Source organism: Anomaloglossus baeobatrachus, unplaced genomic scaffold (genome assembly GCF_048569485.1).
Source record: "Anomaloglossus baeobatrachus isolate aAnoBae1 unplaced genomic scaffold, aAnoBae1.hap1 Scaffold_405, whole genome shotgun sequence".
NCBI classification, from domain to species: Eukaryota; Metazoa; Chordata; class Amphibia; order Anura; family Aromobatidae; genus Anomaloglossus; species Anomaloglossus baeobatrachus.
Genome location: NW_027443386.1, coordinates 78,152 through 150,240, shown reverse-complemented (window position 1 = coordinate 150,240; position 72,089 = coordinate 78,152).

The following is a 72,089-nucleotide window of genomic DNA, read 5'->3' as shown; positions in this document are numbered from 1 at the left end:
AATACCCACCTTTTACATAATCCCTAAAATCCACAGAGACCCCCTTTAACCTACAGGACATCCCATTGTGTCAGGGATAGAGGGTCTATGCCATATGTAGGTTCATAGACTACTACCTTAACCAACTTGTTGAGACATTACCTTCATATGTCAAAGACACAATGGATGTCCTGAATAGGGTTGATGGGATCTTTGTGGATGATAACGTGTTGCTGGTTACAGCAGATGTAGAATCCCTGTATACTTGCATGGACCACCAGCATGGTCTACAGGCAGTTCACTTCTTCCTCAGGGCAGCCAACCGGGATAGACACCTATGTGATTTGATTATTGAACTGGTCGACTTTGCCCTGTCACACTATTTTTTTGTGTTTAAGAATTCCTTTTATCTTCACCGTCGTGGCACTGCAATGGGGACGGCCTATGCCCAGTCTTATGCAAACCTCTTCCAGGAGTACTGGGAGTGGGCTTTGTCTGGGGGGAACAGTCACCGGCCGGCTCTCATATCCAGTGCTGGATAAGATACATCCACGATATTTTTATTTTCTGGCAGGGCACAGCGAGCAACTCGGTTTTTTTTCATACACTCAATAACAATGAGTATCACATCAAATTAATACACAGGTGTGATTCTTGCAAAATTGATTTTTTTGAGCATACAGTTGGACCATGGTCAAGGTAGTGCTATAAAGACCGACGTTTATCGCAAAAAAGTTGGTTCATTTTTTATTACACGCATCCTCCTCGCACAAATGCTCCACCATTAGAGCTATCCCGGTTGGCCAATTCTTGAGGATGCGGCGGATATGCTCTACCGAAGAATGTTTTGAGGTCAGTGACCTTAACACCTGCTTTTTACAGAGACGTTACAGCAACAGGTGTGTAAAGGGTGGGTACAAGTGAGCAAAATACACTTCCCGGGCTCAGTTACATCAACCAACTAAGAAAGATGGATCTGAACAAAAATGGAGATTCCTCTCAACTTATAACTATGAGTGGTTAGCTATAAAGGCCATTCTTTCAAAACATTTGTCCATCTTAAACATGGAGCCCTCCTTCACTCAATTTTTATCTGAAAGACCACTTTTGACCTCTAGGCGGTGTAAGAACCTCAGTGATGTCCTTATCCAAAGTCATTACGTATCTAAGATAACAAACCCCTTTAACACCAGAGGTCCTATCGTGGGTTGTTATTCATGTGGCCGCTGTGCTGCCTGCGCCAATGTCCTGCGCTGCTTCACTTTTGAGACAGCAGATGGTTTTCGTTGCTATAAAATAAATCACTACATCACATGTAAAAGCACCCACATGGTATATTATGCCACGTGTGGTTGCTCCAAAATCTATATTGGCCTGACCTCCAGAGAACTACGGGTTAGTCCAAGAACATTTGTGGGACATTGGTGCGGCCAGGACTGCGACCGATGTGGCTTTTTTGAAAAGTTTGCCTTGTCACTTCACAGATTTCCATAATTGTGATCCTAGGTCCCTGAGGATTTGAGACTTAGGCGGGCTTTGCACGTTGCGACATCGGTAACAATGTGTTACCGACGCTGCAGCGATAGTCCCCGCCCCCTTCGCAGGTACGATATCTTGTGATTGCTGGTGTAGCGAACATTATCGCTACGCCAGCTTTACATGCACTCACCTGCCCTGCGACGTCGCTGTGGCAAGCGACCCGCCTACTTCCTAAGGGGGCGGGTCGTGCGGCGTCATAGCGACGTCACACGGCAGGCAGCCAATAGAAGCGGAGGGGAGGAGATGAGCGGGACGTAAACATCCCGCCCACCTCCTTCCGCATAGCCGGCCGGGACGCAGGTAGGATATGTTCCTCGCTCCAGCGGCTTCACACACAGCGATGTGTGCTGCCTGCTGGAATGAGGAACAACATCGTACCATCTCAGCAGCGGTATTATGCAAATGTTGGACCCTACACCGATCATACGATAACGACGCTTTTGCGCTCGTTAACCCTAGAACGCATACCTGGGGCCTCGCAGGCCTGCTAGGTCATTTGTTTTCTATGGTAGATTGTTATGCTTGCGCGTTCTAGGGTTAATCGTATGTAAAAGGCTTTACACACTACGATGTCGACAGCGACGCCGGATGTGTGTCACTTTCGATTTGACCTCACCGACATCGCACCTGCGATATCGTAGTGTGCAAAGCCCACCATAGACTTAGTACAGGGAAGGATCAGGGGTGCCAACCTTAGGAAAATCCTGGCACAGAGAGAGACACCTCAGGGATTAAATGAAACTCTGAACTTTTCTCCATGCTTGTAGAATTCTTGTGTGCATGTGCCCTCCACAATTGTCTCATACTGTATCTTTCTATTTAATATGATATATTATATTCTACAATTGTCATATGTTTTTTACAATAGTGCCTTGCTGTAAGCATTCCTGTCTGGGACCTGTCTCCATATACTAATTAATGGTGATTTTGATCCAATGGATATTATGGATATCATATGGATCCAGCTCTTTGCCTGCTTATTGTGGATACATCATATTATTTATGGACTTGCCCCTATTTAGGGCTAATACTTGCCTTTGTTGTATTTAATATATATGATGTACTTCTTAAGAACCAACCTAATGGATGTGCGTATGCGTCCCTTCTGGCTATCTCTCTTCCCCTCTGTCGCTGTCTGGTGGTCTTGTGCGCTTGTCCGAGTGCCATAGCAACTTGTCTCTGACCCTGTACATGTGGCGCCCTGGACAAGCCAGGACGTCACAGGTACTGCAACAACGCACCCCACACCCCGGCTAGGCACACCAAAGTCAGACAAAAATCCTTGTTGCCTCCCTCCAGGGGCTGATGTCCACACCAGGTGGGGTGGAGCTAGGCAGTTGGCTCCACCCACCGAGGAGTTCACAGGCCTGGAGGCAGGAAAAGTGACAGTTCAGTTAGGGAAGTGGAAGAGAGAGGAGTGAAGTGGTAGTGGAGCAGACTGACCGTGTCCGGGTGCGTGACCCGGGCACATACAGCAAGGTTGGCAGACGGTGGTGACCGTCTGCAGGAGAGGCTGATTGACGTGAACCGTAAGGACCGGGGACGGGCGGTGGCCCACCGGTACCGGATCGGAGAGCAAAGAGAAGCCAGCACCATTCGGCAGGGCCTACGGACCCCGACCAGGCTTGGAGTCGCCTCAAAACCGCTCAAATCCGTTAGCGAAGGGAACCTCCGGGGTTTCCCAGCAGTCAAGACCCAATTGAAGGCAACCGCTCAAACCGTGAAGGGAAATACAGTCACCGCCAAGGCTACAGTTCCCAGGGCCAGAGCCTGCGGGCAAAAGGGGCTCCCTCAGCATCCATCCAAGCTGGGGAGAGGGTTACCGGTGGGAAGCCACCAGAACCGAGAACATAACACAGGTGCGGGGAAAGGCAGTCACCGCCAACCTACCGGGAGAAGAACCACCGCAGCCGTCTGTGGGACCCGTCCATCCAGCCGTTTGTTTTACCGGAGACTTTGCATTCATTATTGGCTGAGTGAGTACCACTGTGCCGTGCGGCACTGCGCTGCCCCCGCGACCCTGCACCTCACCAGGTCCCGTAACCCACCTGCCATTCCTCCCTCACCGGGCCCCGGGACAACCAACCCTGCTACTCACGGAGGGGAAGAACAACATCTAAGCTGCTCCCTGTCATCGCTCCCGGGATCCCCGTCCAGAGCAGCGGTGGTGTCACAACCTCACCACAACCGTGGGTGGCATCACGGACAATACATCCCCAAAACCAATCCCCCCTTTTCACTCACGGGCGAGGAGCGCTGCTCGAGTCCCCGGGTCCGGCCCACCACTCGAGCCACCGACCGAGCAGCAAGCGAAGCAGCCGGACCCGAGCGTGGTGAGCGCAGCGTCCCTTCCCCGCCCGCGACAACTTGGCGTCACGAACAGGATCTTACCGCTCTGCCGTCTGGTAGAGGTGCGCCTTGTGACCGCCTGAGGTGTCTGGCCGAAAATTTTGAGAAGCCGCCATTTTGGGTGCGAAAAATCCCCGCTCGAGCGTCTCCTCGAGCAGTGGAGGCGCGAAAGCCGAAACCCCGCCCCTGTAGAGGAGGAGCCAGAAAAAGACTAAGGGGTAAGGGGGCACAGAATGGCGGCCGGCCGCATATGAACCGCGGCTATAGAAGCAGGGACGCCAGGACTCTGCGATCTGCTGGTTCCTGGAAAGTACCGCTACCACCATGTCCGCCCCGTCCAGCTACGCAGAGGTTACGGAGCCGGTGCCCGGAACAGCGGCGTGGCTCAGGGCCCGAATGGCGGGGATCTGCCGGCGCTACCGGAGTCAGATATGTCTGCTGATGGAGCAGTGGACCGCGGAGGTGGAGGAGGTAGCTGCGGTCGCCCGGGTATACGGAATGGAGGCCATGATGGAGGAGCTGGTGAGTGACCCACGCCCTTGTGTCCCCGAGGGACCGGCCGTTGCGGCTGAGGGACCCGGTCTACCTCTGGCCCCCATGCCGCCTCCGTCTTCCCTGCACGTGCACCCCGCTGCTGCTGGTCCATCTAACGTACACCCCCTCGTAACAGTAGCCGAAAGATTGGTGAGCCCGGAGACTGCGGCAGCTGGCGGCAACCCGCCTGGCGCAGGGACAGATGATGGTGACTCCGGACCTGACACAGAGCCTGTTTCGGAGGAGGACGAGGGAGTCGTCGCCCTGTATGGCACGGAGGCCACTTACATCCCCCGGAGCGGAAATAATGGATACCGGGCGGCCCTTCCTCGTCGCGCCTACTATGCGCTGGAGGGGCTGGTACCTGTGTTCTTCCACCCAGGGTCGGGTGAGGAGGACGAAGGTGAGCAGTAATGGCAGCGGTCCCCCGCCGCAAGTTGTCCCCTTTGGGACCACCGGCACCGTTTGAATAAGTTAAATGATAAGATTGAATCAACCGAACTGTAATCTGATTGGGACCGTGATTAAACTGGCCGTTGCCGGCATGTTGTCCCCGTAGGGACTTTCTGCAACCGCTGCGTAAGGAACTGCTTACAGACAAGCCCGAGAACTTGCAGGGCAACCACAAACTTGTGGGATGTAAATATTTGGCTTAAACCGTTGCCGCCTCCGGAGAGGCAGATTGGAGGAAGGGCCCGCAGCAGAGTAGGCTGGGGCCCGGCCACCACCTGAACCGGTGGTGATCCTCCGGGGGTCAGGGGTTCCCATGGACATGGGACCCCTGAAAGAGACCGTACCTGCTCGGGCAGCTTGGTTCTGGACTGGGGTCAAGGGGTGCTGCCCGCTTCTTAGGGGCAGCATCAGGGCCAGGTTGTTTGGGTGGGAGAAGAGCGGAAGCCGTACCATTTAATAAATATATGCCGTTAGAAACGTTTAAGAATGTGCCTCCCGTTGTGGGAAGTTTGACTAAAAATGCTTGTGTTTTAAATGATGTTTTTACTCTTTTGCAGTTAACAAAAAAAAATAAAACCGGTGATGGACGGGCAGCCAGCGGACGGTCTGCATTTTACTAAGGAGGAATGTGGCGCCCTGGACAAGCCAGGACGTCACAGGTACTGCAACAACACACCCCACACCCCGGCTAGGCACACCAAAGTCAGACAAAAATCCTTGTTGCCTCCCTCCAGGGGCTGATGTCCACACCAGGTGGGGTGGAGCCAGGCGGTTGGCTCCACCCACCGAGGAGTTCACAGGCCTGGAGGCGGGAAAAGTGACAGTTCAGTTAGGGAAGTGGAAGAGAGAGGAGTGAAGTGGTAGTGGAGCAGACTGACTGTGTCCGGGTGCGTGGCCCGGGCACATACAGCAAAGTTGGCAGACGGTGGTGACTGTCTGCAGGAGAGGCTGATTGACGTGAACCGTAAGGACCGGGGACGGGCGGTGGCCCGCCGGTACCGGATCGGAGAGCGAAGAGAGGCCAGCACCATTCGGCAGGGCCTACGGACCCCGACCAGGCTTGGAGTCGCCGCAAAACCGGTCAAATCCGTTAGCGAAGGGAACCTCCGGGGTTTCCCAGCAGTCAAGACACGATTGAAGGCAACCGCTCAAACCGTGAAGGGAAATACAGTGACCGCCAAGGCTACAGTTCCCAGGGCCAGAGCCTGCAGGCAAAAGGGGTTCCCTCAGCATCCATCCAAGCTGGGGAGCGGTTTACCGGTGGGAAGCCACCGGAACCGAGAACATAACACAGGTGCAGGGAAAGGCAGTCACCGCCAACCTACCGGGAGAAGAACCACCGCAGCCGTCTGTGGGACCCGTCCATCCAGCCGTTTGTTTTACCGGAGACTTTGCATTCATTATTGGCTGAGTGAGTACCACTGTGCCGTGCGGCACCGCGCTGCCCCCACGACCCTGCACCTCACCAGGTCCCGTAACCCACCTGCCATTCCTCCCTCACCGGGCCCCGGGACAACCAACCCCCCTACCCACGGAGGGGAAGAGCAACATCTAAGCTGCTCCCTGTCATCGCTCCCGGGATCCCCGTCAAGAGCAGCGGTTGTGTCACAACCTCACCACAACCGTGGGTGGCGTCACGGACAATACATCCCCAAAACCAATCCCCCCTTTTCACTCACGGGCGAGGAGCGCCGCTCGAGTCCCCGGGATCTGGCCCACCGCTCGAGCAACTGACCGAGCAGCAAGCGAAGCAGCCGCAACCGTGCCGGACCCGAGCGTGGTGAGCGCAGCGTCCCCTCCCCGCCCGCGACATACATAGTGCTAGTGTTATGACAACGCAAGCGGAATGGACAGATTGATTTCAGATGGTGTACAGGTGCCACTATATCCACCTTGATTGGTTCTCGCAGCCCAGGTGACCACTACCTCTTACTCTAAAAAGGTCCTGGCATGTGTACCTTTCAGTCCTTTGATGAAGCGAGCAATTTCTCACGAAACACGCATTGAGGCGTTCTCATGGGATTTCCTCTGACCCTGTTATGCTTGCCGGACGAGCAATGTTGTTTAGCAAACCCACTGGGCCACAGCACACATAAAACCCAGAGGGGCTTGACTACAGACCTGAGCCTGGTCTTCTCCAGTGCTTCTCATGGTGAGGGTGTTACGCTTCAGGTATGAGTCTGGGTGCCACTCGGGAAGACTGGTGCTGCATCGGCTGGCCCCAGGGGTATGGGAGCGGCAGTCTCTGGCAGTAGGTTACAGCAGCAGCAGGTGTCGAGATTCCATCCAGGATGGATGGACGGATGGATGGTACAGCAGCTGTGACCGGCATGGATACTTGCAGAGGCGGGTATCGTGTAAGCTGGTCGGCGTAGATGGTAGCGACAGCAGTGGAACAGCATGGTAGTACAGCACTGAAATATAAAGATGTATCAGCAGCAGCAGACAGCACAATATCATCAGCTGCAGTGCTAAGGGCCCTGATAACTAGCAATGACTAACTCATTGCCCAGGCACCAGTGATAAGGCTGAGGCTGGAGGCCTGGAAGATGTACAGATGTTCTGGGAGACAGCAGCATGGGACAGGGACGGGACCACCACCGCAGGACTCCTGGACAGGTGAGGAAACCGACGTCCTTGCTGGGGAAGGGGAGCAGGAGAGTGCGAGGATGTCGGCATGGGCGTTACAGTACCCCCCTTCCTTACGCCCCCCACCCACCCCCTTTTAGGGTATTTGTTAAGGAGAAGAGGGAAATTAATATTCTCCCTTGGCTGCCATGACCTCTCAAAAAAGAACAACCAATTGAGATATAACCAAGGGGTTAACCAAGAAGACCAAAAGAAAAACCCCTAAAAAATTACTTTATCATTATTGTCTTAAAATCAGAAATTCCCCCCAAAAAGCGTGATTATATAAAGTCATTAACACGGTGCAATGATTAAGGATTGGGAATGGCCAAAAACCCTATCAGTTTCCCTTCCTTGCCACGGAGGTTGGCACTCTAAATTTAGCGCAATGGCGCCCCCGCTCACCGACGGCTTGCCCTTATAGTCTGAGGTGCAGCTAGTCTGGAAATTCGGGAGTAACAACACACATAACAATCTATGCACACCTACATGTCCTTAAAAATATAAAATGACTTAGCACTGTCACAAGGGTAAAAATATCCCAGACAGTTAGATCCCCCTATTTTCTATAATATAATACTAGAAAAATAGGTTTGATCTCTCAGCTTAAATAACCTGATGTTATACTTATTAAAAAAATAAATTGTCAAGTGCCTCCAAAGTATATATAAAGTGCTAAATACCTCCAAGTACTGTGTAACACAAGGAGTAAACACAAACACTGCTGTAAACCTAGACTGTTATTGTGCAAACTGGCCAAGCAATATATCAATGTAAGCAAGGACTCTCTTTGCTAATAACCTGGTTTTTCATTATCACACCAGCAGAAAAAGGTACCAAAAGATATGTAAACATAGTCAAACCTATTTTCTAGTATTATCTTATAGAAAATAGGGGGATCTAACTGTCTGGGATATTTTTACCCTTGTGACAGAGTCATTTTATATTTTTGAGGACATGTAGGTGTGCATAGATTATGTGTGTTGTCACTCCCGAATTTCCAGACAAGCTGCACCTCAGACTAGAACAGGGATATAAGAGCAAGCTGTCGGTAAGCGGGGGCGCCATTGCGCTAAATGTAGAGTGCCAACCTCCGCGGCAAGGAAGGTAAACTGATAGGGCTTTTCACCATTCCGAATCTTTAATCATTGGACCGTGTCTATGACTTTATATAATCACGTTTTTTGGGGGGGATTTCTGATTTTAAGACAATAATAATAAGGTGATTTTTTTAGGGATTTTTCTTTTGGTCTTCCTGCAATGACCTCTCCTCAGGACCAAACCCCTTCCAGAGGCTAAGAGGTACCTGGATCCCTGTGATAACGGCTCAGGATGACAGGTTTGAGGAGGGACACATGGAAAGAGTTGGGGATGCATAGAGAAGCCAGGAGCTTCAGTTTGTAGTCTGGAGCACCTCAATGGGACTCAACTTGTAGGATGGTAACTTGAAGTGGACGTATCCGGAAGAGAGACATACCTTGTCTCCGGGCTGGAACGAAGAAGGATGTAGGTGTCTCTTGTCTTCATGCCTCTTCATATGAATGGAGGACTGCTCCAGGGAGGACTTGGTCTCCACCCTGATGTCGGAGAACGTCTTAACGAGAGAAACAGCTTGCCAAAGGTGAGTGCCACTGGGAATGGGATTCTGGGTCGCTGTCCATACAGAATCTGAAAAGGAGGCTTGGCGGCGGACTTACTTAGGTGGTTTTATATACGAGAACTCCACACAAGGGAGGAGCTTGACCCAGTCACTATGATGCTCATTGACGAAGTGTCACAGAAAGTTCATCATAGTCTGGTTCACCCGTTCCACTTGGCTATTGGACTGCGGATTGTAGTCTGCCGAGAAGTCCAAAGTGACATCCAACAGCTTGGAGGTGGCCTTCCAGAATCTAGATATGAACTGGACTCCTCTGTCGGACACAATGAGGAGTGGTAGACCGTGCAGCAGAAAGATGAGCTGCATGAAGTGCTCAGCAAGCACTGGCGAAGAAGGCAAACCGGTCAGCAGGGTAAAATGGGCCATTTTAGAGAATCTGTCCACCACCACTAAGTTGACGGTGCAACCGGAGGACTTCAGTAGATCTGTGATAAAGTCCATCCCGATGTGATATGCTATCAGGGGGTAGATGGCACCGGAAAAGGGAGCAGTGGATCAGCAGGAAGCTTCTTCAGTGTCTTCTTATGGGCACTCGAAGGACAGGCCAACACAAATTCCAGGACATCTTGTCGCAGTGTAGGCCACCAGTAGCACTACAACGTCAGCTGCAATGACTTCTGTCCAGTATGACTGGCCAGCCAAAAGGAATGACCCCACTGAATAACTCGCTCCCTGTCTGCTTCAGCAACATCTTGCCGGGAGGAACCTGGAAAATGTCTATAGGAGCCATGTCACCATCCTGGATGGCTCAATTATGTGTTGAGGCTCCTCCTCCTGATCGGCTGACAGAAATGATCGCAACAGCGCATCAACCTTGATGTTCATTTCTGCAGGGCGGAAATGCAGCACAAAGTCGAAGCGAGTGAACAAAAGCGACCACCGGGCTTGACGAGGATTCATCCCCTGAGCTGACTGTAGGTAAGCAAAGTTCTTGTGTTAGGCGTAAATGATTACAGGGTGCACTGCTCCTTCCAACACATAACACCAGAGCCATCTTGAGGGCCAACAGCTCCCAATCGCCAATTGAGTAGTTGCACTTGGCTGGAGAGAAAGCCCTGGAAAAGAAACCGCAGGTTAAATAGCACTTCTGTGTGAGAACTGCATCGGCAACAGAAGACGAAGCATCCACTTCGAGGGTAAACTGCTGATTAGAATCAGGTCTATGTAGCGTCAAAGCTAAGTAAGGCCTGTTTGAGGGAAATAAAGGTGTTTTCTGCCTCAGGAGTCCAAGCTTTCAGATTCGCCCCTTTGCGGGTCAAGACTGAGATGGGAAGAGCCAGTGACGAGAATCACGGGATAAACTGCCTGTAGTAATTGGCAAACCCAAAGAACCGCCGGATCAGACTGTCAGGACGTGGCCACTTCAGTACTGCTAACAACTTGCTGGATCCATCCTCAGGCCGGTCACTGAGATGATGTAACCTAAGAAAAGCAGGGATGATTTCTCAAACAGGTGCTTTTCGTATTTGGCATATACATGGTTCTCCCTTAACCTCTGCAGAACCTGCTGAACGTTTCTTCTGTGCGTAAGAAAGTCCAGTGAGAATACAAGAATGTCGTCCAAGTACACCACTACACATGTGTATAGCAGATCTCGAAAGATATCGTTGATGAATTCCTGAAAGACTGTCGGGGCATTGCTGAGCCCAAATGGCATTACCCGATACTCATAGTGGCTGTCATGGGTGTTGAAGGCAGTCTTCCATTCATCGCCCAACCATATCCTAACCAGATTGTACGCACCAAAGAGGTCAAGCTTGGAGAAGATCCTAAATCCTCGGAGTCGGTCGAACAATTCTGGTATGAGCAGCAGCGATTATTTGTTCTTGACTGTGATTTGATTGAGACCTCTGTAGTCTATATATGGTCAAAGAGACCTGTCCTTTTTTCACAAAGGAGAAACCGGCTCCGGCCGTTGAGGAAGTGTATTGAATGAAACCTCTTGCCATATTGTACTTTATGTATTCGGACATCACCTGGGTCTCGGCCTGAGACGGGATACATACAACCACGAGGAGGGGTTGACCCAGGGAGTAGGTCAATCGGACAGTGGTATTGTCTATGTGGCGGCTGGGTTTTGGCCTCTTTTTTGTCAAAGACATCTGCATAGGCCCAGTATGCAGACAGCAGACCTGGAAGATTAGAGGGCTTCATGGGTGGTCAAGGAGATTGTACATGAACAAGACAGCTTTTATGGCAAGTGTTACCCCACCTGAGCAGATCTCCAGTCCAGAAGTGGTTCGTGCTTCCGAATCCACAGTAGACCCAGCAACAGCGGATGCGACATTCCTGAAAGGACGTGAAAGGTGATCTTCTCCATATGCAGCACTCCTACTCATAGGACAGCGTCTTCTGTAACAAACTGGATGACCTCGGGCAGAGGCTTTTTGTTCACCGACAGCACTGGAACAGGACTTTGCAGCTGATGAACAGGAATCCAATACCGATCCACTATACTCAGTTGTATGAAATTCCCATCAGCACAGAAGGGCCACCTCAGAGAACCAGAAGTCACTGGTTACGGACACAGTCAAATATAGAGGTGCAGAGGACTTGCCATCACGTAGAGTAGCCTCTCCTACTGACCCTAGGCAAGAAATTTTCCCGGCTTCTTGGGACAAAAGCAGATTAGGTGCGCGGAGCTTCAACAATAGTAGCACCTCCCATTGGTACGACGAATGTCCTGGCGATAGCAGACAGACCACACTTGATCAATCTCCATTGGCTCTGGGACTGTAGGTATGGAGGCCACACTGGCACGAGGAACCAAGCACCTCAGAACAGAGGGTACTGGGTGTGATGACCTCCTTTCACGGGCTTTCTCATGAGCACATTACAGAAAGCACAGGTCAATCTGAATGGCTAGGCTAATCAGGTCATCCAGAAAGAAGAATAAAGCACGACTGTAACGATAGTCCTGGGAGTGGACTCACTGGACTGGGCACTGGACTCTCCTGAGGTGCCGCCTTGAGCGAATCCCTATACAGGGACGTCGGGCGTAACCCCAGAGGGTCTAGATGCACGGAAGCCGGGATCAGCAGGATTCACAGGAAAGAGTTTTATAGAGTCTGTGGTAGATACAGGATCAGATCTGAACCAGGTACAGGTTAACGGCATCAGGCTGAAGGCCAGAATCGGAGACTGGTGCAGGTTAACGGGATCAGGCTGAAGTCCAGAACCGGAGACTGGTGCAGGTTACAGGGATCAGGCTGGAGTGTGTGCTCAGAAAGGTACTCAGGATCTGTAAGCAAAGACAGTGTTACACCAAGCATAGGCATAGAGAGACCTGAACAACTGGTACAAGAGACAAGCTACAGGGACACGTTGAACAAGCACTGGCCATGGGGAACAGGAAGTCTTAAATACCCAAGGTATTTAGTAGTCAGATCCTGGACAGCTGTGCTGGCCCTTTAAGTCTAGGAGAGTGCACACGCATGCCCTCTAGTGTGCATGTGTGACGCCCTTAACCCGTGGTGGGTGGCGCAGTCGGATCGGGAGCGTGACAATGACCAGCTAACTCGTCCCTTGATTTTACCAGTTAGGCCTCACCAGAATGCTCCGATGAATGACTCATTGGTCCACTGCAGCTCAGACAATAAGGTGTGGAATCTTATGGCTTACGGTGAAATCCCCTTGTTGCAGGTCAAACAGTGCTTCTGTAGCAGATGCAATGTGGCCAGGTTCATCAAATATTTCCTGGAAAGTCTCCAGGAAGATAGACAGGTTGGAGACTAGTGAATCAAGCCTCTCCAGAAACGAACTGATCTAGTCCAAAGCTTCGCCCTCTAGGTAAGAGGCCAGGAAAGCCACTTTGGTGGCATCTGTGGGATACTGCTGCGGCAGGAGACGGAAGTGCAACTGGCACTATTAAGAAACCCTTAACAAAGCTTCGGATCCCCTCGGTACCGTGGATGTCTGCTGAGACGAATGAGGAAGACTGCCGACTGGAAGAGAGGACGGCACAGAAGGCTCCAAAACTGGAGTAGCAGCTTGGCTGGAAGCATTCTGCTTGGATGTCTGCCGTTCGTCCATGGAAGCTAAATACTCCAGCACCCGACCTTGTATACCTTCCTGATGAGTAAGTTCTTGTTAGACGCTGGTAAGCTGAGTGTTGTTGGTTGCAAGATCTGTCAACTGCAGAGAGGTCAGCCATGTGTCCATAGCCTGCAGACTGGTCATGAGATGGTGTTGTTCCTCCTGCAAATGAGCAAGTTCTCACTGAGCCGAGAATGCAGGGCCAGCATGGTTCATGTCCTGGGAAAACTGTTATGCTCGCCCGCAGAGCAGAGATATTTAGAAAAGCCACTGAGCCACAGCACACAGAAAAACTAAAGGGGCTTGACTATGGACCTGAGCCTGGTCTTCTCCAGAGCCCCTCATGGTGAGGGTGTTACACTGCAGGTATGTGTGCGGGTGACACTCAGGAAGACTGGTGCTGCTTCAGCTGCCCCCAGGGGTAAACGAGCAACAGTCTCTGGCAGTAGGTTAGAGCAGCAGCAGGTGTTGAGATTCTGTCTGGGATGGATGGACGGATTGATAGTACAGCAGCTGCGACTGACATGGATACTTGAGGAGACGGGTATCGTGTAAGCTGGACGGCGTGGATGGTAGCGGCAGCAGTGGAACAGCAAGGAAGCACAGCACTACAATATAAAGAAGTGTGAGCAGCAGCAGACAGCACAATATCAGCAGCAGCGCTAAGGGACCTGAGAACTAGCAATGACTCCAAGGGGTACTTTGCACATTACAACATCGCAGGTGCGATGTCGGTGGGGTCAAATCGAAAGTGACGCACATCCGGCGTCACTGTCGACATCGCAGTATGTGAATCCTTTTACATACGATTAACGAGCGCAAAAGCGTCGTTATCGTATGATCGGTGTAGGGTCCGACATTTTCATAATTTTGCAGCAGCGACGGTATGATGTTGTTCCTCGTTCCTGCGGCAGCACACATCGCTGTGTATGATGCCGTAGGAGCGAGGAACATCACCTTACCTGCGTCCCGGCTGCAATGAGAAGGAAGGAGGTGGGCGGGATGTTTACGTCCTGTTCATCGCCACCCCTCCGCTCCTATTGGCCGCCTGCCTTGTGACGTCGCTGTGACCTCGCACGACCCGTCCCCTTAGGAAGGAGGCGGTTCGCCTGGCAGAGCGACGTCGCAGGGCAGGTAAGTGCATGTGAAGCTGCCGTAGCGATAATGTTCGCTATGGCAGCAATCACAAGATATCGCTGCTTCGACGGGGGCGGGGACTATCGCGCTCGACATCGCAACATCGGCTTGCAATGTCGCAACGTGCAAAGTACCCCTAACTTATTGCGGCTAACAATCAAGGATAGAGGACAAATCCCAATTGAAATTAACAAAAACAAAAAATCCTAAAAGTTGCAAATTAAAGTATAATATTAAAAACTCAATATGTGGATGTGAGAAAAGCACTCCAAAACAATAGAGTGGACCAAAAAAAGTGAAATAAGCAAGGATCTAGGTAAACCTAAAGGGCCCTGCCGTTGCCCATACAGTCTCACCCTACCTTGCTGCGGAGGTTGGCACCCTAATAAAATGCAAATAGTGCCCCTGCTCACCGATGACTCACCCTTAAGGACCCTGATGAGTCCCTAAACTAGATCCTATCATAAATTATGCAGAAATACAAAGTCTGATCAAATAGGTTTTAAATAACCAAGCTCAAAAGGTAATAACCACGAAGGTATCTACTAATAATATGCCATGCTGAATCCTGATAGATACCTCATGAAACAGCAAATCAAACTGCGAGGGCTACTGGTGTGCACCACAACGCCCCACGTAAATGAAAGAAAGGACCCACAATTACAGGTTACAAAAACAAGCAAAAGATCAAACAAAAAAATAAAGATAAAAACACTTCCCTTATACATGTCATTATTCACAAGACGGCCTCAACGCGTTTCCCCTGTTTCAGGTTCATCAGGAGGCCTGATTGGGGTATAGATGTCCCTAAATGGTGTGGATACACTGAAAACGCAAACCTATTTGATCAGACATTGTATTTGTGGATAATTTATGATAGGATCTAGTTTAGGGACTCATTAGGGTCTTTAAGGGTGAGTCATCATTGAGCGGAGGCACCATTTGCGTTTTATTAGGGTACAAACCTCCACGGTAAGGTAGGGTGAGACCGTAGTGGCAATAGCAGGGCCATTTAGAGTTACCTAGATCCATGCCTATCTCGCTTATTTTTCTCCTCTATTATTTTGGAGTGCTTTTCTCACATCCACATAGTGAGTTTTTAATATTATACTTAATAACATTTGCAACTTTTAGGAATTTTGTTTTTTGTTAATTTCTAACTGATTGCCCAGGCACCAGTAAAAGGCAGAGGTGCTTTAAGTACCTGCGACCTCCCAGCTGACCTTGGAGGTACTTCTGAGATATGAGGATATTGGCTCTTTAAGAAATTGGTCGTCTGGATAGGGGAGAAAACCAATGTCCTCGCCAGGGGAGGGGAGCAGAAGAGTGTGAGGATGCCGCCATGGATGTTACAAGCACCAATTATATACTGCAGTATTTCCAGGTAATATAATACCCTTAATATATGGGCACCCCACTGGTTCAATTTTTGGCTGTATCTTGAATCTAAACTTTTGATATTGCCTAGGAGCATATGGTTTGCTCCAAGTGCTGATGCACTAGTCACTTTATATTTGGTATTAGCTTTGTGTATTATATTTCTGTGGTTTAAAGGGAACCTGTCAGCAGAAATTTCGCACTAAACCTAAAAGATTCCCCTTCTGCAGCTCCTGGGCTGCATTCTAGAAAGGTTCCTGTTGTTATTGTGCCCCCTTTGAGACCTAAATAAATACTTTATAAAGTCTTACCTTTTTGTATGCAAATCTTTTTTTATGGTCACAGGGGCGGGCTGTCTTGCGTCCGTTATTCTCCCTCCTGCCACTTTACGCCGTCCCCCATTGCTCATTTCCATACCTGAGGACGCCGCCCAGTGCTCCCTAGGTCTCGCGCATGCCCAGTGGCACTATCGCGGGACAGCACTGTGTAAAGTGTGACCACTGGTGAGGTGATTGCGCAGGCGTGAGATTATGGGCGGCGCTGTGATTGTCATCAGCAGCGTCATCCAAGTACCCGCCCATAATCTTGTGTCCGCGCTTTTCACTCTGCCTCCACCGTTATGCGGTTATGATCGGTGGTATGCTGCTCCTCACATCTATTTCCTGCTCCAGGGAAAGATGGGTAATAGGTGACGTGGGTTCATATGGCCAGCGCTTGCGCATAACGGTGGAGGCAGAGTGAAAAGCGCGGGCAGGAGATTATGGGCGGGTACTTGGATGACGCTGCTGATGACAATCACAGCGCCGCCCATAATTTCACTCCCTGCGCAATCACGTCACCAGCGGACACACTGCGCACAGTCCCGCGAGAGTGGCACTGGGCATGCGCGAGACCATGGGAGCACTGGGCGGCGTCCTCATGTATGGAAATGAGCAATGGGGGACGGCGTACAGCATCAGGAGGGAGAATAACGGACGCAAGACAGCCCGCCCCCGTGACCATAAAAAAAAAGATTTGGATACAAAAAGGTAAGACTTTATAAAGTATTTATTTAGGTCTCAAAGGGGGCACAATAACAACAGGAACCTTTCTAGAAAGCAGCCCAGGAGCTGCAGAAGGGGAATCTTTTAGGTTTATTGCGAAATTTCTGCTGACAGGTTCCCTTTAACTACTGTATACTTACATATGTTTACATGCCAAATACTGTATGTGATCAATTCATTTTATACTGCATATCAAGTGTGATCTCGAACCATGGCATTTACATTTACTGTTGTCTGTTTTTCTATATCTTATTTTTTAATATGTTTAATAAAATTTGTATTTTTTTATGGTGTTTAGTCCATTTTGTTCTCTCCTTAATATAATTCTATTTGTGGATATATGCATTTTCGTCAGATTGGGAATTATGTAACGTTATTCCATGGCTAACACTCATTATACTTTTGTTTAAATGGAATTTGTGTATTTATTGTTTCCATCCTGTAGTAATGTGCCCATCCTTGTTCCCATACTGTAGTAATAAGAAACAGAAAGCAATGTTGTCAGCTCACCTCCTCTGGTTCTCTGGCATCCTAGTGGCAGCCTGGACTTCGTTTGGCCAACCGTATGAAGACAAGCAAGAAAATAGATGTGGCGCTTGTAAGAAACCAGCTTGAAGTAGTTCAATAAAATATCCAAAATTTATTTAGAAACGTTGCAAGTAAAAATATAGGACAGTCATGACTACCCCCTTGTAGAACTAGATGGTGAGTGGGGACAATGCGTTTCTCCAATCTCTTGGGCTTAATCATGTACATGATTAAGGCCAAGAGATTGGCAGAATCGTGTTGTCCCCACTGACCATCTAGTCCTACAAGGGGGTAGTTATGACTGTCCTGTATTTTTACTTGCAACATTTCTAAATAAATTTGGATATTTTACATGAACTATTCAAGCTGGTTCCTTACAAGCGCTGGATCTATTTTCTTGCTTGTCATTCTGTAGTAATGTGCACATCCTTGTCCCCATCCTGTAGTAACGTGCCCCAGCCTTGTCACCATCCTGTAGTAATGTGCCCATCATGTAGTAATGTGCTCATCCTTGTCCTCTTTTACTAAAGTGCACCATACTTGAGCCCATCTTGTAGTAAAGTGCCCACCTTGTAGTAATGCAGCCCTCCTTTTCCCCATTCTGTATTAATGTGTCCCTCCTTTTCCCCATTATGTATTAATGTGCCCATCCTTGTCCCCATCCTGTAGTAATGTGCCCTTCCTTGTCACCATCCTGTAGTAATGTGCCCATCCTGTAATAATGTGCTCCATCCTGTAGTAATGTGCCCCATCTTGTAGTAATGTGCCCCATCCTTGTCTCCATCCTGTAGTAATGTACCCATCCTTGTCCCCTTTTACAAATGTGCCCCATCCTTGAGCCCATCCTTTAGTAAAGTGTCCATCCTGTGGTAATGTGCCCCATCTTTGTGCCCATCCTGTAGTAATGTGCCCTCTCCTTGACCCCATCCTGTAGAAATGTGCCTATCCTGTAGTAATGTGCCCCCTCTTTGTCCCCTTTTATTAATGTTCCCCATCCTTGTCCCAATTTTGTAGTATTGTGCCCATCCTGTGGTAATGTGCCCAACCTTGTCCCCTTTTACTAATATGCCCCATCCTTGAGCCCATCCTTTAGTAAAGTGTCCATCCTGGCTTAATGTGCCCCCTCTTTTTCCCCATTCTGTAGTAATGTGCCCATCCTTGTCCCCATCCTGTATTAATGTGCCCCATCCTTGTCCCCCTACTGTAGTAATATGCCCATCCTGTAGTAATGGTCCCCATCCTGCAGTAATGTGCCCATCCTCTAGTAATGTTCCCCATCCTTGTGCCCATCCTTGTCCCCTTTTACAAATGTGCCCCATTTTTGTCCCCATTGTGTAGTAATGTGCCCATCCTGTAGTAATGTGCCCAGTCTCGTCCCCTTTAACTAATGTGCCCCAAACATGTGCTCATCCTGTATTATTAAACTTGTTCCCTTTTATAATTTGTCTCATCCTTGAGCCCATCTTGTAGTAATGTGTCCATCCTGTAGTATTGTGCCCTCACCTTGACCTCAACTTGTAGTAATATGACCATTGTGTAGTAATGTGCTCCCTCCTTGTCCCCCTTTACTAATCTGCCCCATCCTTGTCCCATTCCTGTAGTATTGTGCCCATCCTGTAGTAATGTGCCCAACCGTGTTCCCTTTTACTAATGTGCCCCGTCCTTGAGCCCATTCTGTAGCAAGGTGCCCATCCTGTAGTATTGTGCCCCCTCCTTGATCCCATTCTGTAGTAATGTGCCCATCCTGTAATAATGTGCCCATTCTGTAGTATTATGCCCATCGTGTAGTAATATGCCCATCCTTGTCCCTTTTTACTAATGTGCCCATCCTTGTTTACTTTTACTATACTGTCCCCTTTACTGATCCTTTTTTTGTAGCAATGCCTCATCCTTGTCTGCTATTGTGCCATTTCATACCTCTCCTCCATTCTCCAACCTGCTTCTTGCAGCCAGCAGGCACGAGCCCCCCTTGATGATCGAGGCAACTGGCGACTGTCAACGCATCATCTGAAATTCAGATGAAAGTTTTGCCGCCGTGCAGTGTCAAGCTCTCTCTGCACTATTCCAATGGCAGCCGCCGGCCAATCAGAGGCAAACAGGTGACGTCATATGCATCAACCTCTTGCCACTTATTGGCCAGCAGCTGCCATTGGAATAGTTATGCAGAGAGAGCTTGACTCTGCTCTGCATCGGTAAAACGTTCATCTGAAATAAAGCAGTGAGCACTGACAGGTGCGACCCTTGCACCAGCCGCGATCGTCAAGGGGGGCACTTGCCTGTGAGCCGCAAGAAGCAGGTGATCGGGTACTGTGACTATTTGGCAGCCTAGAACAACTGTGCTGTACTCGCGTACCTGCTACAACTGATGACGGGTCATGTGACAGAAAGGAAGTTCCAAGTCAGTGGCTGTGATGGTTGGATATGGGGGGAGGTGTATCATGTTGTGTAGATTCATATTTTAAGCTTGGTTCACTGTCCATTATTTGTACTGCTTGTGTGTACATTGTATTGTCTGTAGGTAATCACCCCCTGCAGTGTTCCTGTTCCTAAGTTTGGGGGAAGGGGCCTGAGATTCACCCAACCTCTTTGCTTACCTGGTAGACTCAATCAGTCTGTTGGAGAACTTGAACAGAGAAGGATTAATCCTCTGTGAGAAACTGTGGCTTCTCAGAGAGACCTGTACATTTATCGCTTACCGGACTATATTTGTGTTACAGGACTAATTTTACCCTCTGTTTTGTGGTTTATGTTATGGACCATTTGAGTTGCTTGGAATAATTGCTCTTTGGATTGTACCGCCATCTCTCACTCTGTTAATTGTGTGATATGGGAGAAGGACCCCGTCACAGTGTCGCTAAGCTCATGTGATGTGCCTATTTACATGTGACCCACAACTCTCAGACCGCGGCCCACGAGCCAGCAGCGCCATCATGGTAATGGCGGTGCATGCTAGCTAGGCCATGTTATCGACATTGTTGGTGGTCAGGGGAGACACCAACAGGCTCAGCGCTCCCTGGAACTAAAATTCTGTGAATGTAGGACTATGTATGTATGGACTATACCCATGTTTGCTGACTATATATTGGAAGAAATCCCGAACATTACACAAATTTAGTATATACTAGAACCATACTATATGTGGACATGAGATTGACATGAAAAAGAAGGGATAAGCAAATAATAAATCCACCCCATAGGTTATAAATGGAATGATTCCCTATTGAGTGAATTATATTTTCACACTTTATTTATTTTTTTTAAATGCTACCAAGGATCATACTAAAGATACCCCAGGGCCTATAGTATGATAACCAATAACCATATGTGTGGCCATAATTATTGCAACAATTTGATGTAAACAGTAATAATTGCTATTAATTAAACCTTCAAGGTTGTGGTTAATACCGGCCTAAGAACAATATATGGGCACTTACTAATCAAAAGTAGTCAGATTACTAACCCTCAGATTCAAGGGCAATTTTGGCATAAAAATAAGTAAGTGCTGAAAATTGTGTAATTACTATTGTGTGGTGAATTTGATGTGACTAGCTAATTTAGTTCAATGCCTAGGAACAGTGATCAATATTCTGTGAATTATGTGGTTACTCAAGAAGTAGTGCAATACCCAATATTAATAACTAAAAACCTACTCTTAAGGCCGCTTTACACGCTGCGATATCGTTACCGATATCGGTCCCCATCGGTTGTGCGCCATGGGCAAATTGCTGCCTAATTACCACACTAATTACCTGCATAGCGACGTTGCTGTGACCGGTGAACCGCCTCCTTTCTAAGGGGGCGGTTCATTTGGCGTCACAGCGACGTCACTAAGAGGCGCCCAATAGAAGCGGAGGGGCGGAGATGAGCGGGCCAAACATCCCGCCCACCTCCTTCCTTCCTCATTGCGTGCGGCCGCAGGTAAGGTGAGCTTCCTCGTTCCTGCGGTGTCACGTATAGTGATGTGTGCTGCCGCAGGAACGACGAACTACATCGTACACGCAGCAGCAACGATAATTGAGATTAGGGGGGCATGTCACCGATTAGTGATTTTGCACGTTTTTGCAACGATGCAAAAATCGCTAATAGGTGTCACACGCAACGACATCGCTAAAGCAGCCGGATGTGCGTCACAAATTCCGTGACCCCAACGAAATCGCTTGAGCGATGTCGTAGCGTGTAAAGCGGCCTTTAGGCTATATTAACCTATAAGGAGCCCCTTTAAATCTCAAAAGTTGATTCCCATCAAAAGACCTAATACCTATAATTAAGACACAGGAATCTAAATTGCTTGCAAAAAGTGAAACAATTGTTTTTATTATTAAAACAAAGTGCATTTACATTGTAATTAGTGACATTTCACAAAAGGACCATAGTTTAGTGAAAAAGATGGAGGGAAAATAGTATAGCCACACTAATAGTTCATATGGTGATGCACCCCGAGTAGGCAGAAACCCTTTTAATTTTACCAATTTATTGAATGCCAGTTGAGACCAACCGACTACATTGTCAGGGGAATGCTGTCTATGAGATTAAACCCATGTATTCAGATCTCATCAAACATATGTGCCAACCAACCTGTTGGGGTCGAGTAATAACACTAATTATATGTGGATGTGACCACCCTCAATCCGACAATACAATTGAGAGCTACACACAATCACCCTAAGAAGCATATGCCAAAAGTATACAAAGGGTTAATTTGTTATGGTCTATAGTGACACTATTTATATGTGGATGTAAACACCCTCAATCCTACAGTTAGATTGAGAGCTGCACAAGAACCCCAAGAAGCATATGCCACAGGTAAATAGTGGGTTAATTGGTGTATCACCCCAGAGTTAAAATTACTCCAGGCCACACGTAAGTATATTCTTAAATATCAATAATAAGGTCAGAAGACACATTAACCCTGCAATAAACCTGCAATACAGACGATTTGGTCTTTACCTGAAGTCATATTTAGTGATGGCTAGAGGGTTTCCACGTGGTCGGGGTCCGTCACCAGTGACTCTGCCTCAACGCGCGTTTCACCGCTTCGGTTTCGTCAGGAGGCTTGTGTATTGAAAAGTGATGTCCCCTCTTATAGATCCCCCGATCAGGTACAGGTGTGCACGGACGGTCAGCTGTTATGGACGCGCCCACCGACATGATGCAGATCCCGCGAGCCCGTCGCCAGTCGAGCGCGTCACACGCCGCATGACCGCGTACGTGCGGTCAGCGGTCATGTGACACGGAGCCAGCAAGGAAACCGGATGTGTCATCCGGTCGCCATGCCAACTCACTCAGTCGGCTGACTTGCTCGCGGTGATGTGCAGCGCATGCTGGAGGCGCGTCAGAACCGTCATCCTGCACAACCCGAACCCGGTCGTTCAAGATCCTGATTGTATCATAACCTCACCAATAGTAAGTAACCCATTTTACAGAACGCATCAATACACATATCATGAATTAATGGTCAAGAAATATAAGCATTACTGCTGTAAGGTTTAGAGAGAGAAACAGAAAATTTAGATAGAAATAGAGGGATCACATTACATTATCTATGTAAATCAGATGACATACGTAATATACTAACTAATATTGTAATAAATGTATATAAGCGCATCTGATAATCACTTATACATATATAGAAACTGTAATTTCAGTTATTATATTCCTCTCTTGTTATTTCTTTTCCTTCTCTCATTTCTTGAGTTTGTAATATAGGTTAGTACGTATCCTCCAATGGGGGTCATCATTCCATAGATGGTGAATTATAATGGAACTATATCATATAGGAAGCTATAACGAAAACAGATAATAACAATTAAAAACACATATAAGATGAATAAAATAAAATAAAATTCGCGCTAATCTGATAAATAGGACTTGAAGCTTAGAGACTCATTTAGTCCCTTAGGTGTCATTGTATCCAGGACTACTATCCATTTCGTTTCTTTTTTCAATAGTTCATTCTTGTAATTACCCCCTCTGGAGCCCAGGCTGACATGATCAATGCCTTTTACCTTGAACCCTGTAGGGTTACTCTTATGGTGGAGAAAAAAATGCCGTGGTATTGATTTTAAACCCACTATGTCCTGGCAACCCTTAGCATTGACTATGTCCCTTACGTGTTCCAGGGTTCGCACACGTAATTGCCTTGTAGTCATGCCTATGTATATTTTGTTACACGGACACCAAGCGTAATATATGACCATATCTGTCCTACAGGTAATATTGTGAGTGATGGAGTAATTTTTAGAGGCAGAACTGTCATCGAACGTCATGCTCCTCTGTATATATTTGCACGCAGTGCAGTTCCCACACTGAAAACATCCCCATCTAGGTCCTTTTTGACCCAGTATATTATATGGCGGGGGGACGTAATGACTACGCGTGAGCATGTCTCTCAAATTTTTGGACCTCCGCCAAGTCATTGCTGGGTATGTAGTCAAGTGTTTGGCCAGATCCTTGTCTGCCAGCAAAATTTGCCAATATTTTCTAAAGATACCTCCAATCTCGTTCCATCTATCACTAAAATTAGTGATAAATCTAACTGGTTGGAGGTTCTGTTTTCTTTTATGTGTGACCAATAGATGCTCTCGCTCACTTTTTGCTGCCCTCATGAAGCCCTGTCTGATGTTTTTAGACTTATACCCACGTTCTTCCAGATTGGTCCGTAATCGTTGGGCTTGAATATCAAAATTCTTATCACTCGAACATATTCTCCTCATGCGTAAGAATTGTCCTGTGGGTACCGCTTTGATAGTTTGAGGATGGTGTGAGGACGAGGCGTGCAGAAGTGTGTTAGTCGCCGTTTCTTTCTTAAATACATCCGTGACTATCTGACCGTCCTCACCTCTAATGATTAGAATGTCCAAAAACTCCACTCTTGAATAGTCATATTTGGATGTGAGCCGAATATTATATTCGTTCACATTCAATCTTTTCAAAAAATTCACCAGGGATGTCTCAGGGCCCTGCCATATAAACAGGATATCATCAATATACCGATGCCATGAGACCACTGCATCGAAACCCTCTATATATTGGACAACCTCCCGCTCCCACAGCCCCAGGAAAAGGTTAGCATATGAGGGCGCACACGTCGCCCCCATTGCCACCCCCTGGAGCTGTAGGTAATAACGGTCTTTAAAAATGAAATAGTTATGGGTTAAGATGTAATCCAATAACTCCATAACAAATTCCATAAGTTCTGTGTCCATGTTGGTCATTTGCAGAAAGGTTCTAGACGCAGTGGTCCCATGGCTATGAACAATTGAGGTATATAGCGCCTCAACATCACATGTCACCAGATACATATCTGGCTCAAGTTGAATGTGGTTGAGGCGCCTTAAGACATCTGTTGTGTCCCTGATATATGAAGGCAGGGTCCCGACACATCCCTGGAGAAAAAAATCAATAAATTTACAAGCCTTTTCATTTAGTCCGTTAATTCCCGATACTATGGGGCGACCAGGTGGGTGATCCCTGTTTTTGTGGACTTTAGGAATGACATAAAAGGTTGGAGTCTTGGGGCAATCAACCATGAGTCCATCTCTCATTTTACATGAAATAATACCTTTCCTAAAGCCCGTTTCTATTATGTCATCCAATATCCTTTTGAACTGAACGGTAGGGTTGGCTTCCAATCTCTTATAGCAACTCCTAGTGTTTAGTTGTCGATAAACCTCACATTCATACTGATCTGCAGGCCACACTACAAGGTTCCCCCCCTTGTCGGCGGGTTTTATCACCACCGTTTTCATATTTTTCAACTCTTTTATTGCTCGTCGTTCATTAAAGGTCAAATTATGTTTTTTAATTTTTTCTGGAATGGTATATAATGCCTCTCTTACCACTTTCACGAAGATATCCACATTCGGGCAGAGGCCATGAGGGGGGAAAACTTGTGTTCGGCTGTGCAGATAAGTAGGAAATTTGACAGGTGTAGATGCTTCCACCTCTTGCTGTTCTTCCAGTAAGGATTCCAAATCCGAAAGAGCTTGTTGTTCCCTAAATGTAGAGAATAGACCATTATCATTACTGTTAGCAAAGAATTTTTTGTACCTCAATTTTCTCGCAAACAGCTCTAAGTCCTTAATGATAGTAAAATGATCTAATTTAGCTGTGGGAGAAAAAGTGAGTCCCTTTTCAAGTACACTTATCTGGGATTTAGTGAGTGTTATACTAGAGAGGTTAATTACCTTTAATTTATCCTGTTTTTCTGTGTTCCTCTCTTTTGATTTCTCAGAGTTCTTCCGGAACCACTTGGATTTATGGCATCGGGTGGGGGGCCATGCTCCGATATGTCTCCCCTCCCTTGCCGCTTGGCTAAAAAATGTTCTCCACATGATTCGTCAGAAAAACTTGATGCTAGGGATGATGATCTTGAATTTCTAGCAATCCTCCCTCTCCCACTTGAATTATTGTTATACCAACGGTATATCTTTTTATTTTGGTAATCAGATAAATCACGTTGGTATTTCTTGATTTTCCTATCTTGAACTTCCTTTTCACATTTATTAATTTCGGATTCAAGCTCTTTATCGAATTTGGAATGCTCCTCTGGAGATAGGCTTTCCTGAATTTGGATCTTATAGTTATCCAGGTCCTTCTCAACTGAGTCAATGGCTTTTTTATCTAATCCTATAAGTAACTCTATAAGAGTGCGAGAGCATCTAGTCAATGCCTCCTCCCACCGTTCAATAAACAGGGAGTCAGAAATTACTGCTGTAGGAAATTTTTGTATACGCAGTCCACGTGGGACTATATTTTTTTGCAGATATGTTTCTAAGGACACCTTGTTCCACCATACGCGAGTGCGACGCTTAAGAGAGTCCTTGATTTTGAGTTTCAAGTCCCTTATATCAGGTACATCACTTTCTGTGGCACTCCCTTCACCAAACAGTGTGCCTATTTGTGAGATCCACGTTTTGTCACGTTTTTTGTAATCCATGTAGCCACTGGCTGAGGCATCTGAAATAACAGAACAATGTTATATTAACCTATAAGGAGCCCCTTTAAATCTCAAAAGTTGATTCCCATCAAAAGACCTAATACCTATAATTAAGACACAGGAATCTAAATTGCTTGCAAAAAGTGAAACAATTGTTTTTATTATTAAAACAAAGTGCATTTACATTGTAATTAGTGACATTTCACAAAAGGACCATAGTTTAGTGAAAAAGATGGAGGGAAAATAGTATAGCCACACTAATAGTTCATATGGTGATGCACCCCGAGTAGGCAGAAACCCTTTTAATTTTACCAATTTATTGAATGCCAGTTGAGACCAACCGACTACATTGTCAGGGGAATGCTGTCTATGAGATTAAACCCATGTATTCAGATCTCATCAAACATATGTGCCAACCAACCTGTTGGGGTCGAGTAATAACACTAATTATATGTGGATGTGACCACCCTCAATCCGACAATACAATTGAGAGCTACACACAATCACCCTAAGAAGCATATGCCAAAAGTATACAAAGGGTTAATTTGTTATGGTCTATAGTGACACTATTTATATGTGGATGTAAACACCCTCAATCCTACAGTTAGATTGAGAGCTGCACAAGAACCCCAAGAAGCATATGCCACAGGTAAATAGTGGGTTAATTGGTGTATCACCCCAGAGTTAAAATTACTCCAGGCCACACGTAAGTATATTCTTAAATATCAATAATAAGGTCAGAAGACACATTAACCCTGCAATAAACCTGCAATACAGACGATTTGGTCTTTACCTGAAGTCATATTTAGTGATGGCTAGAGGGTTTCCACGTGGTCGGGGTCCGTCACCAGTGACTCTGCCTCAACGCGCGTTTCACCGCTTCGGTTTCGTCAGGAGGCTTGTGTATTGAAAAGTGATGTCCCCTCTTATAGATCCCCCGATCAGGTACAGGTGTGCACGGACGGTCAGCTGTTATGGACGCGCCCACCGACATGATGCAGATCCCGCGAGCCCGTCGCCAGTCGAGCGCGTCACACGCCGCATGACCGCGTACGTGCGGTCAGCGGTCATGTGACACGGAGCCAGCAAGGAAACCGGATGTGTCATCCGGTCGCCATGCCAACTCACTCAGTCGGCTGACTTGCTCGCGGTGATGTGCAGCGCATGCTGGAGGCGCGTCAGAACCGTCATCCTGCACAACCCGAACCCGGTCGTTCAAGATCCTGATTGTATCATAACCTCACCAATAGTAAGTAACCCATTTTACAGAACGCATCAATACACATATCATGAATTAATGGTCAAGAAATATAAGCATTACTGCTGTAAGGTTTAGAGAGAGAAACAGAAAATTTAGATAGAAATAGAGGGATCACATTACATTATCTATGTAAATCAGATGACATACGTAATATACTAACTAATATTGTAATAAATGTATATAAGCGCATCTGATAATCACTTATACATATATAGAAACTGTAATTTCAGTTATTATATTCCTCTCTTGTTATTTCTTTTCCTTCTCTCATTTCTTGAGTTTGTAATATAGGTTAGTACGTATCCTCCAATGGGGGTCATCATTCCATAGATGGTGAATTATAATGGAACTATATCATATAGGAAGCTATAACGAAAACAGATAATAACAATTAAAAACACATATAAGATGAATAAAATAAAATAAAATTCGCGCTAATCTGATAAATAGGACTTGAAGCTTAGAGACTCATTTAGTCCCTTAGGTGTCATTGTATCCAGGACTACTATCCATTTCGTTTCTTTTTTCAATAGTTCATTCTTGTAATTACCCCCTCTGGAGCCCAGGCTGACATGATCAATGCCTTTTACCTTGAACCCTGTAGGGTTACTCTTATGGTGGAGAAAAAAATGCCGTGGTATTGATTTTAAACCCACTATGTCCTGGCAACCCTTAGCATTGACTATGTCCCTTACGTGTTCCAGGGTTCGCACACGTAATTGCCTTGTAGTCATGCCTATGTATATTTTGTTACACGGACACCAAGCGTAATATATGACCATATCTGTCCTACAGGTAATATTGTGAGTGATGGAGTAATTTTTAGAGGCAGAACTGTCATCGAACGTCATGCTCCTCTGTATATATTTGCACGCAGTGCAGTTCCCACACTGAAAACATCCCCATCTAGGTCCTTTTTGACCCAGTATATTATATGGCGGGGGGACGTAATGACTACGCGTGAGCATGTCTCTCAAATTTTTGGACCTCCGCCAAGTCATTGCTGGGTATGTAGTCAAGTGTTTGGCCAGATCCTTGTCTGCCAGCAAAATTTGCCAATATTTTCTAAAGATACCTCCAATCTCGTTCCATCTATCACTAAAATTAGTGATAAATCTAACTGGTTGGAGGTTCTGTTTTCTTTTATGTGTGACCAATAGATGCTCTCGCTCACTTTTTGCTGCCCTCATGAAGCCCTGTCTGATGTTTTTAGACTTATACCCACGTTCTTCCAGATTGGTCCGTAATCGTTGGGCTTGAATATCAAAATTCTTATCACTCGAACATATTCTCCTCATGCGTAAGAATTGTCCTGTGGGTACCGCTTTGATAGTTTGAGGATGGTGTGAGGACGAGGCGTGCAGAAGTGTGTTAGTCGCCGTTTCTTTCTTAAATACATCCGTGACTATCTGACCGTCCTCACCTCTAATGATTAGAATGTCCAAAAACTCCACTCTTGAATAGTCATATTTGGATGTGAGCCGAATATTATATTCGTTCACATTCAATCTTTTCAAAAAATTCACCAGGGATGTCTCAGGGCCCTGCCATATAAACAGGATATCATCAATATACCGTGTAAAGCGGCCTTTAGGCTATGTGCGCACTAGAAAAATGATTTTTCTTAAGAAATTTCTCAAGAAATTTCTTGAGAGTGAAGGATTAGCGCACCTGCGTTAAAATAACGCACCAATAACGTAGATAATAACGCATGCATTATTACTGCGTTTTGGTGCGTTTTTGGTGCGTTATTTTGCAGGTTGGTCCCTGCGTTTTTTAATGCTTTTAACAGCTACTTTAACAGATAATATATAGATAGATAGAGAGATAATAGATAGATAGATAATAGAGAGATATAGAGAGAGATAATACAGAGATAATAGAGAGATACATAGATAATAGATACATAGATACAAACATAGATAGATAGATACATACATAGATAATACAAAGACTGGAGGACAAGGAGTAAAGTGCAAATAGGTTTAATAAATAGCAACTGGCACAAAGGAATCAGCGGCAAAAACGGGCCGGCAGATAAAATATAGATGTACTAGATGACAATTACATATAGGGCACAAGTAAAATGAATAAATAACAGACTGGGTCAAAAACATGAACAAGGCATCCTGCACATAAAGAGCATGGTGTAAAATTTTGACAATTGTTACACATAGACAGATGGAAAAAAACAGCTCTGGATAAGCACAATGATAACAGTGTATACTCTGAAATAACAGAGATATATAAAATATATAAAATAGGATCCAAGTCTCACTAATCACTAATAAACAGTGCTTGATACAGATGCTGGTGAAACAGCAACTTCTGCAGTGACAGAGTCAAATAGTTAAACAGTCAAAAAAGCTATAAACAGATAAACAGGTTTAGCCACCATGAGGTGCTAAGTGGATGCCAATGAACAGTCAGATTAAGTACAAAGACATGAATGCATGAATAGAATCCCAGCAGGTTTAAGTAAACATACCCATAAGTGCACAAAGCCGGCCTGATAAGCAGCAGAGCAGACCCCCCCCCCGGAGAGAGCCCCAACTTATACCTTTCACAATCTCAGCTATAAGATTATTTCATCAAGGGGAGGTGGAACACTGTGAAGCAGCCATGTGTTTTTATACATGGTGCTCCCATGCTCCAACTGCTCCATCCCCACTCTGTCAGCGCGGCCGGACCAATCGCGGCCAGTGACCAGCTCTGTCAGCAGTCAACGCCCCTTTTTTTTTTTTTTGTTAGGTAGCGTGCATGTGCGGAAAGTGGGGACACGTCACCCACGAACCGCGCACGTGCGCAGGCGATGATGACGCCGACAGAGCCGGGCCAGTAGGTCACTGATGCAACCGCGCCGACGGGGGGAGGAGGGGCGGGAGCGAGCATAAGAAGACAAGGATAAGTAAATATGCAATGTAACAGTAATAAGAGAACATCAACTGTGACATAAAGTCTTAAATGTAACTTAAAAGGTCCTAGCCGTGACCCAAGAGGAAGATACATGATAAATATCAAGGATATACATAGGTAATTATGAACAATGTGCCACTGATAAAAAAACATATACTATAACATCAAACCCTCAATATTAATTCAAGTGTCATAGTCGTGGTACAGAGAGGAAGGTAATCAATGCGTAATACATGAGTTCCATATCAAAGTTAAACTAAATAAGTATGAGCAGTATAACACATAAGGAGATCATATACTGTAGCACAGATTATTCAATATCACAAAAAACATCCCAAGTCGTGGCACAGGAGAGGAATGACCAGTGTATATATAATATACATAAACTTCATGTCACAGGATGTTCAATGTAAATTGAGATCTCCTAATCGTGGCACAAGAGGGAAATAATCATTATACAATAACTCCATGATCATAAAAATATGAATATAAACACAGTGACACCGGTGAAAAAACATAAGTATAACATAGAGAATACAATATTGCTTCAGATGTCCCAGTCGTGGTACAAGAAGGAAGATAATCAATATATGACAAAAATCCATGTCGATGTTCAATGTCAGAAGTGTGGTTCCAGAAGAGTACCAGCAGAAAAAAAAAAAAAAAAAAAAATTCCGTGACCCCAACGAAATCGCTTGAGCGATGTCGTAGCGTGTAAAGCGGCCTTTAGGCTATATGCGCACTAGAAAAATGATTTTTCTCAAGAAATTTATTGAGAGTGAAGGATTAGCACACCTGCGTTAAAATAATGCACCAATAACGTAGATAATAACGCATGCATTTTTACTGCATTTTGGTGCGTTTTTGGTGCGTTTTGGTGCGTTATTTTGCAGGTTGGTCCCTGCGTTTTTTAATGCTTTTAACAGCTACTTTAACAGATAATATATAGATAGATAGAGAGATAATAGATAGATAGATAATAGAGAGATATAGAGAGAGATAATACAGAGATAATAGAGAGATACATAGATAATAGATACATAGATACAAACATAGATAGATAGATACATACATAGATAATAGATACATAGGTAGCAGCACAGCTCTGATCAGCAGAAATGCTGTGTTCTTGTTACAGCCGCTGCTCTGCCGGCTGTAACATTAAGGCTATGTGCGCACTAGGCGTTTTTTTGCGGTGTTTTTGCGCGTTTTTCGGGTGCCTTTTTGTTCAGAAAACTTCATGACTTTGCTTCACCAGCAAAATCTATGAGTTTTCAATTTTACTGTCTGCACACAGCGGTTTTTTTTTTAGCTGCATTTTAGTGGGGCCCAAAAAAATGCAACATGTCAATTATTCCTGCGTTTTTCACTGCGTTTTTCACCCATTGAGTTCAATGAGATGTTCAAAAACGCAATGAAAAACGCAAATTACAAATATTGCTGCATTTTAGTGCGTCTCTATGACTAAAACACAGCTATAAACGCAAGGGGTGGGTAGTACAGTGACGTGTACAGGAAGAGGATTCCTTGTGTTGGTAAACACAGAAGAGTGAATCCTCCCGCTACCGCCACCCCTGCTTCCACCTTCCGTCCGGCGCCGTGTCTGCTCCCGTCCTGCGCCATGTCCGGACGGGAGGTGTAAGCAGCTGCGAAATCAAAAGTGAACAGTAGAAAAAAAAAATCTCATACTCACCTGTCGGCAGACTCCCGGGACACGACCGATCGCTGCAGGACCTGCCGGTGATCAGCTGATGCCGTCACCTGACGGCATCAGCTGATTGTATAAGTCCAGCAGTGAGGCCGGCTTTTTACCGCCTGGCCGACAGAAATTATCAGCTGATGCGGTCAGGTGACTTCCATCAGCTGATTACCGCCGGCTCCTGCAGCGATCGGACGGGAGTCTGCACAGAAGTGTGTGGTGTTTTTTTGTTGTTTTTTTTTTGCGCTGATACATCAACTGATTGTATAAACGGCTTTTAGAAAACCAGCTGATGTGTGATGTGATTCACGTCCTTGAACCTGACACATCATCTGATTGGTTTGCCTTCCAGCAAACCGATCAGATGATACTGGATCCGGATTGGACGGCGTGGGACCCTTGACCCAGGATTACGGAGGGGGGTTCTTTATTTCAATAAAGATGGAGTCACTAATTGTGTAGTGTTTTTTTTATCTTTACTAGAAATTCATGGTGGCCATGCCTAATAATGGCGTGACACCATGAATTTCGGGCTTAGGGCCAATTGATAACATACAGCTAGCCCTAACCCCATTAATACCCAGCGAGCCACCTCGCACCAGGGTAGCTGGAAAAGTTGGAAACAGCGCCAGAAGATGGCGCTTCTATAAAAGTGCCATTTTCTGGGGTGGCTGCGGACTGCAATTCGCAGCGGGGCAGCCCAGAAAGCTTGGGCACCCTGCGCTGTGGATTCCAATCCCCAGATGTCTAGTTGTACCTGGCTGGACTCAAAAATTGGGCGAAGCCCACGTCCTTTTTGTTTTTTTTTAATTATTTCATTAAATTCATGAAATAATAAAAAAAAAAGGGCTTCCCTATAATTTTGGTTCCCAGCCGGGTACAAATAGGCAGCTGGGGGTTGGGGGCAGCCCATACCTGCCTGCTGTACCTGGCTAGCATACAAAAATATGGCAAAGCCCATGTCATTTTTTTTTGGGCAAAAAACTGCATACAGTCCTGGATGGAGGATGCTGAGCCTTGTATTTCTGCCGCTGCTGTCTGCTCTCCTGCATACACTAGTGGATGGAGCATGCTGAGCCTTGTAGTTCTGTAGCTGCTGTAGGCTCTCCTGCATACACTAGTGGATGAAGTATGCTGAGCCTTATAGTTCTGCTCCCCTGCCTCTCCCTCCAGCATACAGTCCTGGATAGAGCATACTGAGCCTTGTAGTTCTGCAGCTGCTGTCTGCACTCTTGCATACACTAGTGGATAAAGTATGCTGAACCTTGTAGTTCTGCTCCCCCTGCCTCTCCCTCCAGCATACAGTCCTGGGTGGAGCATGCTGAGCCTTGTAGTTCTGTAGCTGCTGTAGGCTCTCCTGCATACACTAGTGGATGAAGTATGCTGAGCCTTATAGTTCTGCTCCCCTGCCTCTCCCTCCAGCATACAGTCCTGGATAGAGCATGCTGAGCCTTGTAGTTCTGCAGCTGCTGTCTGCACTCTTGCATACACTAGTGGATAAAGTATGCTGAACCTTGTAGTTCTGCTCCCCCTGCCTCTCCCTCCAGCATACAGTCCTGGGTGGAGCATGCTGAGCCTTGTAGTTCTGCAGCTGTATGCTCTCCCGCATACACTAGTAGAGAATGAAGAACATATTGAGGAAAGAAATGACATCAGACCTTTTTTTTTTTTCTCCAACAATCTTTAATGGCATTGTTCACTGATAAAAAAAAAACGCATGAAAACGCAGTGAGCAAAAACGCAGCAAAACGAAGCCAAAAAAAGCGGTAAAAATGCATGCTTTGTTATGAGGTTCTTTGCCGTGGGTGCGTTTTTGTGCGTTTTTTGCGGCAAAAAACGCACAAAAACGCAGCGCCAAAAAAACGCAGCATGCGCACATAGCCTAACTATGTTATGATAGTGACTGGAGTACTTCCCCGAAAAAAAGACACTGTCAGCTTTTCTAATCGGTAGAAATGTGCAGGGATTGCCACTGGCTCACCGCAGCAGCCAGCGGTGATCACTCCTTCATGATTTTGGATGTACTATTACATTGTAGGTTGTGAAGGGGTTAATACTATCTTCCTATATTAAACCATAACAATTTTTATACATTATCTCATTCTTATCCATGTATTCCAGAGAATGTCATCATTATAATATTTTTCATCAATAGACCCATAATCCCCATGATTCCAAATCCCTCATATACATTCTTCTTATTATTTTTCTTTTTCAGGGGATCCACCCCTACTGCAACTAATTTGTTGTCCCGGGCGAATACCAGCCAGCCCGGTAATCTCAACAGGTAAGTCACCATTCAAATAAATACCAATCTATGAAGAAGCAAAATAAAATTAATACTTATACATAAAACCAACAAACCATCATTAAAAACACAACATGCTAACCAACCCAATCTCGATACTTCAATCTTATCCTTCTTACAAAAACGCGCTACCGTACTTCCACGAAAAAAAGACACTGTCTTATATTTTATTTGCCCCGAAAAAAGCACTAGATCTTATTTTCGGGGAGTGTAATACTAATATGAAAAGACTGACCCTCCCATCCTCTTTTTTTTACTTTTTTTATTTTAGTAATCCCACTAGGGGACTATAAGGATCAGAAGTCTGATCGCTCATTCATTTCTGTTGATCAAAGCAGCACAGCTCTGATCAGCATAAATGCTGCGTTGTTGTTACAGCTGCTGCTTTTCCGGCTTTGAGAGGAACTATGACATGATAGCGACAGGATTCATCACATGACATGTCGCTACCATGACAGCCTTCAGCTGCCGGTGATCACATCATGGGCCTCCGATGGCGGCGGGGAAATGCGCGTTTCTCGCTGCAACGATTTAAAACGCACTGTCACATTTTGACAATGCGATTTAAGTGGTTAACAGGCGTGGGTGGATCGCGGATCCACCTGTGCCTGTAAGCCACACATGTCAGCTGTTATAATCAGCAGACATGTGCAGGGATCGCCACTGGCTCACTGCAGCAGGCAGCGGGGATCACCCCTTCATGATTTTGGATGTACCGTTACATCCTAGGTTATGAAGGGGTTAATACGATATTGCTATATTAACCATAACAATTTTTATACAATATCCCATTCTTAAGGCCCCGTTACACGCAACGACGTATCTAACGATATATCGCCAGGGTCACGGATTCCGTGATGCACATCTGGCATCGTTAGCGACGTCGTTGCGTGTGACAGCAAGGAACGACCGTTAACGATGGAAAATGCTCACCTTATCGTCCATCGTTGACACGTCTTTCCTTTTCAAAACATCGTTGATTGTAGAGGTCGCAGGTAGTTCGTCGTTCCCAAGGCAGCACATATCGATACGTGTGACACCTCGGGAACGACGAGCTACAGCTTACCTGTGGCTGACGGCAATGCGGAAGGAAGGAGGTGGGCGGGATGTTACGGCCGCTCATCTCCGCCCCTCTGCTTCTATTAGACGGCCGCTTAGTGACGTCGCTGTGACGCCGCACGAACCGTCCCCTTAGAAAGGAAGCGGTTCGCCGGCAACAGCAACGTTGCAGGGAAGGTAAGTCCGTGTGACGGCTCCTAACGATTTTGTGCGCCACGGGCAGCAATTTGCCCGTGACGCACAAACGACGGGGCGGGTGCTTTCACCAGTGATATCGCTGCGTGTAATACCCCCTTTATCTATGTAATCCAGACAATGTCATCATTACAACATTTTTCATCAATAGACCTATAATCCCCACAATTCCAAATCCCTCATATACATTCTTATTATTTTTCTTTTTCAGGGGATCCACCCCTACTACAACTAATTTGTTGTTCCGGGCGAATACCAGCCAGCCCGGTAATCTCAACAGGTAAGTCACCATTCAAATAAATACCAATCTAGGAAGAAGCAAAATAAAATTAAAACTTATACATAAAACCAACAAACCATCATTAAAAACACTACATGCTAACCCACCCAATCTCGATACTTCAATCTTATCCTTCTTACAAAAACGCACTACCGTACTTCCACGAAAAAAAGACACTGTCTTATATTTTATTTGCCCCGAAAAAAGCACTAGATCTTATTTTCGGGGAGTGTAATACTAATATGAAAAGACTGACCCTCCCATCCTCTTTTTTTTACTTTTTTTATTTTAGTAATCCCACTAGGGGACTATAAGGATTAGAAGTCTAATCGCTCCTTCATTTCTGTTGATCAGAGCAGCAAATTTCTGATCAGCAGAAATGCTGCGTTCTTGTTACAGCTGCTGCTTTGCCGGCTTTAACAGGAACTATGTCATGATAGCGACAGGATTCATCACATGACCTGTCGCTACCATGACAACAATCGGCTGCCCGTGATCATGTAGCGCCCCTGAGACTAGTCGCTACAGGGTATATCATTATATCCTCCCCGGGCAGGTCAAGATGTTAATCTGGTAAGTTCTATAAGTTCTACACACACCTCACACCACCATACAGCAGGGAGAAGCTGTCACTAGGAAAGGGTTAACAATGTTTCTACAAACACAGTTAGGAAGTGACTCAGCCAGTTCTTAGCAAACCCAAGTAGCCATGACAACTTGCAAAGGTGTGGGCATAGGCAGTTAGGAGTAGAGACACTATTGGCCCGGCAGAACAAGCTTAGACACGAAACAGAGCCGACGCACAGTGTGCAGCTCCCCTCAGGGAGGCTGTCAGGCCTTCAGGGAGGCAGAACAGAGCTGTCTGGATGTAACACCAAACAGACAGCACAACCAAGCTGGGGCCAGTAACATCTAGAGAAAGACGGGACCCGGCATTTGCACTCGTGGACTAAAAGGGCTGCAGTCGCCAGAGCACGGGATTGAGCACAGAAGAGGTACAGAGCTCTAGTTCGGGTTGCTGGGGCGTGACAGCAGAGAGAGAGAGAGAGCCTGGGGAGATGGGACAGAGGTCCGACCCACGAGAGGTTAAGGCTGCCGCCACTACGGACCGGGACCGGGGAAGAGTACAGAGTTGTGCATGGAGGAGAAAAACCTGACTCTGTGAGTAACTGCCACTGCCCTGCGCTCCGGCGCTCCCATGGACTGCCGCCCCCGTTCTCACCAACCTTCCTGGGCACCCCGCTCCGCCCGTGGGAAGCGATACTGTCTCGGCTGCACCTAACACCTGCCCCGGAGAGAGACTGTGCAGCGGCGGCTAATTCCTGGCCGCATACCAAGTGTTGCTCTGCAAAGCATCCCCGCTCAGCATCCAGTACTGCCCTTGGGAGAGGATTAGCCGCAGGAAGGGTCAGCGGCGGAGGAGGCCGGGACCCCAGTCACTACTGCAACCGGTGACACGCTTCCCAGGGGCCTGCCACCCTCATTCCATCCCCGTCTGTATTGGACACTTGTCCGTTTCCTGTTTTTGTGTTTTTTTTTTTCATGTAGCCGACGGGGTCACGGAACCGGGTCAGGCCAGTCACAGCTACCCCAAAGAATCACTGGCCCACTGACGAGTAACCTAAGGCCCCGTGGACGCTACAATCACGTCACGGGGCCTCCGATGGCGGCAGGGAAAGGCGCGTTTCCCGCTGCAGCGATTTAAAACGCAGTGTCACATTTTGACAGCACGATTTAAGTGGTTAACAGGCACGGGTGTGTTGCGGATCCACCTGTGCCTGTTAGCCACGCATGTCAGCTGTTCTAATCGGCAGACATGTGCAGGGATCGCCACTGGCTCACCGCAGCGGTGATCACTCCTTCATGATTTGGATGTACCATTACATCGTAGGTTGTGAAGGGGTTAATACTATCTTCCTATATTAAACCATAACAATTTTTATACATTATCTCATTCTTATCCATGTATTCCAGAGAATGTCATCATTATAATATTTTTCATCAATAGACCCATAATCCCCATGATTCCAAATCCCTCATATACAGTGCCTACAAGTAGTCTTCAACCCCCTGCAGATTTAGCAGGTTTGATAAGATGCAAATAAGTTAGAGCCTGCAAACTTCAAACAAGAGCAGGATTTATTAACAGATGCATAAATCTTACAAACCAACAAGTTATGTTGCTCAGTTAAATTTTAATAAATTTTCAACATAAAAGTGTGGGTCAATTATTATTCAACCCCTAGGTTTAATATTTTGTGGAATAACCCTTGTTTGCAATTACAGCTAATAACCGTCTTTTATAAGACCTGTTCAGGCCGGCACAGGTCTCTGGAGTTATCTTGGCCCACTCCTCCATGCAGATCTTCTCCAAGTTATCTAGGTTCTTTGGGTGTCTCATGTGGACTTTAATCTTGAGCTCCTTCCACAAGTTTTCAATTGGGTTAAGGTCAGGAGACTGACTAGACCACTGCAACACCTTGATTTTTTCCCTCTTGAACCAGGCCTTGGTTTTCTTGGCTGTGTGCTTTGGGTCGTTGTCTTGTTGGAAGATGAAATGACGACCCATCTTAAGATCCTTGATGGAGGAGCGGAGGATCTTGGCCAAAATCTCCAGGTAGGCCGTGCTATCCATCTTCCCATGGATGCGGACCAGATGGCCAGGCCCCTTGGCTGAGAAACAGCGCCACAGCATGATGCTGCCACCACCATGCTTGACTGTAGGAATGGTATTCTTGGGGTCGTATGCAGTGCCATCCAGTCTCCAAACGTCACGTGTGTGGTTGGCACCAAAGATCTCGATCTTGGTCTCATCAGACCAGAGAACCTTGAACCAGTCTGTCTCAGAGTCCTCCAAGTGATCATGAGCAAACTGTAGACGAGCCTTGACATGACGCTTTGAAAGTAAAGGTACCTTACGGGCTCGTCTGGAACGGAGACCATTGCGGTGGAGTACGTTACTTATGGTATTGACTGAAACCAATGTCCCCACTGCCATGAGATCTTCCCGGAGCTCCTTCCTTGTTGTCCTTGGGTTAGCCTTGACTCTTCGGACAAGCCTGGCCTCGGCACGGGTGGAAACTTTCAAAGGCTGTCCAGGCCGTGGAAGGCTAACAGTAGTTCCATAAGCCTTCCACTTCCGGATGATGCTCCCAACAGTGGAGACAGGTAGGCCAAACTCCTTGGAAAGGGTTTTGTACCCCTTGCCAGCCTTGTGACCCTCCACGATCTTGTCTCTGATGGCCTTTGAATGCTCCTTTGTCTTTCCCATGTTGACCAAGTATGAGTGCTGTTCATAAGTTTGGGGAGGGTCTTAATTAGTCAGAAAAGGCTTGAAAAAGAGATAATTAATCCAAACATGTGAAGCTCATTGTTCTTTGTGCCTGAAATACTTCTTAATACTTTAGGGGAACCAAACAGAATTCTGGTGGTTTGAGGGGTTGAATAATAAATGACCCTCTGAATAAACTTTTCACAATTTAAAAAAAAAAAAAAAAAAAAAAAAAAGAAATAACATTCTTTTTTGCTGCAGTGCATTTCACACTTCCAGGCTGATCTACAGTCCAAATGTCACAATGCCAAGTTAATTCCGAATGTGTAAACCTGCTAAATCTGCAGGGGGTTGAATACTACTTGTAGGCACTGTACATTCTCCCCCGCAGTATACACCCACTGACTGGAGCTGAGGAGATCAGTTTTTGCTTAGTGTCCGAGGAGGTTGGACACGCAGGGGCTGCTCTCAGCCCTTCAGGTTTGTATGGTTGTGTTTTATTAATGTTTTCCCTTTGTTTTTCAGACACAGCTCGTCGGGCGACAGGGTGTAATCGCTCACCCTGCTCTCCCACATAGAGACCGGTCGCACAGAAGTGGGGTCCGTCCGCCACTTCCGTTGTCTTCCGTGTCTGTCTGGCAGGACCCTACCCCCCTAACACTCTCAAGACTGTTTGGGGGGCATCCGCACAGAGGGACAGGCGGATGGTCCTTGCCCCCCTCCCCAAACTCTCTCGCTCCCGAGCCTGATTGTGGGGTAGGAGGACGAAGACCGTACCCAGGATGGAGAGGTACCCTTCTGGTCTCCCCTAGACTATGCCTGGGACGACCGTCGAGATGTCTTCGCTCACCTTCCAGGATGGATCCAGGATCACCTCAAGACAAGCCGGGAACTCAGATAAGTAATCCAATCCCCCTCCTTCTTCCCCGTCCCGGGTTATGGGGAGGGATCCCGTGTATAGAAGCCCACAGTCTTTCCACCTGGGTCAAGGGGTCCCATATCCCCCCTAGAACCCCTCACCTTAGCCCCCTTGGTAGTTGTTTTCCCCGGTTCTGCGACCGGTCCCCCTGCCGTGGCGTCCACTATCCGGCGGCCTATCCTCAAACCTTAGCCCCCGGCTCCATTGCGGCCCGGCGTCCCCTCCGGCGGCCTGCCCTTAGAAATTTAGCCCCCGGCTCCATTGCGGCCCGGCGTCCCCTCCGGCGGCCTGCCCTTAGAAATTTAGCCCCCGGCTCCATTGCGGCCCCTCCGGCGGCCTGCCCTTAGAAATTTAGCCCCCGGCTCCACTGCGGCCCGGCGTCCCCTCCGGCGGCCTACCCTTAAAATTTAGGCCCCGGCTCCATTGCGGCCCGGCGTCTCCCCCCGCGGCCTACCCTTAAAACTTAGGCCCCGGCTCCTTGCGGCCCGGCGTCTCCTGCGGCCCGGCGTCTCCTCCGGCCCGGCGTCTCCTCCGGCTCGCCGTCTCCTCCGGCCCGCCGTCTCCTCTGGGGGATACCTTTAAAAATGTTGCAGCCGGCTTCATTGCGGCCCTCTGCGTTCGCGCGCTCGCCTGGCCACGCCCCCAGCCGGGAATTCAGCCCGCGCGCGCGGGCTTTTCAAATTCTTCTGGCTCCCCTGTGCAACCGCCGCCCCCCTCTTTCCTGGCGCCTGACGTCACTTCCCGGCGCCGAGACTCCCGGGGAACGTCGCTCCTGCCCGCACTTCCAGCCTCCCGGCTCGGTAACTAACCCCACCACCGCAGCTTCAGCGCCCCCCCGCAGACAGCCAGTGCGACCCAGGGCCCCCGCAGTCACCGCTCCAGGCTGCCCAGCACCACTCGCCTCAGACTCCCGGTCTCTGCAAGACTGCAAAAAAAAAAAAAAGACCTTAAGCTTACCGCAAAACCGGCTCTCCTGTTATTACTCCAGGAGCACCTACCCCGGATTCCTGGTGCAGTTCACTTGCAGTGAGCTGTCCCCCCTCTAACACACAGCGCAGGGTTATAGAGCGACTTCAGTCCGGGAATATTAACAGCCCCCCCTCACCCTTCTACAGGTGCGAGATGTCAATCTCCTACACGCACTCCATTTCCAGGGGTATTCCAGCGTACTGTGGTCCTATCCACTTCCACCGTCTGTGTTTCTTGTGCTCCTGCCTATGTTCCTGTTTCCACTACCTAGTGTGTCAGTGTTCCTCACGTAGGGTCACTATTGGTGGGTTAATGTTCCTCATGTCCTATCTGCTGTCATATACCCGCCTATTACAGGGTCATTGACCCGTCCACTGTTTTCAACCTCAGCCTGTTCACTATCCAGTGTGCCAGTGTCTCCATTTACCTGTCTACTATACAGTGTGCCAGTGGTACCATGTGTCTGTCCACTACCCAGTGTGCCAGTGTTTCGCTTGCAATGGTCTACACCAGTGTGCCCGTGGCCTTCACCTGTGTGCCAGTGTCTTCTGTGTGCCAGCGTTTTCCTCCCGCTTGTCCACTATCCAGTGGGTCAGCGTCTCTACGCACTGGCCTACATCTCCGCGCCAGCGCTTTCCTGTCCCTGTCCACTATCCAGTGTGCCAGCGTCTGTGTACCCCAATACCCAGGTGCCAGTGTCTGTGCCATGCCTGTCTGCCCCAATACACAGGTGCCTTTGGGATCCTGCCCGCTATTCAGTGGGCCGGCGTTATGACGCACATTTGTTTACTCTGGTGTTCCAGTGTCCTCTCGAGCCGCCTCACTATTCAGTGCGCCAGTGTTTCTTTACGCACCTGTTTACACCACCGTACCAGTGTTGTGTGAACCTACCCACGGTTTGGGGGGTCAGGTCTCTAATCGCACCTCTCTGTTTCTGCAGACAAAAGAATTTTTTTGTATATAGACCATCAAGTCCAGCATCCAGATTGACAGTACCACAAATCTGTCCACTTGCTTGTGTGCCAATGTCTCTATATGTCGGTCCACCTTCCAGGGTGCCAGTACCCTCTATCCAGAGTGTCTCTATGTACCTACCCACCATCCGGTGTGTTAGTGTTTCTTGAATGGGCCCCCTACCTCGTGTACCTGTTGGCTATACGCACCTGTATACTACAGCGTGACAAGGATTTGATGAGCCGCGTCAGCATTCACTCTCCAGTGTATCTTTACGCACCTACCCACCATGCGGTGTGCTAGTGTTTTCTTGCATGTGACCTCTATTTTGTGTGCCAGCGTTTCTATATGCACCTGTATACTACAGCGTGACAGTGATTTGATGAGCCTGCCCACTAGCCTTTGGGCCAGCACTTCTCCGAACCAGAGGCCAGATACAGCAACTGGCTTAAGTGCTTTGTTCAGCTTTTCCGCTCATCTCTGACCGAGGCGAGCACTCCATCCATCTCCGTCCCATGAGGCGGCACGGGAGCAGCTGTCACATTCAGTGCCAGTACTCCTGATCGATGATCCTGCCCGCTACCCAAGGGGCTAGCGTTTATCCACACCAGAGGCTGGTTACCGTAACAGGTATGTGTTCACTACTCTCGACCCAGAGAGTCGAACAGACTGAAGTCACCTAGTGGGTCAGCTATCTCCCTCATCTCCGACTGAAGCGAGGACTGGGTTCTGTAGGGACCCCATGATGCGCCACGGTTGCAACTGTCAATAGGTTGCTTCCCAGTGACCCAGGACTCTCTCTTACTTCAAACCATCCAGTCAGGTGACCAGGCGGTAAGCCAGGGTCCTTTGGACCAGTTCATTGTCCTTCCTTCCTGCACCAGCTATTTACTCACTTCCCAGTGATCTGCATCCATACGTCTGGAGTAACCTTGAGGTAAGGCTACACGCGACCATTTAACCGGAGAGTCGTGTGCTTCACCCCGGCAGCAAGCACGGACCCCATGACGCGGCTCAGCAGCAGCTCTCTTTTGGTCGCTTCCCAGTGACTCGAGACCTTCTCCTACCTCGCACATGCATGTAAGGTAACCACAAGGTAATGCTTCTTCTCCCTTGACCGTACGTTGGCTCCGTCGTTTTCTTAAAACAGCAGTCATTTTGGTTTCCAAATGAGGTAAGCAGGGTACAACTCTGTCGGCTAACCAGTATGTTGTCCGTTTTTACTTCCTGCCACCCTCCTCGGGTGGTTCATAGTATTTTTTGGTATCCGCCTATTTTTTGGCTTAGACCAGCCTTGGCTGCGCCCTCCACTAGGGTTCCGGCCAGGTACTGTACATATCCAAATCCATAGGCCGTTATTTACATTCTCTCTCTTTCAGATAGAGATCAGATTCCTCAGTCCCTTCTCAGTCAACAGATGAAGTTAAGAACCAGACACAGGAGCGTCCAATCATCGATTCCACGGAGGACCAGTCTCCCCAAGGGACTTCTAGTATCCTGATGGCCCAGTCATTGGGCTCACTCTTCTGGACAGATTGTAGGTTCCAATGTTTGTCTTCTGTCCTCTTTCCGCAACAGAATCCTCCAGGGAGCCCTGATTACTCAGGCCACTGGGTGTTTCCACCCGAACACTCGACACTACAGCGAGTGGTCTTCGCCAACACCTAGACATGACCTGCTTCAGTTTCAGGCCAAGAGGGGTCTTCTTTTCCTCTGTCCCGGGTCTGCCTCACTTCCCTCGTAACCATTCTAGATGGCTCTTGGAGATAAGCTAGATCTCTCTGTAGTCTCCGCCATACCAGATTCCATGTCCGCTTTCCACCGCTTGGTCTTAGCCGCTTGTGCATCCCTGCACTTTTCAAGCAGAGTTCCTGCCAGACCATTTGGACTCACATATTCTCGCTCATTTCCTTCCACTCGTCATCACTTCTAGTTATGACGTGATGACGCGTTTTAGAATAATATTAAGAATGTTTTATTCTTTCTCCCGTCATTCTCCCATCTTCCTCGCCAACTTCCAGGAATAGGCGTCCCTCCCCTGGTCGGCTAGCGCTTAAGCCAACGACTTAGTCCGAGCCCTTCTTGAGGTCCCCCTCGAAAGGGCCTTCCTTCTCCCACTCCAGGTCATACATCCCAGGTCTTGTTCCTTTTTGTCTTTCTCAGGAGTCCACCCCCATGGGGGTTCTCCTCCCCATGATTCACTGCAATGATTACCCAGTACCCGACTACAGAGTTCGAGTTTCTCCCAGTCACGTTACTGTAGATGCTCGGATTCCCTTCTCCTGTCGGCCACGTCACAGCGGAAATCGGTCCTGGGAATTCCTTTGACTCCTTAACCTTGTCATTTTTCTCTAGACCTCACAGGTTCTCTGTACCCCTTCCATACACAGGAGAATTATCTCCCGTATTATTTTCTCGCCCGCAGGCTGTTTCTTCCACTAGGGTCACATCACCCCTCGGGTGCTGTGGAACCAACGGGTCAAGTGTCCCTATGGCGGAATTCCCTTACACGCTTCTCGAGTATCCCGACTCCCTTGCAACCTTTTAGGCAGTCGTTTTCCCTTTTAGTCATTCTGCGGCTATAAGGGGCCAAGGCTCCTTTGGCCTCCACTTTCTGGCTCCTACCTCTACCAGGTGCCCTAGTTTTTCGCTCATTCTGACAGTCTCAAACGTAGTACCAGGGTCTGTCGAGTTCTTTCTCTCTTAGCCCGACCTATTGCTGTCAGTCGCCTTAGATCCTTAGCCTTCTTAGGTACAGACCTCAAAGGATGTAGTGTCTCCCTGATCATCCTATTCCCTAGCACACGCATTTTACACTAGTTCTTAGTACTCCCTAGTACTCTAACTTTTCTCCTATACTTCGACCCCTGGCCGGGTAGCGTTTCCTTACGGGGTCTAGGACCAGGTTCCGGTCAAGGAATCTTGTCTCTGCTAACCCTGTTTTCGGGTTTTTCTCTTCCCACCCTTGGGGACTGCTTTAGGACGTCCCATGGTTTCATGTGTCCCCCAATGAAGCGATAAAGAAAAGTAGATTTTGGGTACTCACCGTAAAATCTCTTTCTTGGAGCCTTCATTGGGGGGCACAGCACCCGCCCTTTTCTAAGACTTCAATGGATCCGGAATGTTATAGATTTCAAGCTTCTCCTCGTACTGCTTTTACACAAACTGATCTCCTCAGCTCCAGTCAGTGGGTGTATACTGCGGGGGAGGAGCCATCTTTCTTATTTGCATAGTGTCACCTCCTAGTCCCAGCAGCATACACCCATGGTTTCCTGTGTCCCCCAATGAAGGCTCCAAGAAAGAGATTTTACGGTGAGTACCCAAAATCTACTTTTTTCAGGGGATCCACCCCTACTGCAACTAATTTGTTGTCCCGGCCGAATACCAGCCAGCCCGATAATCTCAACAGGTAAGTCACCATTCAAATAAATACCAATCTATAAAGAAGCAAAATAAAATTAAAACTTATACATAAAACCAACAAACCATCATTAAAAACACTACATGCTAACCCACCCAGTCTCGATACTTCAATCTTATCCTTCTTACAAAAACGCACTACCGTACTTCCACGAAAAAAAGACACTGTCTTATATTTTATTTGCCCCGAAAAAAGCACTAGGTCTTATTTTCGGAGAGTGTAATACTAATATGAAAAGACTGACCCTCCCATCCTCTTTTTTTTTACTTTTTTTATTTTAATAATCCCACTAGGGGACTATAAGGATCAGAAGTCTATTCGCTCATTCATTTCTGTTGATCAAAGCAGCACAGCTCTGATCAGCATAAATGCTGCGTTGTTGTTACAGCTGCTGCTTTTCCGGCTTTAAGAGGAACTATGACATAATAACGACAGGATTCATCACATGACCTGTCGCTACCATGACAGCCTTCAGCTGCCGGTGATCACATCATGGGCCTCCGATGGCGGCGGGGAAATGCGCGTTTCTCGCTGCAACGATTTAAAACGCACTGTCACATTTTGACAGTGCGATTTAAGTGGTTAACAGGCGTGGGTGGATCGCGGATCCACCTGTGCCTGTAAGCCACACATGTCAGCTGTTCTAATCAGCAGACATGTGCAGGGATCGCCAGTGGCTCACTGCAGCAGCCAGCGGTGATCACCCCTTCATGATTTTGGATGTACCGTTACATCCTAGGTTATGAAGGGGTTAATACTATATTGCTATATTAACCATAACAATTTTTATACATTATCTCATTCTTATCCATGTTTTCCAGACAATGTCATCATTATAACATTTTTCATCAATAGACCCATAATCCCCACAATTCCAAATCCCTCATGTACATTCTTATTATTTTTCTTTTTCAGGGGATCCACCCCTACTACAACTAGTTTGTTGTCCTGGGCGAATACCAGCCAGCCCGGTAATCTCAACAGGTAAGTCACCATTCAAATAAATACCAATCTATGAAGAAGCAAAATAAAATTAAAACTTATACATAAAACCAACAAACCATCATTAAAAACACTACATGCTGGGGGGGCGTGGCCAGCAGGCAGCATGAGCGGTCGCATCTGAGAGCAGCTCCGCAGTCCAACGCTGATAAATACTATTAATCCTGCCGAAATTGGTGCCTAAATACACCTCCGGATTACCTGTGGTGCGGTGAGCATTCTGATCGGTACCATGAGCAGAGGTCGCAGCGCAGCGGCGGCTGAAAAGCTGAAGAAGTTTGCCCGGGACTCCCAGCAAGATGGCGTCGGCAAGCAGTCGGAGCGGGAATCCAGTGAGGCGGAGGAGGAGGAGAGCATGGAGGCCGGATCCAAAGAATCGCAGGAGCTAACCTTGCAGCAAGTTACTTCGCAATTACTTGCGGCGATCCAGGATTCAAAAGTGTCGCTGACGGGCAAAATCGAGGAGGTTAAGATCGATGTGGGACTCCTCCGGGTGGACCTGCAAAATCTGAGAGAGCGGGTAAAGGAGACGGAGCAGCGGATCTCCACGCTGGAAGACGACGCAAGAGCGACGCCGGGCAGATTGTCCTCTTTGGAAAGCGCGGCAAACAACTGGGCGCAAAGGGCTGACGATCTGGAAAACCGCCTGCGTCGCAATAATTTAAGAATTCTGGGGATGCCGGAGAGGGCAGAAGGGAGCGACCCATGTAAGTTCATGGAAACATGGCTCTCTGAAACTTTCCCTGATGCGATGCTGTCAGCGGCATTCGCTATAGAAAGAGCCCACCGGGTACCGGCCAGACCTCCTCCCCCGGGAGCGCAGCCTAGACCTCTCCTGGCCCGACTGTTGAGCAGCAGGGATAGAGATGCGATCCTTGGTGCGGCGCGACGCAAAGGCCCGATCCTACATAATAATGCTCCCATACTGATTTTCCCTGACTTCTCTGCGTCTCTCCAGAAAACGAGGGCATCCTTCATTCAGGTGAAAAAACGCCTTAGAGATCACCAAATTGCTTACTCCATGATCTTCCCGGCTCGTCTCAGAGTGGTTCATCAAGAGCGATCCTTGTTCTTTACTTCTCCTGCGGAGGCGGATGATTGGATCAACATGCTGAAGAGGAAGCGCTGATGCGTTACAGCCATGAGCGACGCCGGGAGGATCGCTGTTGTGATGGCGTCGCGGTTCTGATTTGTTTATTTCATCTCCTTTGGAGTGAGGTCGGTGATACGATTCTTTTTCCTGGGACGTCTGAAATCGCTGTTGCGATAGTTGTAGGATCATCCTATGCAGATATTCGGCGTCCTTTGATATTGAAGGCGCGAAATATTTTTGTTTCCTTCATCTCCCCTGCCATACGAGTGGAGCGGTGCTCGGGGTCGCAGTTGCGTCCGCGTCCTGCTCTTTTGGTTCCAGTTTGTTGAGAAATTGACGATTCCATCAGGATGCGCTGGTGCGCTTGCGACCCCCGGAAGCATGTGAGTTACTGGATGTGTTTATTATTGGCCTTCCATTGTGCCGGTCTCCAGGTTGGCCCCCCCTCGAGGCTGGGCAGCTGGAGGTTGCGCCTCTGAGTGTGTCGGGACCTGAGCTCACTGCGATCATTACTAAGTCCTGTTTGAGTTCTGGAATACTCGTCGCTGGTGGGACCGGACTGAACTGACTTCAGGCGGGACATGTGCCAGAACGCTGCTGCGGTGCCATGATCACCATCATGCGATCTTGAATTATCCTGCATCTTGCGATCCAAAATGGGACTTCACTCCGGGTTTGCAGTATTTGGCAACGCACTTAAGTTCAGGATGCTGAATTTTGTCTTTAGAGCTATATTAAGGTTTTTTAAGGTCACCATACATGATAATCACTTATAATTTGGGATTGCCTGCAAATTCTCCTCCCATTTCCTTTATATTCCTATCTCTTCTTCCCCCCTCTCAGTCTCACTTACTTGTTTAATCCCTCAGCCCCTTTTATCTCATCCTCATACCCATCCTTGCTATCCCATTTCCTATCTACCTCTAAGTCTTCTTTTGCTATTCTCTCCAGCTTCCCTCTTCAACCTTCCTCTCTCTTCCCCAATTTCCACCCAGAATGCCATCCGTTACCTCTCTTCTTCTTATATTTCTATATTTCCTCCTCCTCACACTCTCTCTTTTTCCGCCCATCTTAAGTTCTCTTCTCTCTCTTCTCTTCCCTTGCCCCCTTTCTCTCTTCCTCACCCCTTCCCCGCCCACCTTTCACTCCTCCATTCCACCCCCCCCCCTTTTTTTTTTTTTTTCCTCTCTCTCTTCTCTTTCTTCTTCCCATATTTCTATGCCCATTCGCTTTGGGTTCTCTTACCCAAGTACGATTAATAGGCTATGTTGCAGGGTAATTCAATACGTTGGACTGCAGGAGAAGCTTAAGTCCTTGTTTCGAGGACACCCCCGTACCAAGTACACCATCTAGCCACGTTGGTTCACCCTGGTCGTTACTAGGGACACCCTCTCCTGGTCACACTACTGGATCAGTTCTTTCGGCTGTGTGTTTGCAACCGATAGTTTGTATTTAAGGGTACGTTTGCCCAAGTTCTACTGTGGGTTAAGTTTTTGACATTTCCCTATTAATTCAGTAAGAGATACATTTCAATGGCTTTAAGCTTGATGACATGGAATGTTAGGGGACTGGGCACATCCAGGAAACGGGCGGCAGTATTCGCACATATCAAAAAATCCAAAGCTCAGATTGTATGTTTACAAGAGACCCATTTGTTGTTGGAAACCACGAGAGTGCTTCAGAAGCCTTGGGTTCAATGGTCAGCTCACTCTGTTCATTCCTCATATTCGAGGGGAGTATCGGTACTAGTCCATAAAGCATTGCGGTGGGACCCGGGTAAGATTATAAAGGATAATGATGGGAGGTATGTGTTTATCCAGGCTCACATCGATGGGATCATGATAGTGATCTTAGCTATATACATCCCCCCTGCGATGGGAATCTCAATTTTGTATGAAGCGGCTAAGTTTGCCTCACAATTCCCACAAGCCTTGGTGCTCTGCATGGGGGACTTCAATTTCATTAGTAACACAGGGCTGGATAGATTCAACACCCGACAGGTCCCGATCTCCCCTACGATGCAAACTAGATTGAGTGCATTCCTCCAGGAGGTGGGGTGGTGCGACATGTGGCGTTTTTTTAACCCAGTACTGAGAGAATACACATGTTATACCCCAGGGAAAAACTCATTGTCTAGAATTGATTACATCTGTGGAAATGAAAGAGTCTGTGCCCATATACAATCGGTGTGTCATCTACCCAGATCAGTATCAGACCACTCTCCGGTATTTGTCAGCATTAAGTGGGAGGGTTGTAAATCTCGTAAAGTGTCACGGAAGATTAACCCTTGGTGGCTGTCACTCTTTGGTACCAATGACAGGATTCCTGATCAGCTCAGGGCATACACCGAGACGAACTCCGTGGAAGAGAATCACTCGGCCTATTGGGACGCGCTTAAGGCGTATTTGAGGGGTTGCTGTCACTCCTCTATCTCTTATGTCAAGAAACAGGCGGCCAGAGAGGAGGAGGAATTGGCCACTCAAAATAGAGTGCTTGAACATAGATTTACCTCAGACCCTTCTGAAGGAAACAGATTCCAGTGGCTACAGGCTGGGAGGAAATATCTTTTGTTCCTGCAAGATAAGGCTAAGAGACATGTCTTCTTCATGAACCAGAGATATTTTGAGCAAGGGAACCAATCTAGTAGTTTACTTGCGTTCCTGGTGCGCCAATCCACTAGCTCACCTGCGGTCCTTAAGATCAGAGACTCCGGTGGCGATTCAATCACCTCCGTCACTGGCATTCTGAAGGTGTTTCTGGACTTCTATAGGAACCTATATGAGTCCAGGCTGACTGTGTCAAGGGAGGAGATCGCTGAATACTTGCGGGATCTGGAGTTTCCCAGACTGACTTTGGCCCAGAGGTCGGCCTTGGATGAGCCCATTAGCATGGAAGAGATGGTGGAGGCGATGGGAGCCCTCAATAGGGGTAAGGCGTCTGGCCCAGATGGACTCCCGATTGAAATATTTGACAAGTATAGGGGGGAGCTGGCTCCAGCTCTCCTGGAGACGGCTGAGGCTTCGTTCCGCAGGGGACGGTTACCTGATTCCTTCTATGAGGCAACCATCGTGCTACTATTGAAACCAGATAAGGATCCATTGGATTGTGGCTCATACAGACCGATCTCTCTGTTGAACTCTGATTACAAAATTCTTACTAAAATTCTAGCAACTAGACTCAATAAAGTGATCTCCTCCATAATACATGAGGATCAGTCTGGATTCATTCCGGGTAGAAGTACCTCGGATAATCTGAGGAGGGCACAGGTGATTCTACAGATGGGCACCAAGTTAGAGGAGGATTGGGCTTTGGTCTCCCTGGATGCGGCCAAGGCCTTTGACTCTATAGAATGGCCATACCTGCTGGAGGTACTGCGGGCATTTGGTTTCGGCAACGATTTTATTAGATGGATTGAGATTATATATAAAGCTCCAACGGCTAACATTCAGGTGGGAGGCGGAGTATCGGAAACTTTCCCTTTGGGGAGGGGAACCAGGCAGGGGTGTCCTCTATCCCCTCTTCTGTTCGCCCTTGCCATGGAACCGTTGGCAGTGCGCATTCGGACGGACCCAATCTACCGGGGAGTGAGACATCGTAAGGGAGATGAACGTTTGTCTCTGTATGCAGACGACCTGTTATTGTTTGCTTCTGACCCGGATTCCTCCATTCCTAGAGCCGTAGAGTTAATCGACCGATTTGGGGAGTTCTCGGGCCTGTCAATAAATTGGTCAAAATCGTACCTCCTCTTCCTATCTCGGGACAGGAAGGAAATGATGAACACCCACATATGTAGAGTTCCAGTGGTGGATCATTTTAAATACCTGGGGATTATATTGACGGGAAACCCTTCGGAGATGATAGCAAGAAATATTGCCCCCTTATTATCACACCTCGGGGAGAAATTTAATAGAGGGAGCCAATTCCCGCTCTCAGTGGCGGGAAGAATTAATCTCCTTAAAATGATAGTGCAACCAAAGTGTCTTTACATAACCCAACATGTATTCGTACAGATTCCTCGCTCTTTCTTTCGGTCCCTGGAATCTTTAATGATCACCTTTGTCTGGGGTCCTTCCAGATCAAGGGTCCAATTGGCCAAATTACAGAGACCCAGGGACATGGGGGGTATGGCCCTTCCTGATCTGTACATATACTATCTGGCCGGACAATTGAAATATTTGGGACAATGGACACTTCCTGGGGTGAGGGGTTCTCCGGAGGGTCTTCTGGCAGAGCTCACAGGTATGGATCTCCTATGGCCATTGTTGACGGACCACAAGAGGGCTCCTGAGGGTTGGGTCCTCCCAATACACAAACTGGGGGCCAGGGTCTGGAAAGAGGCTAAAACCATTTTTGGTTTCCATGATATGCCAACTGAGATACCCCTATGGGATAACCTGGACCTTCCACACTTTTGTGGGCTGCCGGGGTTTGGCGAATGGAGGAATCGAGGAATAGTCTCCCTGGGATCACTGGTCCGGGATGGTGATCTCCGCCCCTTTGCGCAACTGCGTGCAGAATTTGATTTGCCGGAATCTCATGGGTTTCAGTATCTCCAGATTAGGCACGCCTTTCGGGCTCAGTTCTCTGGTCGTGGGATTAGATTCTCTTCCTTTCCAGTCATTGGAATTATCAGATCACAGGGCCCTGGAGGCCTCATTTCCAAATTGTACTCCTCCCTTGTCCGGGCCAAGGCCATGAACAGTCCTCTTTCTGTCCGGGAGAGGTGGAGTGTCAGGATCCCTGAAATTGATGATGTAGTGTGGGACGACATTGTCGAATCCCACACGCTAGTCTCTCCTGCAGTCAATAATAGACTGATTCAGTTATACATAATACACCAAAGTTATATGACTCCTCAGAGACTGAACAAGATGAAAAAGGTGAATAATCTGGTGGGGGTGGGTTGTCCAAGATGCGGGAGAGACGGTGCTGATTTCTGGCACATGATATGGGATTGCCGGGTCATTCTCTCCTATTGGAGTGAGGTTGTAACGACTCTGTCCACCATACTTCAGAAAGGAGTTGCTCTGTGCCCAATTCTGTGTCTATTTGGGGTGGTGGATGTACGCTCCTGGTCCCAAAGTGAAAACTTGCTAATAAAAAAGGTATTATTTTTGGCCCGGAAGGGCATTATACTAAATTGGATGGGCATCCACCCTCCAACTAGAGCCTCATGGATTGCATTGGTAAATGCTATAATTCCGTCAGAACACTATGTTTATAAGATAAGAGGTTCTTTAAATAAATTCGACAAAATATGGGGTAGATGGATGGGCTCGCCCTTGACCGGAGGATCACCCGGCTCCCTAGCTGATAGCCTACAGTCGGTACTGGCGTGATAGTAACTAATGGTACTCCGACGGGTGGAAAGGAGAAATACGTGGTTTATGATATAATGTATTGGGGATATTACGAGACCTCTGTAATCTGGGTTGCGCTTCTCTTATTGGTGTGGGCTTTTTGCCCCAGAATGGATATCTTTCGAGAACTGACACCTCTGCAATGATTAATGTGCTAAGGCCAGATTGAAAGTAATAGTTGTTGATTTAATTGTTGTTGCTTTATTACCCTGCTTATCAAACAGTATACGTGTATACTTGTAAAGTACAAATTGCTGACTTATCCTATAATGTAATGTCTTACTTAACCTTCAATAAAACGAGTTTAAAAAAAAAAAACACTACATGCTAACCCACCCAATCTCGATACTTCAATCTTATCCTTCTTACAAAAACGCACTACCGTACTTCCACGAAAAAAAGACACTGTCTTATATTTTATTTGCCCCGAAAAAAGCACTAGATCTTATTTTCGGGGAGTGTAATACTAATATGAAAAGACTGACCCTCCCATCCTCTTTTTTTTACTATTTTTATTTTAGTAATCCCACTAGGGGACTATAAGGATCAGAAGTCTGATCGCTCATTCATTTCTGTTGATCAAAGCAGCACAGCTCTGATCAGCATAAATGCTGCGTTGTTGTTACAGCTGCTGCTTTTCCGGCTTTAAGAGGAACTATGACATAATAGCGACAGGATTCATCACGTGACCTGTCGCTACCATGACAGTCTTTAGCTGCCGGTGATCACATCATGGTCCTCCGATGGCGGCGGTGAAATGCGCGTTTCTCACTGCAACGATTTAAAACGCACTGTCACATTTTGACAGTGCGATTTAAGTGGTTAACAGGCGTGGGTGGATCGCGGATCCACCTGTGCCTGTAAGCCACACATGTCAGCTGTTCTAATCAGCAGACATGTGCAGGGATCGCCACTGGCTCACTGCAGCAGCCAGCGGTGATCACCCCTTCATGATTTTGGATGTACCGTTACATCCTAGGTTATGAAGGGGTTAATACTATATTGCTATATTAACCATAACAATTTTTATACAATATCCCATTCTTAAGGCCCCGTTACACGCAACGATGTATCTAACGATATATCGCCAGGGTCACGGATTCCGTGATGCACATCCGGCATCGTTAGCGACGTCGTTGCGTGTGACAGGAAGGAACGACCGTTAACGATGGAAAATACTCACCTTATCGTCCATCGTTGACACGTCTTTCCTTTTCAAAACATCGTTGATTGTAGAGGTCGCAGGTAGTTCGTCGTTCCCAAGGCAGCACATATCGATACGTGTGACACCTCGGGAACGACGAGCTACAGCTTACCTGCGGCTGACGGCAATGCGGAAGGAAGGAGGTGGGCGGGATGTTACGGCCGCTCATCTCCGCCCCTCCGCTTCTATTGGACGGCCGCTTAGTGACGTCGCTGTGACGCCGCATGAACCGCCCCCTTAGAAAGGAGGCGGTTCACCGGCAACAGCAACGTTGCAGGGAAGGTAAGTCTGTTTGACGGCTCCTAACGATTTTGTGCGCCACGGGCAGCAATTTGCCTGTGACGCACAAACAGCGGGGCGGGTGCTTTCACCAGTAATATTGCTGCGTGTAACACCCCCTTTATCTATGTAATCCAGACAATGTCATCATTACAACATTTTTCATCAATAGACCTATAATCCCCACAATTCCAAATCCCTCATATACATCCTTATTATTTTTCTTTTTCAGGGGATCCACCCCTACTACAACTAATTTGTTGTCCCGGGCGAATACCAGCCAGCCCGGTAATCTCAACAGGTAAGTCACCATTCAAATAAATACCAATCTATGAAGAAGCAAAATAAAATTAAAACTTATACATAAAACCAACAAACCATCATTAAAAACACTACATGCTAACCCACCCAATCCCGATACTTCAATCTTATCCTTCTTACAAAAACGCACTACCGTACTTCCACGAAAAATTTTTTGCCCCAAAAAAAGTACTAGGTCTTATTTTTTTGGGGAGTGTAATACTAATATGAAAAGACTGACCCACCCATCCACTTTTTTTTTACTTTATTTTACTTTACTAATCCCACTAGGGGACTATAAGGATCAGAAGTCTATTCGCTCATTCATTTCTGTTGATCAGAGCAGCAAATCTCTGATCAGCAGAAATGCTGCGTTCTTGTTACAGCTGCTGCTTTGCTGGCTTTAACAGGAACTATGTCATGATAGCGACAGGATTCATCACATGACCTGTCGCTACCATGACAACCATCGGCTGCCCGTGATCATGTAGCACCCCTGAGACTAGTCGCTACAGGGTATATCATTATATCCTCCCCGGGCAGGTCAAGATGTTAATCTGGTAAGTTCTACACACACCTCACACCACCATACAGCAGGGAGAAGCAGTCACTAGGAAAGGGTTAACAATGTTTCTACAAACACAGTTAGGAAGTGACTCAGCCAGTTCTTAGCAAACCCAAGTAGCCATGAAAACTTGCAAAGGTGTGGGCATAGGCAGTTAGGAGTAGAGACACTATTGGCCCGGCAGAACAAGCTTAGACACGAAACAGAGCCGACGCACAGTGTGCAGCTCCCCTCAGGGAGGCTGTCAGGCCTTCAGGGAGGCAGAACAGAGCTGTCTGGATGTAACACCAAACAGACAGCATAACCAAGCTGGGGCCAGTAACATCTAGAGAAAGACGGGACCCGGCATTTGCACTCGTGGACTAAAAGGGGTGCAGTCGCCAGAGCATGGGACTGAGCACAGAAGAGGTACAGAGCCCTAGTTCGGGTTGCTGGGGCGTGACAGCAGAGAGAGTGAGAGAGAGAGCCTGGGGAGATGGGACAGAGGTCCGACCCACGAGAGGCTAAGGCTGCCGCCACTACGGACCGGGACCGGGGAAGAGTACAGAGTTGTGCATGGAGGAGAAAAAACCTGACTCTGTGAGTAGCTGCCACTGCCCTGCGCTCCGGCGCTCCCATGGACTGCCGCCCCCGTTCTCACCAACCTTCCTGGGCACCCCGCTCCGTCCGTGGGAAGCGATACTGTCTCGGCTGCACCTAACACCTGCCCCGGAGAGAGACTGTGCAGCGGCGGCTAATTCCTGGCCGCATACCAAGTGTTGCGCTGCAAAGCATCCCCGCTGAGCATCCAGTACTGCCCTTGGGAGAGGACTAGTCGCAGGAAGGGTCAGCGGCGGAGGAGGCCGGGACCCCAGTCACTACTGCAATCGGTGACACGCTTCCCAGGGGCTTGTCACCCTCATTCCATCCCCGTCTGTATTGGACACTTGTCCGTTTGCTGTTTTTGTGTTTTTTTTCATGTAGCGGACGGGGTCATGGAACCGGGTCAGGCCAGTCACAGCTACCCCAAAGAATCACTGGCCCACTGACGAGTAACCTAAGGCCCCGTGGACGCTACAATCACATCACAGGGCCTCCGATGGCGGCGGGGAAAGGCGCGTTTCCCGCTGCAGCGATTTAAAATGCAGTGTCACATTTTGACAGCGCGATTTAAGTGGTTAACAGGCATGGGTGTGTTGCGGATCCACCTGTGCCTGTTAGCCACGCATGTCAGCTGTTCTAATCGACAGACATGTGCAGGGAGCGTCACTGGCTCACTGCAGCAGCCAGCGGTGATCACCCCTTCATGATTTTGGATGTACCGTTACATCCTAGATTATGAAGGGGTTAATACTATATTGCTATATTAACCATAACAATTTTTTTACAATATCCCATTCTTAAGGCCCCGTTACACGCAACGACGTATCTAACGATATCTCGCCAGGGTCACGGATTCCGTGATGCACATACGGCATCTTTAGCGACATCGTTGCGTGTGACAGCAAGGAACGACCGTTAACAATGGAAAATACTCATCTTATCGTCCATCGTTGACACGTCTTTCCTTTTCAAAACATCGTTGATTGTAGAGGTCGCAGGTAGTTCGTCGTTCCCAAGGCAGCACATATCGATACGTGTGACACTTCGGGAATGACTAGCTACAGCTTACCTGCAGCTGACGGCAATGCGGAAGGAAGGAGGTGGGCGGGATGTTACGGCCGCTTTTCTCCGCCCCTCTGCTTCTATTGGACGGCCACTTAGTGACGTCGCTGTGATGCCGCACGAACCGCCCCCTTAGAAAGGAGACGGTTCGCCGGCAACAGCAACGTTGCAGGGAAGGTAAGTCCGTGTGATGGCTCCTAACGATTTTGTGCGCCACGGGCAGCAATTTGCCCGTGACGCACAAACGACGGGGCGGGTGCTTTCACCAGTGATATCGCTGCGTGTAACACCCCCTTTATCCATGTATTCCAGACAGTGTCATCATTATAACATTTTTCATCAATAGACCTATAATCCCCACAATTCCAAATCCCTCATATACATTCTTATTATTTTTCTTTTTCAGGGGATCCACCCCTACTACAACTAATTTGTTGTCCCGGGCGAATACCAGCCAGCCCGGTAATCTTGACAGGTAAGTCACCATTCAAATAAATACCAATCTATGAAGAAGCAAAATAAAATTAAAACTTATACATAAAACCAACAAACCATCATTAACCCTAGAACGCATACCTGGGGCCTCACAGGCCTGCTAGGTTATTTGTTTTCTATTGTTGATTTCTATGGTTGCGCATTCTAGGGTTAAAAACACTACATGCTAACCCACCCAATCTGGATACTTCAATCTTATCCTTCTTACAAAAACGCACTACCGTACTTCCACAAAAAAAACCACTGTCTTATATTTTATTTTCCCCGAAAAAAGCACTAGGTCTTATTTTTGGGGGATTCATCACATGACATGTCGCTGCCATGAAAACCATCGGCTGCCCGTGATCACATCGGGGCCTCCGATGGCGGCGGGGAAAGACGCTTTTCCCGCTGCAGCGATTTAAAACGCACTGTCACATTCTGACAGTGAGATTTAAGTGGTTAACAGGCGCGGGTGTATCGTGGATCCACCTGTGCCTGTAAGCCACACATGTCAGCTGTTCTAATAGGCAGATATGTGCAGGGATCGTCACTGGCTCACTGCAGCAGCCAGCAGTGATTACCCCTTCATGATTTTGGATGTACATCCTAGGTTGTGAAGGGGTTAATACTATCTTCCTATATTAACCATAACAATTTTTATACATTATCTCATTCTTATCCATGCATTCCAGAGAATGTCATCATTATAATGTTTTTCATCAATAGATCCATAATGTCCACGATTCCAAATCCCTCATATACATTCTTCTTATTATTTTTCTTTTTCAGGGGATCCACCCCTACTGCAACTAATTTGTTGTCTCGGGCGAATACCAGCCAGCCCGGTAATCTCAACAGGTAAGTCACCATTCAAATAAATACCAATCTATGAAGAAGCAAAATAAAATTAAAACTTATACATAAAACCAACAAACCATCATTAAAAACACTACATGCTAACCCACCCAGTCTCGATACTTCAATCCTATCCTTCTTACAAAAATGCACTACACTGTCATATATTTTTTTTTGCCCCGAAAAAGCACTAGGTCTTATTTTTTGGGGAATGTAATACTAATATGAAAAGACTGACCCGCACATCCACTTTTTTTTTTACTTTTTTTTATTTTACTAATCCCACTAGGGGACTATAAGGATCAGAAGTCTGATCGCTCATTTATTTCTGTTGATCAGAGCAGCACAGTTCTGATCAGCAGAATGCTGCGTTCTTATTACAGCTGCTGCTTTGCCGGCTTTAACAGGAACTATGTCATGATAGCGACAGGAGTCATCACATGACCTGTCGCTACCATGACAACCATCGGCTGCCCGTGATCATGTAGCGCCCCTGAGACTAGTCGCTACAGGGTATATCATTATATCCTCCCTGGGCAGGTCAAGATGTTAATCTGGTAAGTTCTACACACACCTCACACCACCATACAGCAGGGAGAAGCAGTCACTAGGAAAGGGTTAACAATGTTTCTACAAACACAGTTAGGAAGTGACTCAGCCAGTTCTTAGCAAACCCAAGTAGCCATGACAACTTGCAAAGGTGTGGGCATAGGCAGTTAGGAGTAGAGACACTATTGGCCCGGCAGAACAAGCTTAGACACGAAACAGAGCCGACGCACAGTGTGCAGCTCCCCTCAGGGAGGCTGTCAGGCCTTCAGGGAGGCAGAACAGAGCTGTCTGGATGTAACACCAAACAGACAGCACAACCAAGCTGGGGCCAGTAACATCTAGGGAGAGACGGGACCCGGCACTTGCACTCGTGGACTAAAAGGGGTGCAGTCGCCAGAGCACGGGATTGAGCACAGAAGAGGTACAGAGCTCTAGTTCGGGTTGCTGGGGCGTGACAGCAGAGAGAGAGAGAGAGCCTGGGGAGATGGGACAGAGGTCCGACCCACGAGAGGTTAAGGCTGCCGCCACTACGGACCGGGACCGGGGAAGAGTACAGAGTTGAGCATGGAGGAGAAAAACCTGACTCTGTGAGTAACTGCCACTGCCCTGCGCTCCGGCGCTCCCATGGACTGCTGCCCCCGTTCTCACCAACCTTCCTGGGCACCCCTCTTCGTCCGTGGGAAGCGATACTGTCCCGGCTGCACCTAACACCTGCCCCGGAGAGAGACTGTGCAGCGGCGGCTAATTCCTGGCCGCATGCCAAGTGTTGCGCTGCAAAGCATCCCCGCTGAGCATCCAGTACTGCCCTTGGGAGAGGACTAGTCGCAGGAAGGGTCAGCGGCGGAGTAGGCCGGGACCCCAGTCACTACTGCAACCGGTGACGTGCTTCCCAGGGGCCTGTCACCTTCATTCCATCCCCGTCTGTATTGGACACTTGTCCGTTTGCTGTTTTTGTGTTTTTTTTCATGTAGCCGACGGGGTCATGAAACCGGATCAGGCCAGTCACAGCTACCCCAAAGAATCACTGGCCCACTGATGAGTAACCTAAGGCCCCGTGGACGCTACAATCACATCACGGGGCCTCCGATGGCAGCAGGGAAAGGCGCGTTTCCCGCTGCAGCGATTTAAAACGCAGTGTCACATTTTGACAGCGCGATTTAAGTGGTTAACAGGCATGGATGTGTTGCGGATCCACCTGTGCCTGTTAGCCACGCATGTCAACTGTTCTAATCGGCAGACATGTGCAGGGATCGCCAGTGGCTCACCGCAGCAGCCAGCGGTGATCACCCCTTCATGATTTTGGATGTACCGTTACATCCTAGGTTGTGATGGGGTTAATACTATCTTGCTATATTAACCATAACAATTTTTGCACAATATCCCATTCTTATCCATGTTTTCCAGACAGTGTCATCATTAGAACATTTTTCATCAATAGATCCATAATCCCCACAATTCCAAATCCCTCATATACATTCTTCTTATTTTTCTTTTTCAGGGGATCCACCCCTACTACAACTAATTTGTTGTCCCGGGCGAATACCAGCCAGCCCGGTAATCTCAACAGGTAAGTTGCCATTCAAATAAATACCAATCAATGAAGAAGCAAAATAAAATTAAAACCTCTAGATAAAACCAACAAACCATCATTAGCCTCTACACGACATTTGACGTTTTGGGTACGTCATGATGAAAGTCCATGCCATTCTGACCAAAGACGTATCCAGTATGCCATGGTGATCGCTGTACCCCCGCCATCGCAGCCAGATCTCCAACTGATCTTGTGGCCTGGACCCGGCGCTCACTGCCAGGAGTGGTGACTGCGCCGCTCCCAGTAGTTTAACCCCCTAAATGCTACGATCAATACGATCGCAACATTCAGGAGGCGGGGAAAGGAATCACTTTTCCCTGGCGATCGGGCCCCTGTAATGTGATTACAGGGATCCAATCGCTGCCTGGGTCGTCAACGTGACGACGCTGGGTCACCCAACTATGGAGTGCCTCACAGATCATGCCGGATGCACGGCCTGTGAGGTGAAGTAACGATCGCGGGTCGCAACATTCAGGAGGTAGGGAGAGGAATCGCTTACAGTTAGGTCCAGAAATATTTGGACAGTGACACAATTTTCGCGAGTTGGGCTCTGCATGCCACCACATTGGATTTGAAATGAAACCTCTACAACAGAATTCAAGTGCAGATTGTAACGTTTAATTTGAAGGTTTGAACAAAAATATCTGATAGAAATTGTAGGAATTGTACACATTTCTTTACAAACACTCCACATTTTAGGAGGTCAAAAGTAATTGGACAAATAAACCAAACCCAAACAAAATATTTTTATTTTCAATATTTTGTTGCGAATCCTTTGGAGGCAATCACTGCCTTAAGTCTGGAACCCATGGACATCACCAAACGCTGGGTTTCCTCCTTCTTAATGCTTTGCCAGGCCTTTACAGCCGCAGCCTTCAGGTCTTGCTTGTTTGTGGGTCTTTCCGTCTTAAGTCTAGATTTGAGCAAGTGAAATGCATGCTCAATTGGGTTAAGATCTGGTGATTGACTTGGCCATTACAGAATGTTCCACTTTTTTGCACTCATGAACTCCTGGGTAGCTTTGGCTGTATGCTTGGGGTCATTGTCCATCTGTACTATGAAGCGCCGTCCGATCAACTTTGCGGCATTTGGCTGAATCTGGGCTGAAAGTATATCCCGGTACACTTCAGAATTCATCCGGCTACTCTTGTCTGCTGTTATGTCATCAATAAACACAAGTGACCCAGTGCCATTGAAAGCCATGCATGCCCATGCCATCACGTTGCCTACACCATGTTTTACAGAGGATGTGGTGTGCCTTGGATCATGTGCCGTTCCCTTTCTTCTCCAAACTTTTTTCTTCCCATCATTCTGGTACAGGTTGATCTTTGTCTCATCTGTCCATAGAATACTTTTCCAGAACTGAGCTGGCTTCATGAGGTGTTTTTCAGCAAATTTAACTCTGGCCTGTCTATTTTTGGAATTGATGAATGGTTTGCATCTAGATGTGAACCCTTTGTATTTACTTTCATGGAGTCTTCTCTTTACTGTTGACTTAGAGACAGATACACCTACTTCACTGAGAGTGTTCTGGACTTCAGTTGATGTTGTGAACGGGTTCTTCTTCACCAAAGAAAGTATGCGGCGATCATCCACCACTGTTGTCATCCGTGGACGCCCAGGCCTTTTTGAGTTCCCAAGCTCACCAGTCAATTCCTTTTTTCTCAGAATGTACCCGACTGTTGATTTTGCTACTCCAAGCATGTCTGCTATCTCTCTGATGGATTTTTTCTTTTTTTTCAGCCTCAGGATGTTCTGCTTCACCTCAATTGAGAGTTCCTTAGACCGCATGTTGTCTGGTCACAGCAACAGCTTCCAAATGCAAAACCACACACCTGTAATCAACCCCAGACCTTTTAACTACTTCATTGATTACAGGTTAACGAGGGAGACGCCTTCAGAGTTAATTGCAGCCCTTAGAGTCCCTTGTCCAATTACTTTTGGTCCCTTTAAAAAGAGGAGGCTATGCATTACAGAGCTATGATTCCTAAACCCTTTCTCCGATTTGGATGTGAAAACTCTCATATTGCAGCTGGGAGTGTGCACTTTCAGCCCATATTATATATATATTTGTATTTCTGAACATGTTTTTGTAAACAGCTAAAATAACAAAACTTGTGTCACTGTCCAAATATTTCTGGACCTAACTGTATGTCTCCCTGGCGATTGGGCCCCTGTTATGCGATACCTTGTTAACCCTGCGTCATCACCATGATGACCTAGGGTTACAGAACTACGGACCATGCTGCCTGCATGATGTGTAAGGTGAAGTGTGAGAGCTGCTGATGCCGTGACACTTATAATTCCCTGCAGTGATCAAGTTCTGCAGGCGATTATATCAGTGATCAGATCACTGACACTTAGGCCGGCTTCTCACTTGCGATTTTCTCGCAGTAGTGCAATGCGAAAAATTCTCGCATTGCACTTGGACCCATGTTAATCAATGAGGCAGCTCCCATCTGCTATTTCTTTGTCGCTCCATTGGGAGACCCAGACAATTGGGTGTATAGCTTCTGCCTCTGGAGGCCACACAAAGTATTACACTTTTAAAAAAGTGTAACCCCTCCCCTCTGCCTATACACCCTCCCGTTGACCACGGGCTCCTCAGTTTTATGCTTTGTGTGGAAGGAGGCACACATCCACTCATGCATTCTCATACATAGTTATGACGGATGGAAGAAAAGAGGACCCCTATGGGGTCCCCGGCATGTTCCCTTCTCACCCCACTATGTCGGCGGTGTTGTTAAGGTTGAGGTATCCATTGCGGGTACAGAGGCTGGAGCCACATGCCGTCTCCTTCACCATCCCTTATGCGGCTCTGGGAGAAGTGGGAGCATAAACGGTCATCCACGTGCTGGGACCGTGCTCCATCCGCAGCCCCTGGTGGAACCTGCCGGACCGGAGCTTCTTCACCCCCAGGGACCGGGCCCTGCAACTTTAGTACTTTTGGTACTCTGTGTCCCCATGTGGGGACTGTACAGGGAGGGTGGTCGCTCCTTCTCCCCGGAAGTCCCGCGGTAGTTCCGTCCGTTTTTTTTTTTGGCAGACTTCCGCGCCCACCGTGCTTGCTTGTCGGGCACGGTCGTAAATTTAGTCCCCGGCTTTGCCGCGGCCTAGTCGCGAAAAATCCCGCCCCCGGGCCTGCCTGTCAGGGGTAAGGGCGGGATTACCGACATGACGTCGGCTTTGAGGGCTGGAGCATCTTTGCATGTCTCCTCCCCCCCTCATTGACCACTTTGGGGCCTCCAGATTCCCGCTTTTTGCCGGCGCCGCCCGCGGCTCCACGCCCCCCCTGAGAGCTCCGGCGGCCATTTTTGGCATTCTGCCGGTGTATGCTTCTCAGCTGCAAAGCTCTACAGCTCCGGGGGATCCACGACAGGGAATCTGGAGGACACACCGCTCGTTAGCGGTTGGTAACCCACACCGGTCACCCGGTGCTGGTTCCCCTAGGGTGCCGGGATATATATATATATATTCGGAAAGGCTGTATACCCTTTTCCCATATACCCTCAGTGGTCACTCTCCTGAGAGACACCGATTGCTTACAGCATGTCGTCCACAAGGAGCAAAGCCCCTAAGACACAGACTTTTTTCGCGGCCTGTACCTCTTGTAGGGCTATGTTGCCTGCGGGATCCACCTACCCTCACTGTGATCAATGCACGACTCCTGCCACGCTTGCTCAGCCGGAGCCTCGGGCACTGGTGGGCCCCTCGGCTCATGTAGATCCCCCTGCTCCCCCTTAGCAGTCAGCAGGGACAGAGACACCGTCGTTGGCCTCTTTCGCTGAGACACTCTCCCAGTCACTTTCTCAATCCATTGCACAGTCTATGGACAAATGGTCATCTAAGCTGCTTGAGGCATTACAGTCCAGACCGGACCCTTCACAGGCCCCGGCCCCTGTTCGTTTGTCTCCTCCAGGCCCTTCTCGGTCCGCGCCGCATCGCGCTCCCAGGATAGCCTAGGTCCCAGGCGGAGGACTCCTGCCCGGATCGCAGCCCCAGGCCGGCTAAGCAGCCTCGCTGGGACTCTTCCCCGGCCTCCTCATACTGCTCTGGATCTCAGCTTGAGGACTCTCAGGAAGACGAGGCGGACGTGGGAGCTCAGGGCTCTGACCCTGACTTCACCCTTAACCTTGATGCCCCTGAAGGGGACGCCTTAGTAAATGATCTTATCTCGTCCATCAACGAGGTGTTGGATCTCTCACCCCCACCTCCTCCTGCAGAGGAGCCGGCTTCTCGGCAGGAGAAACACCAATTTCGATTTCCCAAACGTACTCGCAATACGTTTTTTGATCACTCTAACTTCAGGGACGCTGTCCAGAAGCCCAGAGCGGTTCCGGACAAGCGCTTTGCTAAACGGCACACTGACACGCGTTATCCCTTTCCACCTGAAGTCGTTAAGGGCTGGGCACACTCCCCCAAGGTTGATCCTCCAGTCTCTAGATTGGCCGCTAGGTCCGTTGTGTCTGTTGCCGATGGCTCATCCCTGAAGGATGCCACTGACAGACAGATAGAGCTCTTGGTGAAGTCTATTTATGAGGCTACGGGCGCATCTTTTGCCCCGGCCTTTGCGGCCGTGTGGGCTCTCCAAGCAATCTCGGCATGTCTGACTGAGATTAATGTCGTCACGCGGAATTCTGCCCCGCATGTTTCATCCTTGACCTCTCAGGCATCAGCATTTTCGTCCTACACCATGAACGCCGTCCTGGACTCCGCTAGCCGTACGGCCGTGGCATCCGCTAACTCATGAGACTGGAGGATCCACCTTGGGACAGTGAGCCCAACCCTTAACGACTTCAGATGGGAAGGGGTAACGCGTGTCAGTGAGGCGCTTAGTAAAGCGCTTGTCCGGGACCGCTCTGGGCTTCTGGACAGCGTCCCTGAAGTTAGAGTGATCAAGAAACGTATTGCGTGTACGTTTGGGGAACCGAAACTGGTGTTTCTCCTGCTCTCAGGGCCACTCGGTGATCCCTTACTTGGACGATCTCCTAGTCAGGGCTCCTTCTCTGGTGGCGTGTCAACGGAGTCTTACCGTCACTCTGGCGACTCTCCAACAGTTCGGGTGGATCATCAATTTCCCGAAATCCAAGTTGACGCCGACCCAATCACTGACTTACCTCGGGATGGAGTTCCATACCCAGCCAGCGTTAGTCAAGCTACCGTGGGACAAACAGCTTTCTCTGCAGGCGGGAGTGCAGTCCCTTCTTCGGGGTCAGTCACACTCCTTAAGGCGCCTCATGCACTTCCTGGGGAAGATGGTTGCAGCTATGGAGGCAGTGCCATTTGCGCAATTCCATCTACGGCCACTCCAATGGGACATTCTTCGCAAATGGGACAAGAGTTCGGCTTCTCTCGACAAGAACATCTCTCTTTCCCTCGCAACCAAAACATCTCTTCGGTGGTGGCTCCTCCCCACATCTCTGTCCCGGGGGAAAATCCTTCCTACCCCCAACCTGGGCCGTGGTCACCACGGACGCGAGCCTGTCAGGTTGGGGAGCGGTCTTTCTTCACCACAGGGCTCAAGGAACCTGGATTCCAATAGAATCATCCCTTCAGATCAATATCCTGGAGATAAGGGCAGTATATCTAGCCCTATTGGCTTTCCATCGGTGGCTGGAGGGCAGGCAGATCCGAATCCAGTCGGACAACGCCACTGCCGTCGCCTACATCAACCACCAAGGCGGCACTCGCAGTCGTCAAGCCTTCCAGGAAGTCCGACGGATTCTGCAGTGGGTGGAAAACGCAGACTTCACCATCTCCGCAGTTCACATCCCGGGCGTAGAAAACTGGGAAGCAGATTTTCTCAGTCGTCAGGGCATGGACGTGGGGGAATGGTCTCTTCACCCAGACGTGTTTCGAGAGATCTGCCACTGCTGGGGAACGCCGGACGTCGATCTCATGGCGTCACGACACAACAACAAGGTCCCGGCCTTCATGGCACGGTCTCAGGATCACAGAAGCTCTGGCCGCGGACGCTTTGGTCCAGGATTGGTCGCAGTTTCGACTGCCATATGTGTTTCCCCCTCTGGCGATGCTGCCCAGGGTACTACGCAAAATCCGGTCCGACTGCCGTCGCGCCATTCTCGTCGCTCCAGACTGGCCGAGGCGGTCGTGGTATCCGGATCTGTGGCATCTCATGGTGGGTCAACCGTGGGCACTTCCAGACCGCCCAGACTTGCTGTCCCAAGGCCCGTTTTTCCATCTGAATTCTGTGGCCCTCAACCTGACTGTGTGTCCATTGAGTCCTGGCTCCTAGCGTCTTCAGGGTTATCTCAGGATGTAATTGCCACCATGAGACAAGCCAGGAAACCAATGTCCGCCAAGATCTATCACAGGACTTGGCAAATCTTCTTATCCTGGTGCTCTGATAACGGTTTTTCTCCATGGCCGTTTGCCTTACCCACATTTCTTTCATTCCTACAATTTGGAATGGATATGGGTTTGTCCCTCGGCTCTCTCAAGGGCCAAGTGTCGGCGCTCTCCGTGTTTTTTCAAACGCGACTAGCCAGACTTCCGCAGGTCCGCACGTTCCTGCAGGGGGTTTGCCACATGGTCCCACCTTGCAAACGTCCGTTGGAACCTTGGGATCTTAACAGGGTCCTGACGGCTTTTCAAAAGCCGCCTTTTGAGCCGTTGCGGGATGTCTCTCTCTCCCGTCTTTCTCAGAAGGTGGCCTTCCTGGTTGCAGTCACATCACTTCGGAGAGTGTCGGAGCTTGCAGCGCTGTCATGCAAATCTCCTTTCCTGGTTTTCCACCAGGATAAGGTGGTTTTGCGTCCTGTCCCGGAATTCCTCCCTAAGGTGGTATCCCCTTTTCATCTAAATCAGGATATCTCCTTTCCTTCCTTTTGCCCTAATCCAATTCACCAGTGTGAGAAGGATTTACACTCCTGGCCGCTGTTACCTGCACTCAGCTCCAGAGCTGTAATCTGAGCTCCAGCGTCTGCCTGATCTGTCTGCAGCTGTGCTGACCTGACCAGCAATCGCCGGGGAATCCATCACTCGGTGCTCGCTGTTCAGGCTGCACTCTGGAGCTCAGGGGACAGCTCCGGGGTTCAGTGCATGTAACCGCGGCCAGGACTGGTTTTACAGGAGATTCCTCCGGTAGCCAGGCTGACCCGGTATGCAAGTGTCAGGATCCGTGTGACATGCGCATGCCACCCGGATTCTGACTTGCATGGGGGTGAGAGAGCTGAGAATCGCATCAAATCGCAGCATGCTGCGATTTCAAGGAGAGCCCGTGTATCGTCTGGAAAAACAGGGAAATGGAGACAGCCTCATTAGAAACCATTTGCAAGATTGCAAACCGTTTCTCAATGCGAGGGAATTTGCAGGACAAAAACGCTAGTGGAGAAGAGGCCTTAGGCTGAGACCACACGTGAGTTAGCGCAAGTTCTCGCATGACACTCGGCTCACACTCGCAGCACAGCGAGAGCCGAGTGTCATGCGAGTGCAATGCAACTGTGGTCCGATCGTGCGATCAGACCAGTTGCGGAGGGGAGGGCCAACACTGCAGAGGGGAGGAGGAGGGCAGGGCCGGCGCTGAGGAGGGGAGGGCCGGTGCTGCGAAGGAGAGGGAGGGATTTATTTCCCTATCTCCTCCATTGCCGGCTGATGTGAGAATCGCACTGCACTCGCGGTACACCAGTGTAATGCGAGAGCAATGCAATGTTTTAATAGCATACGGAGAACAGTGAAAGCTGGGCACTAATCACTGACCGCTCCACCACACACACGTGGTACTCCTATTACAATCCACCGATGCTGCGGGACCAACTTGCTCCGGTAAAAAAAAGCAATAAACTACTAGAGGTGCTCCTGCCAAGCATAGAACAGTCCACTAGAAAAATTGAGAGAGCAGGGCACTAACTCAGTGGTAGTTTAAAAATACCTTTATTTCAGCATACAGGTTACATCAAAAACGTGGGGGGAGGAGAAAACACAGATGTCCGGCACAACAGATGACGGCCGTTTCGTGCTCAGCAAGCAATTCAACAGATCTACCTAGATAGGGTAGATCTGTTGAAGTGCTTGCTGAGCACGAAACGGCTGTGCCGAACGTCTGTGTTTTTTCCTCCCCCCACATTTTTGATGTAACCTGTATGCTGAAATAAAGGTATTTTTAAGCTACCACTGAGTTAGTGCCTTGCTCTCTCAATTTTTCCAATGCAATGTTTCTCTTGAACCCGTAGACTTGAATGGGTGCAAGTGTAACAGGATTGCATTGCACCTGCAGCATGCTGCGACTGTTTTCTCGGTCCGATTAGGGCTGAGAAAATAATCGCTCATGGGAGCTGCCCCATAGAGTACTATTGGTCTGAGTGGAATGCGATTTTTTTATTGCGTCCCAGTAGCTCCGTATTATTCGCCGTGTCTGCTAGGCCTTACTAAAAAAGTAAAGATAAAGTTAAAAAAAAAGTTAAAAGTATTAAAAAAAAAAAAATTGGGGAAAAAATAAAATTAAATATTCCAATAAATATGTATATTTATGTAATAAAAACAAAAACACTGCACAACTTTGGTATTGCCGTGTCCATAACAATTCGAGCTATAAAACTCTCACACTAGTTAGCCCCTTCAGTGAACACAGTAAAAAAAATAAAAAATGTAGCAAAAACTATGTGTTTTCATCATACACCTGCCCAAAAAAATTGAGTAAAACGCGATAAAAAAGTCACATGTAAATAAACATGGTACAACTGAAAACATCATCTTGTCCCGCAAAAAAACAAGCAACCATATAGCTACATCAGTGAAAAAATAAAAAAAATGTAGGTCTCAGAATACAGCAATGCAAAAACTTTTTTTTCCTAAAAAATAATTTTTTGGGTGTTAAAGCATCAAAACATAAAAAACTATATAAATGAGGTATCCCTGTAACTGTACAGACCCGAAGAATAAAACTGTTTTATCGCTTTTATTTCACAGTAAAGAACATAAAAAAAAAATCTTGAATTTCTGTTTCTTCTTGATTCTGCCTCACAAAGAGTGGATCACAAAGCAATCAGAAAATATGTGGCCCAAAATAGTACCAATAAAAACTCCAATTCATCCCGCAAAAATCAAGCCTTCACATGACTGTCAGCAGAAAAGTAAAAAACTGCAGTCTTCAAAATCCAGTGATGCAAAAACAATCTTTACTTTGTAAAAAGCAATTTTTAGTGTGATAGTCGCCAACAAAAAAAAACACCGCATAAATCTGGTATCACTGTAATCGTACTGCCCTGAGGAATAAAGCCGCCTAATCACTTATACCACAAGATGAATGGCGCAAAAAATAAATAAAGCCAATTCTTCAATCGCTATTGATTTGTTCATTCTGCCGCTAAAAGCTTGCAGTACAGTGCAGCTCATATTTATCCTGCGTTCTACGGTGAGCGCTTACACTGGAGACTACATGTAAATCTCTGAAAAACATGATTCAAACATAATTCTCAAATGAAAATTCACTGTAATGAGGCAGAGAAAGTCACTTTGACCTCTCGTCTGGCCTGTGGTCCGGCAGAGTCCATATTTTTATGCCTTTTTTCAAACGTGCACAAAAGTGCAATCAACAACAGTTTTTGTTCATCATTAAAAAGATGGATACCGCTGAACAAATGGAGTCCAGAGTAACTCTGCTGCCTCATTAGTGAATGGATCTGTGGTGCGTTTCATCTGAATCACGTATCTCAGAGATGCAGTTTAAAACCCCGATGTAAGTGCTCAGCGTAGAGCACAGGATAAAGGGGAACTAATTTAAAATGTTTGCAATCTTTAATTCTGCAACTTTTACTGTGTTTGGACTTTCCAGAGAGTAAATTGTCACTACACCCGTAAATGAATACTTAGAGAGGTGTAATTTCCAAAATTTGGTCACTTGAGGGGGATTTCTTCAGTTCTGCCGCTTAGGGGCTCTGCAAATTGAGTCCGCAAACTATTCTAGGAAAACCTGTGCTCCAAAAATCACATAGCGCTCCTTCCCTCCTGAGCCCTGTGGTGCAGCCAAATAGTACTGTACAGTCACATGTGGGGTATTGCCACATTCAGGACAAATTATGCAACACAATATCGGACCTTTTTTTTTATTTATTACCCTTGTAAAATTTTCAAATCTGGGGTTAAAACAACATTTTAGTGGTAAAAATGTAATTATTTTTCTTTACTGCCAAATAGTATAACATTTTGTGACACACCTGTGGTGTCAATATACTCACTGCACCTCTGGATGAATTAATTGAAAGGTGCAGCTTTTAACATGGAGTCACTTGTGGGGGATTTCTGTGCTCTGCCAATGTGACATGGCAATCGCAAACCAATGCAACTACATCTGATCTCAAATATGGTGCTCCTTTCCTTCTTGACTTTGCAATGTACCTCAAAATTAGTTTTCTTTGTCGCTCCATTGGGAGACCCAGACAATTGGGTGTATAGCTTCTGCCTCCGGAGGACACACAAAGTATTACACTTTAAAAAGTGTAACCCCTCCCCTCTGCCTATACACCCTCCCGTGGATCACGGGCTCCTCAGTTTTATGCTTTGTGTGGAAGGAGGCACACATCCACTCATGCATTCTCAACTTAGTTATGTCGGTTGGAAGAAAAGAGGGCCCCCACGGGGCCCCCGGCATGTTCCCTTCTCACCCCACTACGTCGGCGGTGTTGTTAAGGTTGAAGTACCCATTGCGGGTACAGAGGCTGGAGCCACATGCCGTCTCCTTCACCATCCCTTATACGGCTCTGGGAGAAGTGGGATCCTAAGCGGTCATCCATTTACTGGGACCGTGCTCCATCCGCAGCCCCTGTAGGAACCTGCCGGACCGGAGCCTCTTCAACCTCAGGGACCGGGCCCTGCAACTCAAAGGTACTCTGTGTCCCCATAGGGGACTGTGCAGGGAGCGCACCTTCTTCCTGGAAGCCGCGGCGGCTGCTGAATTCAGGAGGCCGGTGGACTTCCGCGCCGACCGTGCCTGCTTGTCGGGCGCGGTCTCAAATTTAGTCTCCGGCTTCATCGCGGCCTAGTCGCAAAAATCCCGCCCCCGGGCCTGCCTGTCAGGGGTAAGGGCGGGATTACCGACCTGACGTCGGATGTGAGGGCTGGAGCATCCTGCATGTTTCCTCCCCCCTCACTGATCACTGTGGGGACCCCAGATTCCCGCACTTTGCTGGCGCCGCCCACGGCTCCACTCTTTCCCTGAGAGCTCCGGCAGCCATTTTTTGGCATTCTGCCGGTGGAGGATTCTCAGTGAACAGCTCTACAGCTCCGGGGGATCCAAGGCAGGGAATCTGGAGGACACACTCCGCTCGTTAGCGGTCGGTAAGCCACACCGGTCACCCGGTGCTGGTCCCCCTAGGGTGCCGGATTAGATACGTATATATCTATATCTATCTGTTCGGTGGGCTGTATACCCCTTTCCCATATACCCTCAGTGATCACTCTCCTAGGAGACAACAGCATGTCGTCCACAAGGAGCAAAGCTGCTAAGGCACAGGGTTTTTTTGCGGCCTGTACCTCTTGTGGGGCTATGTTACCTGCGGGTTCCACCTACCCTCACTGTGAGCAATGCTCGACCCCTGTTTCGCTTGCTCAGCCGGAGCCTCGGACACTGGTGGGCCCCTCGGCTCATGTAGACCCCCCTGCTCCCCCTGACCAGGCTGCAGGGACAGAGTTCGCCTCTTTTGCTGAGAAACTCTCTGAGTCACTTTCTCAATCCATTGCACAGTCTATGGACAAATGGTC